At 33.1% G+C, this 72,089-nt stretch overlaps 2 protein-coding genes across 2 annotated transcripts; one reads left to right on the top strand and one right to left on the bottom strand.

Annotated features, from left to right (window-relative positions):
• Positions 1-33,074: 33,074 nt before the first annotated feature.
• LOC113729372 (uncharacterized) lies at positions 33,075-37,232 on the bottom strand. The gene is made up of 5 exons (XM_027253676.2): positions 36,867-37,232; positions 35,993-36,084; positions 34,658-34,695; positions 34,461-34,546; positions 33,075-33,694 (listed from the first exon to the last, which is right to left on the bottom strand). Exons 1-5 carry the CDS (start codon positions 37,110-37,112, stop codon positions 33,284-33,286), a joined length of 873 nt encoding a protein of 290 aa, XP_027109477.2. The 5' UTR covers positions 37,113-37,232; the 3' UTR covers positions 33,075-33,283.
• A 21,714-nt stretch (positions 37,233-58,946) lies between these two features.
• Positions 58,947-61,528, top strand: LOC113729371 (protein FAR1-RELATED SEQUENCE 5-like). Its single transcript, XM_027253675.2, has 2 exons — positions 58,947-61,144; positions 61,300-61,528. Exons 1-2 carry the CDS (start codon positions 58,947-58,949, stop codon positions 61,526-61,528), a joined length of 2,427 nt encoding a protein of 808 aa, XP_027109476.2.
• Positions 61,529-72,089: the final 10,561 nt, after the last annotated feature.

Below are 72,089 nucleotides of genomic sequence, written 5' to 3'. Positions count from 1 at the left end.
TGAGTGCCCACTCACCACATTTGACTTCTTTCTTAGGCAAAAGCTTTGGATTTTGCTTGTATTGATACTCTTCTACAAGAGTATGATACCTTAGCTTAGTATCCTCAACATCAACAAACACATCCTGCATTTAAACAAGTAGTTTCAATATAGATGGAAAAGTGAAAAATCCAAAAATGGATAGAAATTTTCAAGAGAAAATCCTGATCATATAAAGTCCTTTAACTCGGATGTTGAAGCAAAGATCTAAAGGATGTTAGTTACCTTGCTGAGAAAATGTATACATATAACAAGATCTCAAGGATTCCAAATGCAAAACACTATTGTCTACTATGTTAAGCTGTACAATCCCTTCAAGCAAAAAAATAAAAAACAAATACACAAATCTAATTGCAAGCTTTGATGATCAAATAGGAGGACTGGCACTAGCATGCCTTACATTATATCATATAGCTACAGGTGGTGGAGTTATACATGGTTCAAGTGGCCAACACCAAATTTACTGGTCCTCTTCTGGATAGTATACTTACTGAAGGATGACATCCGATAGTCAGTGTAGAGCATCTTAGTGGATGGAACTGAACTTGATGTTCAAGTTCCCTTGCTAAGATATACAGCAAGGGATTATATATATACAACAAGAAAAAATATATATACAGTAAGATCTCAAGGATTCCAATGCAACATTATTTTCTACTTTGTTTAGATGTACAAACCATTCAAGGGAAGAAAAACAAATACACAAGTGTAATTGCAAGCTTAGATGATCAAATAGGACTGGAACTAGACATATCATACCCTGAATGAACTACTACAAGTAACAATGTAATGCCAGATAAATAAATACACTCTTGTAAAACGCCACTTCATAATGAAAATTTCAACAATAGCAGAATTTTGAACACCATTTCATTAAGTGGCTGGAGCAAATAACAACAGAGCATTCGTAGAAATATCCTACATTAGTCTACATTATAAAACGACCTGCTGGTTCCTCTTTCAAACAATAAATCAAAAATTCAGCATGTCAGCCTTCTCAGCACATTAAATCCTCTACTTCCGAATAAAGATATTTTTTTAAAAAAAAAAATTCATGCTGAAAAGTTCATGTTTACCTTGAACAGATTAAGCCCTCTTTGTTTAGCTTTGATTGCTTCCACCGGTGAATAATCGATATTACAATGGGGTGGAAAGACTACAAAATCCACTAAAGCTACTACCTCTCGCGCTTGAGAGATATTAAACTTCATATTTTACAGACAGCAGCTTCATATGAATGCGAGGGTTTCTATGAGTGAATGTGAGTTTTCAGTCTTGTATGTGTATATAAGTCATGGAAAGAAAACTCCTCTCACGTGTAGAGTCTTTTTTTCTCTCTCTTGGGAAGGGAGCCCTTTTCCCTTTGGTGGGAACTCCTAGTTTTTTGAACTTTTTGAAATTCAAGAAACAACGAAGCAGACCACAAACTTTGAACCTGCACTAAATTCCAATGATGTCTGAAAATGAGAATCACTAAGCCTTGCATCCAGTGCTCATAAAGCGCTCATAAAGAAGGGGTCTTTAAGAGCCGTGCTACGCACGGTGTTGACATTATTGAAAAAAATGAAAATAAAATGGTGAATAAAAAAGGTTAAAAAATTGTACCAACACAATTAAAATGTAATATCTGTCTAACAATAATTTGAAGTATGATAGAATCTGTATATCATTCAAGAACTACCTTTTTTAGAAAGATAGATCTTGAAAGAAAGATAGAATATGGATTTTGTAGTCTTTCCACCACATTGTAATATTGATTATTCACCGGTAAAAGCAGTCAAAGCTAAACAAAGAGGGCTTAATCTGTTCAAGGTAAACATGAACTTTTCAGCATGAATTTTTTTTAAAAATATCTTTATTCGGAAGTAGAGGATTTAATGTGCTGAGAAGGCTGACATGCTGAATTTTGGATTTATTGTTTGAAAGAGGAACCAGCAGGTCGTTTTATAATGTAGACTAATGTAAGATATTTCTACGAATGTTCTGTTGTTATTTGCTCCAGTCACTTAATGAAATGGTGTTCAAAATTCTGCTATTGTTGAAATTTTCATTATGAAGTGGCGTTTTACAAGAGTGTATTTATTTATCTGGCATTATTATTTGTAGTAGTCCATTCAGGGTATGATATGTCTAGTTCCAGTCCTATTTGATCATCTAAGCTTGCAATTACACTTGTGTATTTGTTTTTTTTCCCTTGAATGGTTTGTACATCTAAACAAAGTAGAAAATAATGTTGCATTGGAATCCTTGAGATCTCGCTGTATATATATATTTTTTTGCTGTATATATATAATCCCTTGCTGTATATCTTAGCAAGGGAACTTGAACATCAAGTTCAGTTCCATCCACTAAGATGCTCTACACTGACTATCGGATATCATCCTTCAGTGAGTATATTATCTAGAAGAGGACCAGTAAATTTTGTGCTGGCCACTTGAATAATGTATAACTCCACCACCTGTAGCTATATGATATAATGTGAGGCATGCTAGTGCCAGTCCTCCTATTTGATCATCTAAGCTTGCAACTAGATTTGTGTATTTGTTTTTTTATTTTTTTGCTTGAATGGATTGTACAGCTTAATATAGTAGACAATAGTGTTTTGCATTTGGAATTCTTGAGATCTTGTTATATGTATATATTTTCTCAGCAAGGTAACTAGCATCCTTCAGATCTTTGCTTCAACATCCGAGCTAAAGGACTTTATATTTTCAGGATTTTCTCTTGGAAATTTCTATCCATTTTTGGGTTTTTTACTTTTTCATCTATATTGAAATTACTTGTTTAAATGTAGGATGTGTTTGTTGATATTGAGGATACTAAGCTAAGGTATCATACTCTTGTAGAAGAGTATCAATACAAGCAAAATCCAAATTGGTTCTGCAATTACACTTTTTGCTGCATTATCTTGCTAAATCAACTGTTTACATGACATAATATTAGATGGAATACATAATGATTTAGCAATTATTCAAGTTCCCCTCCCACCAACGTCGCCATGTGATGGGCACAACGATGGTAAGATCTAGGTTTCTCGCTTATTTTTAACACATAATTATCCATTACTATTGCATTTTCAACTCTATTAATGTAACTTATACACCTTATTTCTATATTTAATGTTTATGATATAATGTTTATGAATTATTAAAATTATGCAGACTCATCTGAAGAATTTGTTCCTGCTACGCAAGACGTTGTGCCTGCTAACATAGTTACAGCAGAACAAATTGGTAATGTTCTCATACCTTTCTTATGTAATTATATTTAATATTTTTTTAAATATGATCTTAAGTACACAAATTAAGGGTGCTCATGGATCAAATAATCAATTCATTTCTAATTTAGCTAACCATACCCTTCCTCAATTTGAATGGTTACTTAGTGACCGGTTAATCTTTAACATAGGGTCAGATTTACGAGGTAATATATCCTTCTTTCAAGAAAAAGAAAAAGAAAAATATTTAGATTGACAAATCCAAAAAAACAATAGTTTTAAATTGAATAATTTTATTTAATTTTACAACTCTACAAAATCATTAATACGAAATAGACTTGCAAATCAAAAAATACAAAATTTATCAAATCAATAATATCATTTAATCTTACAAATCTAAAAAATCATTAATATAAAATAGACTTGCAAAACATAAATTGAAATATTTTTCAAATCAATAATATTGTTTAATTTTACAACTCTAAAATATCTTGAATACAAAATAGACTTGCAAATCGAACAATACAACATTTTCGAATCAATAATACTATTTAATCTTACAACTCTAAAAAATCACGACTACAAAAGAATAATAACAAATCAAAATACCGAATATTTAAAAGATTTGTTCTTATTTTGTCCATTTGTTGCTACCTATCATTTTTTTTTTAATAACGATGGTAGGTTGCTCCACTAATTTTGAATTTCGCACATACTTAATTCTCAGGACAATGGTGATAGGTTATTCGACCAACGAATCAATTCATACAAAGATCATGCATTTTCATTTGTAGTACGCACTCCACAAAATTCAACAGATTAATTAAATCACCAATTTTGGCTTTCGTACTAAAAGTTGATTGGTGTGAAGAGTGTTCGCACCTTCATGCAAGATTATCAAATTGAATGCATAATATTTGTAAGTATTTCATTTTAACAACATTTAATTACATTCAATTTTATTCATATATCATTCATTTTCTAATATAAATTTCTATTATTTTTTCGGGATCTATCTTTCGAAAAAAGACAATTTTTAAATGATATACACATTCCATCATATTTCAAACTATTGTTAGACAGATATTACATTTTAATTGTGTTGGTACAATTTTTTAACCTTTTTTAATTCACCCTTTTATTTTCATTTTTTCAATAATGTCAGCACCGTGCGTAGCACGGGTATTCACACTAGTATGATATGTATTCTTGAATTATTTTACTCTTTAATCAATTCAATTAATGTTATCTAATAGTTATTAGTTTGTTTAGTTCAAATGTTTAAATCACTATATTTTAGTTAGAACAATATTTGTTAAACTAACTTATCAAAAAGCCTCTCTAAGTAAATATTTTATTTTAACATTTCCTTTAGACATAAAAATCCTTATTAAACTAACTTATCAATAAACATTTCTAATTAAAATTTACCATATTTACTATTTTTAACATGTCCCTTAGTCGCAAATGACAAATAGCATATATATATACTTTAACATGTGTCATTTCTCAAGGATTTTGAATTATTTTATTTTTTATTAATTTCAATTAATGTCATCTAATGATTATAGTTTGTTTAATTTACATGTTTAAATCCCAATATTTTAAGTAGGAAATATTTTTGTTAAATTACATTATCAAAAAACTTGTCATTATTTTAACATTTCTTTTAGGCAAAAAAGGCTTGGTTTAACCAACTTATCAATAATTCTCTCTAAGCAAAATTTTTTACTTCAATGATTTCCTTAGCTTCAGATGACAAATAGCAGGTATTGTCATTTGTAAATTTTTTGTATATAGGATATTATAAATTTAAATAAATGGTTTGACAAATTGTTAAATATCAATGCAGGACTATCGTAAAAACGATACATTTTTCCCTCAATCGTGTTGTTCAAATTGAGAATTTTATTTAATGTCTTATCTTTAATATATGTAATAGATGGAGGGTTTTTTATCAGAAAACCTTCACACATCTCCAAAATCCCAATCCCTTTTTCCTAGAATTTTACATTTATTTTAATTCACACACATTGGCTCCAAATTTTGGTACAATCAAACCATTTCAAATTCTTTTGTTTGTTACTGGTATGCAAATTAAATTTCCATGATTTCCAATTCCTCCCCATGTCTAGTTGACCCTTATTCACAGTTTCAAATTTATGTAAAACTTATCCAAATCACATTTGCAAAATTTTAGATTGATAACACAAAATTTATAATAATTAACTAATAACATAAATTATTTACAATTTTAGTGTAGACCTCTTTAGAGAGCTCCCAACTCCCTATCTTTTTTCTTATTTTTATTTGTTTTTAATTAAATAAATAAATTTCAATCTTTGAATTAGATACTTACCATGTATGCCATTATAAGTTAGTTACATTTTTGAAATATTAACAACATTCAAAATACTAGCACAATTTGAAATTACATACTTGTCATATAGGCATTTATGAATGAGTAACATTTCTAAAAATATTAACAAAACTTAACATACTAACACAATATCACGCTTGTAAATGATTATTTCTAAAAAGGAAATAATATTTGAAATCCTTCAAATTGGTAATACAAAATGAAAACAACTTATCAAACATAAAAGGTAAAACATACCATCAAATTCATAAAAGAACTAACATTTACTCCAGTCATTCTTTTAGGAAATTCCAACATAAATATGTATTGTTACCTTTGGTAATTCTAACTTAAATATGTAACTGCTGTTTAAACATTAAATTAAGATGTCCAATTCATAAACATACAACATTTATATTGTCTAAAGTTAAAAAATCAAAAGAACAAATTTGTGTATGAAAAGATAACACTCTAAGTTTTTGGTAGGGCACTACCCAAAAACATACTATTAATTTGGCAAGAACAGAATAAAAAATAGCTTAGGAAATATCAAAATTAAAAAATAATATCAATTTTAAAAAGGAAATAAACAAATGACAGTAGTTTTTACATTTCATGTTCTTTATTTGGAACAGTTAAGGGTGGGAAAAAACACCCGCTAATCTAAATATCCGCCGTATCCGATTGATCCGACCCGAAAATTAGGATACCCGATTCATATTATTTGATCGGGTCAAAAGAGGGTCGAGTACTAGCTTAGATACGGGGCGGGTTAGGGTCACATAATTAAAAACTCACGAATGCCCGACCCACCCGCATATATATTTTTTTATTTTTTATTTATATATACTATAAAATAATATTTTTAGAGCTAAATGAGTAATTTTATTCAACAAATTGCATTACAAATATGAAAGACTATAGTTTGTTTATAAGATTTATTTGTAGAGGTCATGATCTTATATTTTTTAGAAAATACTTTAATTAATATGGAATATATATATAAAAAAAGGTGCTGCTTATTTCAAATTTTTATTGATTTTGAATTCTTTGAATTTTTTCCATTTTCTTGTATTCTCTTCACATATTTATTACTTGGTGGGAGACTTTTTTTGAGAAAAAATCTTTATTAAATCTTATCTGAATATGTAAAATATAAAATTAAATTACTATGAATTATTTTTTAAAAAAATTAAATGATAAGTTGGGCAGGATGGGTACCCGTTGAGCTGATCCTATCTCAACGGGGTACCCACTGATATGCGAGGTGGGCAAGGGTCAAAAAATGGTTAACTTGTAAGGTACGGATCGGGTCAGCAAAATGGTGCACAGGACAGGTACCCGACCAGTGTCTACCCCTAGAGACAGTGCCTATCAATAATGTTAAAAAAAAAAGTTAACATAGGCATTTAAAATCTTCCCTTGGATTTTGCTATGATCTATTTTGAAAAAAGTACGTACTAGAATAAAGTCAAAAATACAACTACACAAGGCAAAATATATAATTTTTTATGGGCTTGGGCACCTGTTAGAATATATTTCAGGTGTCATAAAAATGTATGATTAATTAGAAAAAGTAAATAAATGCAAAAGATGGTAGGTAAGATTAAATAAGAAAAGTATATAAATATAAGGATGATTAATAATTATTATTATGTGTATCTATATAGTAGATTAGATGAATATTAGATATAATAATGAGTGCCCATTGGGCGTCCATTAGAGAAACTCAATTTCTATTCTTTTCATGTACTATTTTAGATATTTCATAATTGATATTCAATGCTAATGATAAGGTTTTGTTTATAGTAAATAATTCAAATCGGTTTTAAGTAGCTACTTTCATTAGTGTTTATATTTTTTCCTTATTTATCTCATTATTATTATTATACAAGTACATAGTGTTGCTTTGTTATTTTTGTTGACTTGAGTCTTTCTTAAGGTTCATTTGGGGGTTATATTGACTTGTCAAAAAGTACTTAGTTGAGATTTTGTAAAGCATGTGTTGTGTGGTTGATACAGAAAAAGGTATTGGTGTGTGGGTATTTTGAGTATTTTGGTGTGCCTATTTTTATGGATAGTGGTTGGATTTTTTAAAAAATATTTTACAGAGGGTTTACTATATGTATTTTTTAATCATTCAAAGACAACCTTAAGTTAATTAACCATCATATTGAATGAAACTTTCATTTGTATAAAATGTAAATTATAATAATGGAACACGAGCAGTACAACTATGCAAAATCAGTCACTATTTGTTGCAATTCAATTAAATTTGATTTATTTTCAATATTTTATATTTTATATTTGGGTTTGACTTAAATATTTTTCATTAGTTATTAATACACAGGCATAGGATTGCTTTTGTATGTATTTTTTATGGATCGAATTATTTTATGCACAATATTATCAAATATTGACTTGTAATAGATAAATAAAATTTGACTTGAAATTATCCATATAAGTAAACCTACATAATTTTTTTTTAATAATCCATAGTACTTTTTCCATTTTGAGAAATAGGAACATGCAACTATAGTTAAAAATTAACTCGATGTTGAAAATAATTAACACGTTCTATTGAACCTTTTTTCTATATCTTTTTTTTAATCTAATTCATTTTAATAAATTTGGAGACAAAATTAGTACTTCTAAAAAATTCTTTTGATTTTAACTTTCGTGTCAAAAAATAAAATTTTGATATTATTATGGGTTAAAATATAAACTCGTGCATAGCACGAGCCAAAATACTAGTTATAAAGGGTGTGAGCAAGGATATAATGCTTTTAAATCATACAAAAACAGTCACTTTCATTATTTGCAAATATACTGTGTATATCTTATCTTTTCATGCAAAATTAGTATCTTTTCAAATTGATTACTTCCAACTTTACCAAAGTAATTAGTGTAAAAAAAATACTTACACATTTTAAGCATTAATATTTACATATCTATGCTACGTACCATTCACTAGTTCCAAACTTCTAGAAACTTTTCTAAACAAACCCAATTTTGTATAGAGTTTACAATTATTTTTTGAGTAAATCTTATATACACTAACAGTGTATACACTATCACCGCTGGATCCATGACATTTGTGCAAAAGTTGAATTTCAAATTCAAATTTTGTATAGTTGTCATTCATCCAATGCTGACAAAAATTTATAGGTACAGACATGGGAAGACAAGAAGACTGAGTGAAGGGCCTCTGCCCAAGGAATTTTTCGTATTAAACAAGAACAACGCTTCCATCTTCTTTCGGGACTTCTGAAGAAGACCTAACTTTTGTGGATTTACATTTCTAAAGTAGCATAAAACTAGAAAAAAATTGGACTTGAACAAAGATATGGGCGTAAACCTGGCAAAGGCTAGCTTTGGATGGTCATACTAGGTATCCTAACATCTAGTGCCTCAAGAACCTACATCTAGTGCCTCAACAAGCTTTCAGGTACACTTAAATGTAGTGCAACTCTTAAATTCTTTTTTTTTGGTGCTAAATTTAAGCACCTAATTACTATTGATAGTTAAATTTGTTTGTAACAGATTCAAAAACAAAACAGTAGACGTGACATTGTGATATTCTCATCCCAAACCTCTGTCTGGAGTTTATGTTCACAAAGATTAAATAGCTCTATGAAAAGATGATGCTGCTGAGAAAGGGAAACATATATACCTCTCAACCTTAAGCTTTCCCGGGAGAGAATCAGTCTCGATTTCAATTTTCCAATCCTTATAGTCTTCTTGTTGCTTCTCCCGTGCAAACTCAGCACCTTTTAAGATGGCTTCAGCTTCAGCCTCATCAATTTTCATCTCCGACAACTCATGCGTTAGAACATCCACCAAGTTCTCCATGTTGTCTCTTAACACCACTCCCAAATAGCTAGACAAGCCAGCCTTCCCAGCATCAACGTTTACTTTAAGATGCCTAAAATTAAAACCAAATTAGAACCAAAGAAAAAACAATAAAAGAATGTGATTTTTTAGCTCTATCAAAACACATAGTTACTCGATTAAAATTGGGCTTCTTCCAGCAGGCATCCTCTATAGGGTTAATCCCATAGGCATTTCCATCTACAATCTTCAAATTTCTTCTGGTAATCTCATTAAGAAGGCCCCATCGCCTTTCAACATTAGTCCTTGCTAATATGAGTGCCCACTCACCACATTTGACTTCTTTCTTAGGCAAAAGCTTTGGATTTTGCTTGTATTGATACTCTTCTACAAGAGTATGATACCTTAGCTTAGTATCCTCAACATCAACAAACACATCCTGCATTTAAACAAGTAGTTTCAATATAGATGGAAAAGTGAAAAATCCAAAAATGGATAGAAATTTTCAAGAGAAAATCCTGATCATATAAAGTCCTTTAACTCGGATGTTGAAGCAAAGATCTAAAGGATGTTAGTTACCTTGCTGAGAAAATGTATACATATAACAAGATCTCAAGGATTCCAAATGCAAAACACTATTGTCTACTATGTTAAGCTGTACAATCCCTTCAAGCAAAAAAATAAAAAACAAATACACAAATCTAATTGCAAGCTTTGATGATCAAATAGGAGGACTGGCACTAGCATGCCTTACATTATATCATATAGCTACAGGTGGTGGAGTTATACATGGTTCAAGTGGCCAACACCAAATTTACTGGTCCTCTTCTGGATAGTATACTTACTGAAGGATGACATCCGATAGTCAGTGTAGAGCATCTTAGTGGATGGAACTGAACTTGATGTTCAAGTTCCCTTGCTAAGATATACAGCAAGGGATTATATATATACAACAAGAAAAAATATATATACAGTAAGATCTCAAGGATTCCAATGCAACATTATTTTCTACTTTGTTTAGATGTACAAACCATTCAAGGGAAGAAAAACAAATACACAAGTGTAATTGCAAGCTTAGATGATCAAATAGGACTGGAACTAGACATATCATACCCTGAATGAACTACTACAAGTAACAATGTAATGCCAGATAAATAAATACACTCTTGTAAAACGCCACTTCATAATGAAAATTTCAACAATAGCAGAATTTTGAACACCATTTCATTAAGTGGCTGGAGCAAATAACAACAGAGCATTCGTAGAAATATCCTACATTAGTCTACATTATAAAACGACCTGCTGGTTCCTCTTTCAAACAATAAATCAAAAATTCAGCATGTCAGCCTTCTCAGCACATTAAATCCTCTACTTCCGAATAAAGATATTTTTTTAAAAAAAAAAATTCATGCTGAAAAGTTCATGTTTACCTTGAACAGATTAAGCCCTCTTTGTTTAGCTTTGATTGCTTCCACCGGTGAATAATCGATATTACAATGGGGTGGAAAGACTACAAAATCCACTAAAGCTACTACCTCTCGCGCTTGAGAGATATTAAACTTCATATTTTACAGACAGCAGCTTCATATGAATGCGAGGGTTTCTATGAGTGAATGTGAGTTTTCAGTCTTGTATGTGTATATAAGTCATGGAAAGAAAACTCCTCTCACGTGTAGAGTCTTTTTTTCTCTCTCTTGGGAAGGGAGCCCTTTTCCCTTTGGTGGGAACTCCTAGTTTTTTGAACTTTTTGAAATTCAAGAAACAACGAAGCAGACCACAAACTTTGAACCTGCACTAAATTCCAATGATGTCTGAAAATGAGAATCACTAAGCCTTGCATCCAGTGCTCATAAAGCGCTCATAAAGAAGGGGTCTTTAAGAGCCGTGCTACGCACGGTGTTGACATTATTGAAAAAAATGAAAATAAAATGGTGAATAAAAAAGGTTAAAAAATTGTACCAACACAATTAAAATGTAATATCTGTCTAACAATAATTTGAAGTATGATAGAATCTGTATATCATTCAAGAACTACCTTTTTTAGAAAGATAGATCTTGAAAGAAAGATAGAATATGGATTTTGTAGTCTTTCCACCACATTGTAATATTGATTATTCACCGGTAAAAGCAGTCAAAGCTAAACAAAGAGGGCTTAATCTGTTCAAGGTAAACATGAACTTTTCAGCATGAATTTTTTTTAAAAATATCTTTATTCGGAAGTAGAGGATTTAATGTGCTGAGAAGGCTGACATGCTGAATTTTGGATTTATTGTTTGAAAGAGGAACCAGCAGGTCGTTTTATAATGTAGACTAATGTAAGATATTTCTACGAATGTTCTGTTGTTATTTGCTCCAGTCACTTAATGAAATGGTGTTCAAAATTCTGCTATTGTTGAAATTTTCATTATGAAGTGGCGTTTTACAAGAGTGTATTTATTTATCTGGCATTATTATTTGTAGTAGTCCATTCAGGGTATGATATGTCTAGTTCCAGTCCTATTTGATCATCTAAGCTTGCAATTACACTTGTGTATTTGTTTTTTTTCCCTTGAATGGTTTGTACATCTAAACAAAGTAGAAAATAATGTTGCATTGGAATCCTTGAGATCTCGCTGTATATATATATTTTTTTGCTGTATATATATAATCCCTTGCTGTATATCTTAGCAAGGGAACTTGAACATCAAGTTCAGTTCCATCCACTAAGATGCTCTACACTGACTATCGGATATCATCCTTCAGTGAGTATATTATCTAGAAGAGGACCAGTAAATTTTGTGCTGGCCACTTGAATAATGTATAACTCCACCACCTGTAGCTATATGATATAATGTGAGGCATGCTAGTGCCAGTCCTCCTATTTGATCATCTAAGCTTGCAACTAGATTTGTGTATTTGTTTTTTAATTTTTTTGCTTGAATGGATTGTACAGCTTAATATAGTAGACAATAGTGTTTTGCATTTGGAATTCTTGAGATCTTGTTATATGTATATATTTTCTCAGCAAGGTAACTAGCATCCTTCAGATCTTTGCTTCAACATCCGAGCTAAAGGACTTTATATTTTCAGGATTTTCTCTTGGAAATTTCTATCCATTTTTGGGTTTTTTACTTTTTCATCTATATTGAAATTACTTGTTTAAATGTAGGATGTGTTTGTTGATATTGAGGATACTAAGCTAAGGTATCATACTCTTGTAGAAGAGTATCAATACAAGCAAAATCCAAATTGGTTCTGCAATTACACTTTTTGCTGCATTATCTTGCTAAATCAACTGTTTACATGACATAATATTAGATGGAATACATAATGATTTAGCAATTATTCAAGTTCCCCTCCCACCAACGTCGCCATGTGATGGGCACAACGATGGTAAGATCTAGGTTTCTCGCTTATTTTTAACACATAATTATCCATTACTATTGCATTTTCAACTCTATTAATGTAACTTATACACCTTATTTCTATATTTAATGTTTATGATATAATGTTTATGAATTATTAAAATTATGCAGACTCATCTGAAGAATTTGTTCCTGCTACGCAAGACGTTGTGCCTGCTAACATAGTTACAGCAGAACAAATTGGTAATGTTCTCATACCTTTCTTATGTAATTATATTTAATATTTTTTTAAATATGATCTTAAGTACACAAATTAAGGGTGCTCATGGATCAAATAATCAATTCATTTCTAATTTAGCTAACCATACCCTTCCTCAATTTGAATGGTTACTTAGTGACCGGTTAATCTTTAACATAGGGTCAGATTTACGAGGTAATATATCCTTCTTTCAAGAAAAAGAAAAAGAAAAATATTTAGATTGACAAATCCAAAAAAACAATAGTTTTAAATTGAATAATTTTATTTAATTTTACAACTCTACAAAATCATTAATACGAAATAGACTTGCAAATCAAAAAATACAAAATTTATCAAATCAATAATATCATTTAATCTTACAAATCTAAAAAATCATTAATATAAAATAGACTTGCAAAACATAAATTGAAATATTTTTCAAATCAATAATATTGTTTAATTTTACAACTCTAAAATATCTTGAATACAAAATAGACTTGCAAATCGAACAATACAACATTTTCGAATCAATAATACTATTTAATCTTACAACTCTAAAAAATCACGACTACAAAAGAATAATAACAAATCAAAATACCGAATATTTAAAAGATTTGTTCTTATTTTGTCCATTTGTTGCTACCTATCATTTTTTTTTTAATAACGATGGTAGGTTGCTCCACTAATTTTGAATTTCGCACATACTTAATTCTCAGGACAATGGTGATAGGTTATTCGACCAACGAATCAATTCATACAAAGATCATGCATTTTCATTTGTAGTACGCACTCCACAAAATTCAACAGATTAATTAAATCACCAATTTTGGCTTTCGTACTAAAAGTTGATTGGTGTGAAGAGTGTTCGCACCTTCATGCAAGATTATCAAATTGAATGCATAATATTTGTAAGTATTTCATTTTAACAACATTTAATTACATTCAATTTTATTCATATATCATTCATTTTCTAATATAAATTTCTATTATTTTTTCGGGATCTATCTTTCGAAAAAAGACAATTTTTAAATGATATACACATTCCATCATATTTCAAACTATTGTTAGACAGATATTACATTTTAATTGTGTTGGTACAATTTTTTAACCTTTTTTAATTCACCCTTTTATTTTCATTTTTTCAATAATGTCAGCACCGTGCGTAGCACGGGTATTCACACTAGTATGATATGTATTCTTGAATTATTTTACTCTTTAATCAATTCAATTAATGTTATCTAATAGTTATTAGTTTGTTTAGTTCAAATGTTTAAATCACTATATTTTAGTTAGAACAATATTTGTTAAACTAACTTATCAAAAAGCCTCTCTAAGTAAATATTTTATTTTAACATTTCCTTTAGACATAAAAATCCTTATTAAACTAACTTATCAATAAACATTTCTAATTAAAATTTACCATATTTACTATTTTTAACATGTCCCTTAGTCGCAAATGACAAATAGCATATATATATACTTTAACATGTGTCATTTCTCAAGGATTTTGAATTATTTTATTTTTTATTAATTTCAATTAATGTCATCTAATGATTATAGTTTGTTTAATTTACATGTTTAAATCCCAATATTTTAAGTAGGAAATATTTTTGTTAAATTACATTATCAAAAAACTTGTCATTATTTTAACATTTCTTTTAGGCAAAAAAGGCTTGGTTTAACCAACTTATCAATAATTCTCTCTAAGCAAAATTTTTTACTTCAATGATTTCCTTAGCTTCAGATGACAAATAGCAGGTATTGTCATTTGTAAATTTTTTGTATATAGGATATTATAAATTTAAATAAATGGTTTGACAAATTGTTAAATATCAATGCAGGACTATCGTAAAAACGATACATTTTTCCCTCAATCGTGTTGTTCAAATTGAGAATTTTATTTAATGTCTTATCTTTAATATATGTAATAGATGGAGGGTTTTTTATCAGAAAACCTTCACACATCTCCAAAATCCCAATCCCTTTTTCCTAGAATTTTACATTTATTTTAATTCACACACATTGGCTCCAAATTTTGGTACAATCAAACCATTTCAAATTCTTTTGTTTGTTACTGGTATGCAAATTAAATTTCCATGATTTCCAATTCCTCCCCATGTCTAGTTGACCCTTATTCACAGTTTCAAATTTATGTAAAACTTATCCAAATCACATTTGCAAAATTTTAGATTGATAACACAAAATTTATAATAATTAACTAATAACATAAATTATTTACAATTTTAGTGTAGACCTCTTTAGAGAGCTCCCAACTCCCTATCTTTTTTCTTATTTTTATTTGTTTTTAATTAAATAAATAAATTTCAATCTTTGAATTAGATACTTACCATGTATGCCATTATAAGTTAGTTACATTTTTGAAATATTAACAACATTCAAAATACTAGCACAATTTGAAATTACATACTTGTCATATAGGCATTTATGAATGAGTAACATTTCTAAAAATATTAACAAAACTTAACATACTAACACAATATCACGCTTGTAAATGATTATTTCTAAAAAGGAAATAATATTTGAAATCCTTCAAATTGGTAATACAAAATGAAAACAACTTATCAAACATAAAAGGTAAAACATACCATCAAATTCATAAAAGAACTAACATTTACTCCAGTCATTCTTTTAGGAAATTCCAACATAAATATGTATTGTTACCTTTGGTAATTCTAACTTAAATATGTAACTGCTGTTTAAACATTAAATTAAGATGTCCAATTCATAAACATACAACATTTATATTGTCTAAAGTTAAAAAATCAAAAGAACAAATTTGTGTATGAAAAGATAACACTCTAAGTTTTTGGTAGGGCACTACCCAAAAACATACTATTAATTTGGCAAGAACAGAATAAAAAATAGCTTAGGAAATATCAAAATTTAAAAATAATATCAATTTTAAAAAGGAAATAAACAAATGACAGTAGTTTTTACATTTCATGTTCTTTATTTGGAACAGTTAAGGGTGGGAAAAAACACCCGCTAATCTAAATATCCGCCGTATCCGATTGATCCGACCCGAAAATTAGGATACCCGATTCATATTATTTGATCGGGTCAAAAGAGGGTCGAGTACTAGCTTAGATACGGGGCGGGTTAGGGTCACATAATTAAAAACTCACGAATGCCCGACCCACCGCAATATATATTTTTTTATTTTTTATTTATATATACTATAAAATAATATTTTTAGAGCTAAATGAGTAATTTTATTCAACAAATTGCATTACAAATATGAAAGACTATAGTTTGTTTATAAGATTTATTTGTAGAGGTCATGATCTTATATTTTTTAGAAAATACTTTAATTAATATGGAATATATATTTAAAAAAAAGTGCTGCTTATTTCAAATTTTTATTGATTTTGAATTCTTTGAATTTTTTCCATTTTCTTGTATTCTCTTCACATATTTATTACTTGGTGGGAGACTTTTTTTGAGCAAAAATCTTTATTAAATCTTATCTGAATATGTAAAATATAAACTTAAATTACTATAAATTATTTTTTAAAAAATTAAATGATAAGTTGGGCATGATGGGTACCCGTTGAGTTGATCCTATCTCAACGGGGTACCCACTGATATGCGAGGTGGGCAAGGGTCAAAATATGGTTAACTTGTAAAGTATGGGTCGGGTCAGCCAAATTGTGCACAGGACAGGTACTCGACCAGTGCCTACCCCTAGAGACAGTGCCTATCAATAATGTTAATAAAAAAAGTTAACATAGGCATTTAAAATCTTCCCTTGGAATTATCCATATAAGTAAACCTACATAATTTTTTTTTTATAATCCATAGTACTTTTTCTATTTTGAGAAATAGGAACATGCAACTAGGGGTGGGCAAAAAATCCGGTTCGATCTGAAACCCGACTAACCCGATCCGATCCGATCCGAAAAATAAGATATCCGATCTGATTTTTTTTAGCGGGGCAGATGCGGATCGGGTACCCGTAAAAACGGATACGGATACGAATCAGTAAAATAAAAACCCGCGGATACCCAACCCGCAGGGTATATCATATAAATATTAAAAAAATAAGGGTTCATTATATAATTTTATAATTTTTAATCCTAAGGCAAGTAAAGTGGTTCACAACCTCATATTTTAATCCCATATGATCCACATCTCCTCATTTTGTCTAAAAAAAGCAAATATTCTTGGTGAAACCTGAACCAAATGAATAAAACAAAGAAAAATTTGTGAAACTCTATCATAAAAATTGTTCATCCCTTTCATTCTTTTTCATTTTTATTATAATTTCATCGATCTTTCCTACAAATTTTTCATCAATTCAATCAAAAATTTGTGTTTGGAGCTCCAATTTTCTGTTAGTGAGATAATTAAAACATTTGTGTCTTTCATTTATTTATATATTTTATTACAATTGTGTCTCTTAAATTTGTCTCCTTTTATTTTAGTGCAAGAAATTTATTTTTCTTTTTCATCACCTTTAATGCAACAAGGTTTAGTCCAATGATGTAAGAAAGTTGGGGAAAATTTTTCAAGATTATTTTGGTTATACTTTCTTCAAAAACTATTAACTCTGTTCAATTCTTTTCCGGACTTGATTCCACAATCGACTCATTTTGGATGCAATCTTGTACCATAACATTCTTAAGGAAGTTGGAAAAGTTGTCATATGTTTATTATCTTTATGTTTGTTATGTTGTAGAAGGATGAAATGCGTGAGAATGGTGATGTATTCAAAATTATCATAAAACTTCGTTTATCTATTAGATATTATAATTCTAATATGTACTAAATTTATGAAATTGGTTTGATTATTAGATGAAATGTATGAGAATGGTGATGTATGGATTTTGATTATAATATCTCTACCAATATTAATTGGAAAGCATACTTTTTTTTTTATTGGAAAACATGTTGATATTAAGTGAAAAATATATTTTTATTAGAAAATAAAATTTTTTTTAAGGACGGGTACCCTATGACCCGCCCCTTTTTTTCGGGTACCCGAATAGCGGGTACCCGAAAATATTAGGAGCGGGTTAAGGTCGCAAAATGGCTGATCCGATTTTTTAGGGTCGGATCAGCCAAATCTTGTTAGGGACGAGTACCCGACCCATGCCCACCTCTACATGCAACTATAGTTAAAAATTAACTCGATGTTGAAAATAATTAACACGTTCTATTGAACGTTTTTTATATCTTTTTTTTAATCTAATTCATTTTAATAAATTTGGAGACAAAAATAGTACTTCTAAAAAATTCTTTTGATTTTAACTTTCGTGTCAAAAAATAAAATTTTGATATTATTACGGGTTAAAATATAAACTCACGCATAGCACGAGCCAAAATACTAGTTATAAAGGGTTTGAGCAAGGATATAATGCTTTTAAATCATACAAAAACAGTCACTTTCATTATTTGCAAATATACTTTGTATATCTTATCTTTTCATGCAAAATTAGTATCTTTTCAAATTGATTACTTCCAACTTTACCAAAGCAATTAGTGTAAAAAAAATACTTACACATTTTAAGCATTAATATTTACATATCTATGCTACGTACCATTCACTAGTTCCAAACTTCTAGAAGCTTTTCTAAACAAACCCAATTTTGTATAGAGTTTACAATTATTTTTTGAGTAAATCTTATACACACTTACAGTGTATACACTATCACCGTTGGATCCATGACATGTGTGCAAAAGTTGAATTTCAAATTCAAATTTTGTATAGTTGTCATTCATCCAATGCTGACAAAAATTTATAGGTACAGACATGGGAAGACAAGAAGACTGAGTGAAGGGCCTCTGCCCAAGGAATTTTTCGTATTAAACAACAACAATGCTTCCATCTTCTTTCGGGACTTCTGAAGAAGACCTAACTTTTGTGGATTTACATTTCTAAAGCAGCATAAAACTGAAAAAAAATTGGACTTGAACAAAGATATGGGCATAAACCTGGCAAAGGCTAGCTTTGGATGGTCATACTAGGTATCCTAACATCTAGTGCCTCAAGAATCTACATCTAGTGCCTCAACAAGCTTTCAGGTACACTTAAATGTAGTGCAACTCTTAAATTCTTTTTTTTGGTGCTAAATTTAAGCATCTAATTACTATTGATAGTTAAATTTGTTTGTAACAGATTCAAAAACAAATCAGTAAACGTGACACTATGATATTCTCATCCCAAACCTCTGTTGCTGGAGTTTATGTCCACAAAGATTAAATAGCTCTATGAAAAGATGATGCTGCTGAGAAAGGGAAGCATATATACCTCTCAACCTTAAGCTTTCCCGGGAGAGAATCAGTCTCGATTTCAATTTTCCAATCCTTATAGTCTTCTTGTTGCTTCTCCCGTGCAAACTCAGCACCTTTTAAGATGGCTTCAGCTTCAGCCTCATCAATTTTCATCTCCGACAACTCATGCATTCGAACATCCATCAAGTTCCCCATGTTGTCTCTTATCACCACTCCCAAATAGCTAGACAAGCCAGCCTTCCCAGCATCAACGTTTACTTTAAGATGCCTAAAATTAAAACCAAATTAGAACCAAAGAAACAACAATAAAAGAATGTGATTTTTTAGCTCTATCAAAACACATAGTTACTCGATTAAAATTGGGCTTCTTCCAGCAGGCATCCTCTATAGGGTTAATCCCATAGGCATTTCCATCTACAATCTTCAAATTTCTTCTGGTAATCTCATTAAGAAGGCCCCATCGCCTTTCAACATTAGTTCTTACTAATATGAGTGCCCACTCACCACATTTGACTTCTTTCTTAGGCAAAAGCTTTGGATTTTGGTTGCATGTATTGATACTCTTCTACAAGAGTATGATACCTTAGCTTAGTATCCTCAATATCAATAAACACATCCTGCATTTAAACAAATAGTTTCAATATAGATGGAAAAGTGAAAAATCCAAAAATGGATAGAAATTTTCAAGAGAAAATCCTGATCATATAAAGTCCTTTAACTCGGATGTTGAAGCAAAGATCTAAAGGATGTTAGTTACCTTGCTGAGAAAATGTATACATATAACAAGATCTCAAGGATTCCAAATGCAAAACACTATTGTCTACTGTGTTAAGCTGTACAATCCATTCAAGCAAAAAAATAAAAAACAAATACACAAATCTAATTGCAAGCTTAGATGATCAAATAGGAGGACTGGCACTAGCATGCCCTACATTATATCATATAGCTACAGGTGGTGGAGTTATACATGGTTCAAGTGGCCAGCACCAAATTTACTGGTTCTCTTCTGGATAGTATACTCACTGAAGGATGACATCCGATAGTCAGTGTAGAGCATCTTAGTGGATGGAACTGAACTTGATGTTCAAGTTCCCTTGCTAAGATATACGACAAGGGATTATATATATACAGCAAGAAAAAATATATATACAGTAAGATCTCAAGGATTCCAATGCAACATTATTTTCTACTTTGTTTAGATGTACAAACCATTCAAGGGAAGAAAAACAAATACACAAGTGTAATTGCAAACTTAGATGATCAAATAGGACTGGAACTAGACATATCATACCCTGAATGAACTACTACAAGTAACAATGTAATGCCAGATAAATAAATACACTCTTGTAAAACGCCACTTCATAATGAAAATTTCAACAATAGCAGAATTTTGAACACCATTTCATTAAGTGGCTGGAGCAAATAACAACAGAGCATTCGTAGAAATATCCTACATTAGTCTACATTGTAAAATGACCTGCTGGTTCCTCTTTCAAACAATAAATCTAAAATTCAGCATGTCAGCCTTCTCAGCACATTAAATCCTCTACTTCCGAATAAAGATATTTTTTTTTAAAAAAATTCATGCTGAAAAGTTCATGTTTACCTTGAACAGATTAAACCCTCTTTGTTTAGCTTTGACTGCTTCCACCGATGAATAATCGATATTACAATGGGGTGGAAAGACTACAAAATCCACTAAAGCTACTACCTCTCGCGCTTGAGAGATATTAAACTTCATATTTTACAGACAGCAGTTTCATATGAATGCGAGGGTTTCTATGAGTGAATGTGAGTTTTCAGTCTTGTATGTGTATATAAGTCATGGAAAGAAAACTCCTCTCACGTGTAGAGTCTTTTTTTCTCTCTCTTGGGAAGAGAGCCCTTTTCCCTTTAGTGGGAACTCCTAGCTTTTTGAACTTTTTGAAATTCAAGAAACAACGAAGCAGACCACAAACTTTGAACCTGCACTAAATTCCAATGATGTATGAAAATGAGAATCACTAAGCCTTGCATCCAGTGCTCATACAGCGCTCATAAAGGAGCGGTCTTTAAGTCCCGTGCTACGCACGGTGTTGACATTATTGAAAAAAATGAAAATAAAATGGTGAATAAAAAAAGGTTAAAAAATTGTACCAACACAATTAAAATGTAATATCTGTCTAACAATAATTTGAAATATGATAGAATGTGTATATCATTCAAGAACTGCCTTTTTTAGAAAAATAGATATTGAAAAAATAATAGAAATTCATATTAAAAATGAATAATATATGAATAAAAATGAATGTAATTGAATGTTGTTAAAATGAAATATTTACAATTATTATGTATTCGATTTGATAATCTTGCATGAAGGTGCGAATACTCAAATAATTAATTCTGTTGAATTTTGTGAAGTGCGAACTACAATTGAAAATGCACGATCTTTGCATGAATTGATTCGTTGGTTGAACAACCTATCACCATTTTCTTGAGAATTAAGTGTGTACGAAATTCAAAATTATTGTATTTTTTTACATAGTTTATAAATAGCATTATAAAAAATAAATATATATCAAGAAATTCTACCTTCCTTTGTAATTCTCTGAGATAAGAAGCATCACAACCAAATAAGAATCGTGCATGTCTATCTTGTAGATTAAGATGCATGTTACCACTGAAATCTCTAATTTGTATGTTAACATTATACCTGTTTGACAAATAAAATGTAATATACAATACAGAAAAATATGTTGAAATTAAAAGTACATAAAATTAATTACCTAATAACAGTGTCAACCATGTCATTACAATGCAGACCAAAGTGACAAAGAATCAGATAATGACAATCTTTTTGTGATAAAAAACATTAACTATTTTGGCCTAAAGGTACGGAAACTGTCATCATGACAATATCAAATACTATACATAGTTATCGAACTCCAAGAATCCAAACTAAGTCGCAAACAATCTAAAAATGTAAATTTTCTATCGTAAAAAATTTCTCATATCAAATTCCATCATTTTTGTATCTGGAGGAATTTGGTTTCATCAAAAGTCAAATACCAATACTTGTGTCATAGGGAAAAAGATGACATAAAAACAGTGATTGACATCTATTGCTCTGACTATAAAATAATTTTTTATGCTTACTGTTGCGTAATAAGTTATTGAATAATGAGAAAATGAGTCTAAAACGATGACCTATTACCTAACATTTCACTTCTATTTAAAGGCGAAAGACAATAACAGCAATAATCAATAAAAAAAATATTACATTATTGGAAATAATATTTTAAAAAAAATGGAAATGCAAATGTTTAAAGAATAAACAATACAGAAATTTCTAATTTGATGCGAATGACGTTTTAATCGGTGTAGTTGGGATTTTGTCCTTCGAATTTGATGTGAGATTTCTCTTTCGTCAACGCAAAGTTGCTGAAACTTTTTGAACTACTGTGTGAAATCGTTACGGTGTACGTTTTATTTTCTAAACAAATGTTTCCTCCTTTGCAATCTTGCGAGTTTGAAATTTTGGTTGTCGTTGAAATGCTTGTAGGCGGGCATGTTCCATATTAAAATTAGGTTAAGGGCTAAGATGGATACCATAAAAAAGTTGAAGGAGAAAATAAGTTCTTAGGGAAAACGCAAGAAAGTTCTCTTAATTGGAGTGAGCACGCAAGAAAGTTGAATGAGGATGCTATGTTTTTTAGGACTTTTAATTGGAGTGAAATTCTTAAATTGGAGGACTTTTAATTGGAGTGGGAAAGTGGGAGAAATGCAGGGAAAACGTGAGCATAATTATAGGATGTTTAGGAGAGATTATTGATTAGTTAAGAGATAAACATTTCTTAAATTGGAGAACTCTTAATTGGAATGGAAAACGTTGGAAAAATGTGAGCATGGTTATAGGATTTGTAGTATACTCAATAACTTGATAGTATTCTCAAATCACCAATGAGGTAAAGTTTGCCTAAATAAGTTTGACAGTGTCCTAATTCGTTGCCCAAAAAAAGCGCTAAATAGTCCTAATTGACATTGCAAGTTACGGCAACGTGCCAGTGGCATCTAGTCATAATTTTTTTTGGGGGTCAAAATCTAGTCCTAATTGGTTCTGCTTTTTCTTGATCATGTTGTATGCTTCTGAATTCTACTTAACGTGTAATAATTGATAATAGCTTATTCTATTCTTTCATGGTATTAGACAGGCGAAAATCACACCAAAAGTGTGATAAATTTACTATAAATTTCTAATATTATCTTCCCTAATTTTTGTATACTTTTTAAAAAATTTAAACTTTTGTCAACAATAGGCTGGTCACGCAAATAAAAAAAAAGTGTCTGGTCACACATCTCATTCTTTGTCCTAAAGAACTCAATTTAGCAAATTTCTTAGAATAATGGTGAAAAAAAATCATAACAATGGAGGAACTTGGGTTAGTTTCTTCTTTTTTTTTTTTGGATCTGAAACAGCCCTATTCATTTTTAAAAAATAAATAAATTGGCCATCTTACGTTCATTAAGAAAGGGAAAATTTTTTGGCCACTGCACATGGATGTCCGACCATCCTGAAGGAAAAAAAAACAATTGTTCCGTTTTTGCGATTTTTTTTAAGGTTAAATTTAGTAAGCTCCTTAACTTTACATTTAGTTGCACTTTACCCCCTTAACTTTACATTTAGTTGCATATTTGTGATTTTTTTGAAATGTGATTGTAATTTACAAAGCTCATTTGTAGGGGTGGTTATAGGATTAGTTTAGTGATAAATATTTCTTAATTAGGATACCTATGTAAAATTGTATTAAAATAGCATACGAATGAGCATTTGTCTTTAATTAAGGAGTAAAAAAGATTTAAAGTATAAATAACAAACTATTGATGGTTTATGAAGTATATAGTGGAAAAGTTTTAAATTTTAAATTTGACTTGTGATAGGGTTGGTTATAACCCACTACTTTTTATATATTAAAATAAATACAAAAATTTAGAAAAAAGAATGAGAAGTTTGAAAGCCATTGAGATTCTCTCCCCTAAAATCCCACTCTGCAATACATATAGATATAGACTAGACATATCATACCCTGAATGGACTACTACAAGTAATAATGCCAGATAAATAAATACACTCTTGTAAAACGCCACTTCATAATGAAAATTTCAACAATAGCAGAATTTTGAACACCATTTCATTAAGTGACTGGAGCAAATAACAACAGAGCATTCGTAGAAATATCCTACATTAGTCTACATTATAAAACGACCTGCTGGTTCCTCTTTCAAATAATAAATCCAAAATTCAGCATGTCAGCCTTCTCAGCACATTAAATCCTCTACTTCCGAATAAAGATATTTTTTTAAAAAAAAATTCATGCTAAAAAGTTCATGTTTACCTTGAACAGATTAAGCCCTCTTTGTTTAGCTTTGACTGCTTCCACCGGTGAATAATCGATATTACAATGGGGTGGAAAGACTACAAAATCCACTAAAGCTACTACCTCTCACGCTTGAGAGATATTAAACTTCATATTTGACAGACAGCAGCTTCATATGAATGCGAGGGTTTCTATGAGTGAATGTGAGTTTTCAGTATTGTATGTGTATACAAGTCATGGAAAGAAAACTTCTCTCACGTGTAGAGTCTTTTTTTCTCTCTCTTGGGAAGAGAGCCCTTTTCCCTTTGGTGGGAACTTCTAGCTTTTTGAACTCTTTGAAATTCAAGAAACAATGAAGCAGACCACAAACTTTGAATCTGCACTAAATTCCAATGATGTCTGAAAATGAGAATCACTAAGCCTTGCATCCAGTGCTCATACAGATCAGCGCTCATAAAGGAGGGGTCTTTAAGAAAGAATTGCAAGTGAAGTGGTGGGTGAGAAGAAAGCTGCTGTCGGAACCACTAACACAGCGTAAGGGGAAGACAGACTAGCTAAGGTAGTATTCTGTCCTTACTTGTGTCTCTTCGTTTTGTATGCTTAAAGTCCTATTGACCTGTTTGTACTCACTCTTACCTGGAAAAATTTACCTTTTAATTCTTCCTCCATAGAGCTAGGACGATCAGTGTCTATCTGGTCTTAGGGGTGAGGAATACCACTAGTATAGCTCAAGTGACATATGGCAGAAGATTTGGTGGAAGTCCTACAAAAGTTTGCGCTCTCTGAGAAGGAGGTGGGTAGTACTTTACTGGACCTGGGGGATTTAGATAATGGTATAGTGGAATGTCAAGGGAGTATTATAGGGAAAATAAAAGGGGAAAAGGTAGCTAATTTTACATGAGTAAAAAATTTTGCCACTGTGGCTTGGAGCTACCCTAAAGGGCTTAAGGTTGCTGAACTGGGACCAAACCAGTTCCAATTTCCTATACTAGACCCTAAGGATAAGGAACAGATCCTTATGGGTGGCCCATGGATAATAGACAACTAGATCTTAGTTCTTAGAAACTGGGAGGTGGGTATTGAAGAGAATGATGAAGCGTTCAGTATAGCTCCAATCTGGGTGCAAGTTTGGAACCTTCCTATACACTGCCTGTCTAAGGCTGTAGGAAAGAAGGTGGGAACTATCTTTCATGAGGTTAGGGGTGTGGTGATTCCACAAACAAGAGGTAAGGAAGGGAAGCACATGAAACTGTTAGTGATGATGGACATAAACCAGCCTCTTTTGAGAGGAACCACAGTGCAGATGAACGGAGTCAATAAATGGTTGTCGTTTAAATATGAGAAGTGTCCTGATTTTTGTAATAGCTGTGGCATCATTGGGCATAGTGAAAAGAATTGTAAGGCTCCAGTGGTTGTGCAGAAAGAGCAGTACCAGAACCAGTATGGCCCGTGGCTTTAGTGGATTTTGTAGTCTTTCCACCCCATTATAATATCGATTATTCACCGGTGGAGGCAGTTAAAACTAAACAAAGAGGGCTTAATCTATTCAAGGTAAACATGAATTTTTTTTAAAAATATCTTTATTCGGAAGTAGATGATTTAATGTGCTGAGAAGGCTGACATGCTGAATTTTGGATTTATTGTTTGAAAGAGGAACCGGCAGGTCGTTTTATAATGTAGACCAATGTAAGATATTTCTACGAATGTTCTGTTGTTATTTGCTCCAGTCACTTAATGAAATGGTGTTCAAAATTCTGCTATAGTTGAAATTTTCATTATGAAGTGGCGTTTTACAAGAGTGTATTTATTTATCTGGCACTATTACTTGTAGTAGTCCATTCAGGGTATGATATGTCTAGTTCCAGTCCTATTTGATCATCTAAGCTTGCAATTACACTTGTGTATTTGTTTTTTTTTCCCTTGAATGGTTTGTATATCTAAACAAAATAGAAAATAATGTTGCATTGGAATCCTTGAGATCTTGCTGTATATATATTTTTTCTTGCTGTATATATATAATCCCTTGCTGTATATCTTAGCAAGAGAACTTGAACATCAAGTTCAGTTTCATCCACTAAGATGCTCTACACTGACTATTGGATATCATCCTTCAGTGAGTATATTATCTAGAAGAGGACCAGTAAATTTGGTGCTGGCCACTTGAATCATGTATAACTCCACCACCTGTAGCTATATGATATAATGTGAGGCATGCTAGTGCCAGTCCTCCTATTTGATCATCTAAGCTTGCAATTAGATTTGTGTATTTGTTTTTTATTTTTTTGCTTGAATGGATTGTACAGCTTAACATAGTAGACAATAGTGTTTTGCATTTGGAATCCTTGAGATCTTGTTATATGTATATATTTTCTCAGCAAGGTAACTAGCATCCTTCAGATCTTTGCTTCAACATTCGAGCTAAAGGACTTTATATGATCAGGATTTTCTCTTGGAAATTTCTATCCATTTTTGAATTTTTTACTTTTTCATCTATATTGAAACTACTTGTTTAAATGTAGGATGTGTTTGTTGATATTGAGGATACTAAGCTAAGGTATCATACTCTTGTATAAGAGTATCAATATAAGCAAAATCCAAAGCTTTTGCCCAAGAAAGAAGTCAAATGTGGTGAGTGGACACTCATATTAGTAAGGACTAATGTTGAAAGGCGATGAGACCTTCTTAATGAGATTACCAGAAGAAATTTGAAGATTGTAGATGAAAATGCCTATGGGATTAACCCTATAGAGGATGCCTGCCGGAAGAAACCCTATTTTAAGTGAGTAACTATGTGTTTTGATAGAGCTAAAAAATCACATTCTTTTATTGTTGTTTCTTTGGTTCTAATTTGGTTTTAATTTTAGGCATCTTAAAGTAAACGTTGATGCTGGGAAGGCTGGCTTGTCTAGCTATTTGGGAGTGGTGATAAGAGACAACATGAGGAACTTGGTGGATGTTCGAACGCATGAGTTGTCGGAGATGAAAATTGATGAGGCTGAAGCTGAAGCCATCTTAAAAGGTGTTGAGTTTGCACGGGAGAAGCAACAAGAAGACTATAAGGATTGGAAAATTGAAATCGAGACTGATTCTCTCCCGGGAAAGCTTAAGGCTGAGAGGTATATGTGCTTCCCTTTCTCAGCAGCATCATCTTTTTATAGAGCTATTTAATCTTTGTGGATATAAACTCCAGCAACAGAGGTTTGGGATGAGAATATCACAGTGTCGCGTCTACTATTTTGTTTTTGAAACTGTTACAAACAAATTTAACTATCAATTGTAATTAGATGCTTAAATTTAGCACCAAAAAAAAGAATTTAAGAGTTGCACTACATTTAAGTGTACCTGAAAGCTTGTTGAGGCACTAGATGTAGATTCTTGAGGCACTAGATGTTAGGATACCTAGTATAACCATCCAAAGCTAGCCTTTGCCAGGTTTATGCCCATATCTTTGTTCAAGTCCAACTTTTTTCCAGTTTTATGCTGCTTTAGAAATGTAAATCCACAAAAGTTAGGTCTTCTTCAAAAGTTCCGAAAGAAGATGGAAGCGTTGTTGTTGTTTAATAGGAAAAATTCCTTGGGCAGTGGCCCTTCACTCAGCCTTCTTGTCTTCTTATGTCTGTACCTTTAAATTTTTTTTTGCAAAACAAAACGAAAATGAAAAAGGACCACACCCCCATAATTGTTGCGTCAGAAAACAACGACCTCCAGCAAACATCAGAACTTCTGCGTCACCTTAAAGCAGAATAGCCGATAAAAACCAGATAACTGGAAACTCCTAGTTTGGGAGTTCAGATTTCAAAGGAATAGAAAAGAAAAGGAGGGAAAGGTAGATTTTCCTACATTTGGAACTTTTAAGTGAGACGGAAAAGAAAATAAACGAACGGATCTTGAAGGGAAGCCAAGCGCTGCTACACTGTAAAATTTTTTCTAACCAAAACGGGCGGAAAGCGATGGAAAACTGATAAAAGCTTACAAAATTTTTTCAAATTGTCCATTTTATCCTCACAAAGGTATTGAATAAAATTTTATTGATATATATATATATATATATATCCAAAATCATTCCATTTCTAAAATCTCTTTTCTTATCCTTTCCGAAACTCACAAAATCTCTTTTCCAAAATCTCTTCTCTTCATTTCTTATCCTTTCTTTTCTCTCATAACTTAACATTTCTCTTCTTTTCTTTTCTATCCTCAACTCACAAATTCCAAAAACAAAAACAAAAACAAAAACAAAATTTATGGTAAAGTTGGTAATATTATTGATTCCACGGGCAATGGAGGAGGCCCGACCTTGTATTTCTTCTTCGCTGCTGCACTGCTGCTTTTGGTGGGCCCATTACAACTCAAAGAACACTCTATTATGCGACTGAGTTGGGCCGTTGAGCGTGTTGTGTGCTTTCCCCAAATGGTGGGTAATTTTTGGGGTCAAAAACCTCTCTGAAATTTCGGATAATTTTACTTTAACACTCTCAAATTTTGAAAAATCTCATTAACCTTTTTCACTTTAAATTTTTTTATAAAAGCCCATTTCAAAATATAATATTAAAAATATAAAAAACTCTTTAATAGTTTTTGTGTCATTGCTTCGAAGAAAAAAAATCTTAAATTACCTGAAATTATGAATGATTTATAATACTCTTAAAAATAACTTACAATAATTTACAACCATGAGAACACTAGCTGACAATTTGTAAACATTTTTGTGGGAAAGAAAAGTATAATAAGGTAAACCGCCAAAACTATCCTTCGTTTGAACTTTGCAGTTTTCGAGCCCCCACTTTTAAAAGTATGCCTTTTAGCCCCTCATATTTAAGATTTTGTACTTTTTTAATCCTTACACTTCTAAAATGACGGGTTTGATCCTCATATACCCAAAGTGCATTATTTTTCACTCGAAATAGCTAGATTGAACATGTCAACTTCTTGTGATTATCTATATAAAATCCTAAAATAGTCATACAAATTACCATTAGCTTATTTTCAAGACAAATTTGAAGCAAGAAAGTGCCTAAGTTTGCATAATGTCCACCGAAAGCAAAAATGTCATCACTGTTGGATTCTAAATCAATTGTTATTATTCCATGTCCATAAACTTATCAATATGCTCTTTTCAAGGTTTTTTATTTTTTAATTAATTATTATTTATTTTTATTTAAGAATTATATGGATTAGATGTTTTTAGAAGTGTTTTTTGGAGTGGGTAATTGTAACATTAGTATTTGAAATTTTTTTTTTTTTTGTGAAAAAATCACTAATCCAAACAGAGGTTAAGTTATCAGGGTCATAGTGATGAACAAAATTGCTAATCGCAGCCTATCATCAACGAGTAGTTAACTATTGTTTAAGATTTGAAATAATTTCAAAAACTTCTCTAAATTTTATGACAATATCACTGTAGCAAACTTACTCTAAATTACTGAGTTCCCTTGAACTTTTGAAAATGTCACTCATCCCCATGTCAGCTAGTAGGGGCCCAATAATGGACATACTAGTGACTAATTGACTATTCTACCCTCATTCCGTATGATTATTGTCAAAATATTTTGACAAAAAAGTATTGACCCTTATTTTTACAACCTTATTTGTACAATCTAAAAATTTTAAAAAAATCTAACATCATTATTGACAAACATGGGGCCATCACATATTTAATTCCAAATCGTGCAACAATTATTGTCAAAATACTTCGGAAGAAGGTTAAATTTGACCCTATTTTTACACAGCATCATTGTTAGCAAAATTGCCATGCAAAATTGACACCAATTTAGCCATAATATTCCAATTGTCCCATTTGTAATACAAAGATTATATTTATTTTACTTTGCATCAATTGTTTTAGTGACTATATTTATTTTGCTACCATCTGCATTGCAGAATGCAATTACTACTGACAAATATAGAGACTCTTGATCCAAAAAAGAAAGGGTTTGAGGATATTCCAAAATTCATGGGTCCATGTAGAATTGTTCCACATTGTCAACTTGGATGGGACAGAGGTAGGGATGGACAAAAATACCTGCTGATTAAAAAACTTGTAGGATCCAATCCAATTCGCTCTGAAAAAAGGATACTTGATTTGCATTATTTGACTAAATCAGAAGAGGGTCGGGTATCCACTTATATGTGGGACGGGTTAGGATCAAAGCATTAAAACCATCCAATATTCAACAAGCAACAAAAGGAAGTGACGCCATAGGAGCACCACAAGTTGACCATAGGAGACAAATCTCCCGCAAATACCCGACTTGCTCCGCATATATTTTTTCAATTTTATGTACATCTACAAATTATTATTTTTAGAACTAAGTAATTTTGTTAAGCAAATTACACTCCAAATATGAGCAACTATAATTTGTTTATAATCATTTGTAGAGGCAATGATCTTATTTTCTAAAAAAAAAAGTTTAATTGATGTCAAATATACATAAAAAAGGGCAATGCTTATAACAATTTTCATTAGTTTTGGATTCTTTATTTTTTCTTGTATTCTCTTTGCATGTTTGTTTCTTGGCATGAAACTTTTTTTGGGTAAAATCTATATTGAATCTTTGATGAATATGTAAAATATAAAAATAAATTAGTATAAATTAATTTTTAAAAAATTAAATAATACTATCATCTCTAGGAAGCAAATCCAAGATACGTGATGTCTTTCACGTCAAGCAACACGCATCAGAAGCATGCAAAATGGCAAAATGCCAGAAACTAACCACAGCCGGTTCTAACAAGGCACAGTCAACCAGAAAATGGCTTGCACTAAGGCAACCAACAGAAACTTGCAGATGCTATATTACTTTTAACACGTTACCAGAAAGGCAAAAACATACGCCCAAAGATAAAAGAGATAATTGTTGGTTTTTTGGGGGCATAAACTAAGAACACAACACCTTAGTGTTGAAAAAAAAACTTATAAGAGACTTGTAGTGAATGTGGAAAATGAGTTTATATTTTACATTCATCAATTCACTATTTATAGTGATTACATGAAACAAACTAACAAAATATCCAACTAACAATTATCCTAAAAATCTCAACAAAATATAATATTTTTCTACTAGCAAATCTTAGCTAAAATATTTGTTAACAATCAACATGATCTTTGGTTAACAAATATCCCTTATTCTTCTAATAACTAAATTATTTTGATATCAAACACAATCTAGCAAAATCTGTAGGAGAAGTTGGCATATCTCAACACTCCTCCTTGCCACTTTTGCTGCAGATTTTGAATTGTCTTCTCAAATCTTTGAATCTTGTTTTGGACAAGGCTTTTGTAAGAAATTCTGCAATTGATGATTAGCCTTGCAATGAACTTCTTCCTTTGGATTTTTATGCAAGCTAAATATTAGTCTTGCAACAAACCACTTCTTTTGTCTTCTCATGCCAAACTCCACATAAAAAATGATTTTTTTTTGATGTTTTCAAATAACTTTCTCATAGGTTTAAAATGGAACATCCTTTGACGATATTTGAACCTATACAGAAAATATGAAATTCTGCATGGTTCTTCATTTTGTTATCACCATCAAAATCTGTAGACTCAAAAACAGAAATGTTATAATCTTGATAAATATCAGGAATCAATTTGATACTTCCTGACTTATCAATGATCTCCTCCTGAATTTTTTCAGGATCTGAATTCTTGATTTCATCATCATGTTCCACTTTAGAATTGTCAAAATCTGACCAATTCATAGTGAAACTTTTTCTTTTTAATTTAATTGAGAATAATTTATTCTCAATCAAATCATTAGCCTATCCTTGTGAAAACGGCATCAAAAACTGATATGTGAATGCTGGTTTTGGATCTCTGTCTAACTGCAAATCTATGGTCTCTAATTTATGTATCCATCAGCTCTTCAAATGCTGGTGAAACAAAATTCGTTTCCACCACATCCCGTAGATCATTGACTACCAAATAAGTCCAAAATTTTATGGCCCAAATTTGGTAAGTTTCACCACTAAAAGTTGAAACATTTGACAAAAAGTTCTTTCCTGTCATGGCTTTGAACTTATAAAGGATCCTCACCAATGCATCACTCTCAAAAAAAAAAAAAAAAGACTCAGGCCTTTAAGATATAGGCTCTTGATACCACGTTGTTGGTTTTTTTGGGGCATAAACTAAGAAACAACACCTTAGTATTGAAAAAAAAGCTTATAAGAGACTTGTAATGAAGGTGGAAAATGAGCTTATATTTTAAATTCATCAACTCACTATTTATAGTGATTACATGAAACAAACTAACAAAATATCCAACTAACAATTATCCTAAAAATCTCAACAAAATATAATCTTCTTCTACTAGCAAATCTTAGCTAAAATATTTTTTAACAATCAACATGATTTTTGGTTAACAAATATCCTTATTCTTCTAATAACTAAAATTATTTTGATATCAAACACAATCTAGCAAGATTTGTAGGAGAAGTTGGCATATCTCAACAATAATGCGATCCTTGTCAGGGGAAACGAGATACAATCATCTTCCCAAAATGCCATTACAAACTATGCGACAAGGCCCAACAGACATCATAAACATTGAAATAATTCAGGGTAAGAAATGGCTCCACATATAGGGAAAGTACTACCAAAATGCTGGAAAGGGAAGGTATGCTCCAACTGTTAAGCAAGCTGCAAGTCAGTCATATACATCTCAGTCCCCTTTTTAGAGTTGCCACATAGCAAGCACAGTTTTTCCTGTACTGCATATTTGATACCCTACCGCAAGCTTCAATCAATCCAGCAGTAGATGGGAGGTCCAGCATAGTTCCAACAACAGATTGTAGCTTGGATTGTAGATGCGGCACACCATTGCACGTTTTGTTAACTTGAGATGCAGAATGAAAATCCTGGCAGGCTCGCGCAATGCATAGTTGCTTGAGATGGAAATTCAGCACAGCGCTGCACACTTTGTTCACTTGAGTAGCAGACCCGAAATGCTGATTGGGTCTCACAGAATGCGAAGTATGAAAGAATTTTCTGGAAGACCCTCGAAGGCAGTTACTCAAAGGTACCACAGCATGCTGATTACAGATCTCACCAGTTGAGGATTGCTTATGCAAGACAAGAAGCAAAAGTTTAGCTAGAGAAGTCTTCAAATGTCAAGAGGGAAAATTCAATCAGAACTCATGGTGCAAATAAAGACTTACAGTAGCATCTGTCCTGTAGGAAATTTGATTGGTAGAATTATTGACAAATGATTATGTGTTCAGCTTTAAAGTTGTCGTTTTCCTTAATTTTCTAGTCATAAATGACTGCAGTATACATTCTGATATGGGAAAAGGATAATAGTTTAAAATCACGTCATTATCCACTATTCACACCCTATATCTGTGAGATGAAACCTAAATCTTGCATAACATTGCGAACCCAAAGTTGCATTGCTAAAACCATTTCAAAACTTTTACTATTCCCAACCAAAACACATGAGACGAGAGAAAGAGAGAGGAGGAGGAGCAGGAGGACTGCTAACACCATTTCAAAAGTTTCGCTTCTTGTTACACCACTTTTACCATTCCCAACCAAAATGTACAAAACGAGAGAGAAAGACAGAGAGAGAGAGAGAGAAATTAACCATTCCCAACCAAAACGTACAAAACAAGAGAGAGAGGAGGAGGAGGAGGAGGAGGAGGAGGAGAAACACCAAATTTTAAACAAATAATGGCAATGAAGCTAATTGAGGCATGAGATAACTGATACAGTCATGCAGAGAGTTTCAAGCTGCATTCAAACATTCAACATTAACTATGGTCCAGGAGAGTTCTCAATGTTAAAGTAGTGCAAGCCACTGCATGAAAACTAGAAATATGTTTCACATACTCTGTGATAACCCATTGTGTTGCCAGCTGAGAACCTTCTCCCCGCGGATTGATATCTGTTATAAATCCTTTGTATACCTTTCTGGTCTGCATTATAATATGATTAAAGAGATTTAGCCGAAGCCTTTAAGCCATTCATTTCTGAAAAGAATGAAGAAAAGAATTGTTGCATAAGTTAAAAAAAAAAAAAAAATTCACCTATGAACGTCGAGTAATGATCAAACTGCCATGGCATCCTGCAAAATTTTTTATACTCAGCTCATTAACTAGAAAAAAATAAACGCATAAGAGACACCAATCTGAACACTCACAGCAAATATAATAATGTATGAAATGCTTGGAATTGAGGATGTATAGAGGTTGTATTGTTTCCCTGGAGCACGAACCCATGCTTGCATACAAGCTAGCCTCAGTATTGTTTTTCAAACAGAACTTGACAAGAATGCTTTCATTTTTAAGAATTGCAACCCAAATTTAAACTTATCTTAATGGTTGTTTTATTCTACCAAGTGCCCAGATCAATAGACTAGGAGCTCTTATTTTGTATCCCACCCATTTGATATCATATTTCTTCCCTACCACTAAACATATAAACTCTACTTTGTATTCAAAATTCTCAGTAAAATACTATCACTTAAATTGCTGAATGGTTCAACTCTCTCAGTCATACACATGAAGCTTCTCTCTCTCTCTCTCTCTCTCTCACACACACACACACACACACAGAACAAGTGCAGACAAGCACTTTGCCTTCTTAAGTTGTATTTCCTACATACATGCACCCCCTATCCAAAACACACACATACATAGACACAACAAAATTTTTTTCAGTCAGCTCATTGAGTAGGAAATAAACACATAACAGAAACCAATCCGAACACACAAAAGCAAGGATGATAACATATAATGATTGGAATTGGGGATGCATAAAGGTTGTATTGTTTCACTGGACTTGGAACCCAAGCTTATACATACGCCAGCCTCAGTATCATTTCGCCTACACAACTTGACAAGAATGCTTTTATTTTTAAGTATTGCAACCCAATTTCAACTGATGTTAAGTTTGTTTGATTCTATTGAGTGCACAAAACAATAGACGAGGAGCTCTTCATATCCCACCCATTTGATATCATACTTCTTCTCTACCACTAAACACATAAACTCTGCTCTGTATTCAAAAGTTTCAGCAAAACGCTGTAACTTAATTTGCTGAATGGTTCAACTCTATGAGTCATACACAGACGCACTACAAACAGAAAGACAGACACACACTCTTGTCTATTTATCTAGAACACACACACAAAGAGAACAAATTACTCCTTTTCCAAAATATGTACATGCACCCCTCTTAGATGCATAAGAGACAGATCAAATACAATCTCATGTTTTCAGCTGTTGAAGTGTATGCAGCTTAACTTTGGGAGATGCAAGATACAGAACATCAATAACAAATATGTTTACACTGTAATCCAGCCACAGGCAAAAAGAAATCAATGAGGCATGTAAAATTTAGAGAGCACTTGAGAACAAAACCTTTTTGTCTCGTCTAAAAGCTTAAACTTCAAGTCAATGCCTGCCTCCTCAAAGATCCAAGCAAGTTCTTTGGCCACGTCTACCGTTGACGGCTATCATAAGGAAGAGCAAGTTAGAAATGAATATTGGAAATCAAAACAGTTAAAAGATGAGCTAGAATAGGCAATGAAGAATGAGACCATCCATGTCTTGTATTTAACAAAACGATTCATCCCTGCCAACCCCCACCTCATTTTTCCAAATTGAAGCCCAGCGACCCATTCTTTATGCAAAATATAACTTAAATTCAACAAAATACTCCTAGGGAAAAATCATACTACAATATGAATATAATCGTTAGTAAGTAAAATTGGTTACGACGTACTACCATTAATGTGATTTCAGTTAAGTATCAGCAAGATGTTAACTTGCTTGACACAAAATGAATAGATAAAAAGGCAAGATACAGCTTAATGAGGAAACCAATCAAATACACTAAAAAGTTGAAAAAGATTTCTGCCATCGAAACTGCAAACACATGATTAATATTTCATTTTCCCATTTCTTCTTTACCCCGTTGATGGAGTAGAAAATATCAGAAGCAAAATTTCTCCATCACTGATTGTGTCTCCTTTCTGGTGATTAAGTTGACATATTAAGAAGTATGGCACAAAAGCAACGGTGTAACCATTCCAATTGATTAGACATTACAGAACTAAAACGAAGATGGGGCCATTCCATCTCTAGCTTAAGATGAAAATCATTAGAACTGAATTTCAATAACTCAGTCACATATCATGAATACACAAACAAAGAAAATGTAGTATTAAGCCAAAGACTGAGTTGATCTAACTACAAGCATGTAGAACAAGACGACATAAGAGAAAGCTCATACCTCCTTTCGCTCCATTTGAAGATAACCTGTGAGTTTGTCACCAATCCGCTCAAATATTTCTAATAACAACAGAATTACCTCAACCTCCATCTTCTTTGTTTCGCACTGTTGTGCAAATCCTGCATCTTCAATGTGATACACTGACCATAATGAAACTTTAGTCAGGGATGCAATCTCCGTCGAAAGAAAATCGTGGATTTTTTTACGTCCTTCTGCACCAGGCATAGCATCTTCACGAGCTACCATCAACAAGGCTGCCACCTCGAACACTCTCCTTTCTTTCACATACTTAAAGAACTCCTGATCAATTTTGTTGGTCTTCTTTGCGAGCAACCTCAGATTTTCAAGAGACCTTCTCTGTTACAGGGATTGAATTGGTGAGACACCACAATAATCCTCCACTTAAAAACCAGTTAATTGCATCCAGACCTCCAGGAATTTGTCATATAGATTTATATCACTCCCAGGGATTCAAAAAACAGCAACCACAAAGTAGGCCCCTTTTGCTTGAGAGCAAACTAATAACCCCCGACCCCATCTCTTTTACAATGTTTGGTGCCTTTAAAGATTACAAATTACTAAAGAACGCTGAACTACAACATTTCTCCATTTTAAACAACTCCAAACATATAAATACACAACCATACGTCCTCTTTCTCCTCAAATTATATAGGATACCTATGAAGGCTGTAGAACATCTTTGTATGTACAAAGAAAAAATAAACATGAATAAGCCCCAACACCCAAAAAAGAACATAAAAAATTTGTTTTCGATGCATAGAAAGATTGTGCAGCAATACAGAACAAACCTAATATTAAAACTTGCAACCACAAATACAGCTCACAAATGAAAGAATATACAGCTATTTACCCCACAAAACAAAAAAAAAACGATATTGTCCCAGAATGTGGTAGCACATGGGAGAGGGCAAAAAGGGCCATTAAGGGAAAAGTAGAGAGATTGAATTCAGGAAAGAGTCCAGCTGGAAAACTTTGTATTGTTAAAAGAGGCATGAAGAAGAAAGAGTTTTTATTTTCGAGATAATAGGTGTATGGCAGTGTGATCATTGGATGGGGATATGAACAGTAGAGTAAAAGTAGAAACAAAAATTCCAAAAGAGTTTTTATTTTGGAGATAATAGGTGTAAAGAAACTACTACGGGGCAGTGGTGATCATAATGGGGATATGAATGGTGGAGTAAAAGTAGAATCAAAATTTTCAGTCTATTATATTTCTCTTAATCCATTTTATACTATAGGGTATTGAAGGTGGCATGTCGATATCTGCTTCATGAATCTCTCTGCATAATGCTTTTCCTTAAATATTTTGTAAAAGTTTCTTTAAATCTTCTATATTAGGAGCTAATCTGCACTTTAACACTTCTGTTCACCTACTCAAATGAAAATAAACCAGCACAGTGTCAAATGCAGAACAAACCAGATATGGATAATTAAGATAATAAAGCAACTTGAAGACAAAGTCTGGGCCCGCTGGAATTGGGTTAGCCATCCACAATGATAATTCCTCATACCGATATGAATCATATTTCTTAGCCTCCAGTAAAATCCACTCAGGCATGCTATAATCCGATCTGTAACATGTAAAGGGGCAAAAATGAAAACATCATACTACAAAAGAAGAGAATAAATTACAAAGCATCATCCTTTTACAGCAAGGAATGAAGAGCTTATACCGCATGCTCTCAAGGGTAACATGGAGTGGCAACACGCTCCTCATATGATTAACATCAACTCTGAGGTTTGGATCAGCTCCATTTTTGAGAAATAATTGGGCAATCTTAGGTGCATGAAACAGTGCTGCTTTATGCAATCCAGGGAGAAGTATACCATCCTTGCACGGAACAGCATCATTGGTAAAAATAATATCCTTGGTTTCTCCATTGAGCACAGCAGTTACACAATTGACAGCATCATAAGAAAACATGTTATCCACAGCCCAACAAGGCATTTGGGCTACCCAATCAATCACATCTACTTCGTCATATTCGGTGTCTTTGTTATCAGTGTCATTCATAAAAGCGACAAAATGGTCTTTCTTGTCGCGATTGAGAACAAAATCAAGTACTTCACGCCGTAAAGGAAAACCATTGAGGATATAATCTTCTTCTTGTTCATCATCAAAGCTGGGTTCTTCACGGTAGATGTGGATGGGCTGTTTTTGGTTATTCATTTGTTTTTTCAAAAACAAAGAGTAAAAAAGAGAAAAAGGATAAGCATTCTATGCTTGGGCTGAAAGAAAATACAAACAAAGAAGAACATCACAATCCATACACTAGGAAAAAAGTAGCTCATTCAGAAAAGAGTTAAACTGACCAATTAAGCACATGAACATTAATCTTCCCCAGATACATTTGAAGTTGCATGTATCTCTAATACATGCGGAACAAATGTCAAACTAGCATCTGGTGATTAGAAAACCACTTGTAGGAGCATATAACTTCAAGTATTACGAACACATGCACAATGAAAATCACTAAATATATTCAGTCTGTGGTCCTGATTTTGGACTCGAGGGAGGAATTCAAATAGGATTTTGAATCAACAGGTTCGAATTACAAGGTAATTGAAATCCGTTCTTTGGCAAAGAATTACATAGTATGAAGAAAATGTACAAAGCACCAAAAATAGTTAGGCCATTTATTTTAAAAAATAAAAAATAAAAACTTTTGGGGCTAAAATCCAATTTTGCATTTTTTTAATTTTTTTTTCTTTACCAGCAACAAGTTCTGCTCTTTATCATTTCCAGCAATATATGCCACCGCCCGTTATGGCCATCGTCCTTTGCTGGCAGCACACACGAACTCGCAACATGTGGGCCCTCAACACGCACTTGTAAAATTCTCACTAGTATTTCATTTTTATTTTCCGGAGACGTGACCGGAGATAGTCAGAGGAATCTCTGACTCCTTGGCTCCACACAAAAAATTGATGACAGAGGGGCTACATACAGAGGTGTAGAGAACGGATCTTTTTGAACTTCTGTTGAAACTTTTACTTATGTTATTGTTTAACTTGTTTTTCAAATGGAGTCAATCATTTAGTGGCCCAGAGTTTAGGAATTTGCTGTACGTTAGAGTCTTTCAGTTATGATCTAGTCAGCAGATTTAGTGGCTTAATGGTCTAGTCTTTAGGAGTAGTGGGGTTATGGAGAAGGTGCCAGATATGGGACCTGATCTTTAGGGATTTCAGTTGTGCGTTTTGCCTATTTAAAGGCTCTAAAGGTTATGATTAAAGATGACTTTTTGGCCACGGTACTACTGTTATCTTTTCTATCTCTTATCGATAGTATCAGAGATACAAGATTCCTGAGACCTGAGAGTGAAACACCTGAAATTATCTACTCCTCCCCACTACCCTATCCAAATGGCCAATGATTCAAATTTTATGCAAGCCGCCATCTCTCGCTTTGATAGTCACTATGACCACTGGAGCATGCTCATGGAAAATTTTTTACGGTCCAAAGAATAGTGGTCAGTGGTTGAATCCGGAATTCAAAAACCACCAGCAGGTGCAATCGTGACAGATGCTCAGCAAACAGACATTGAAGCTAGAAAGGTCAAAGACTTGAAAGCGAAGAACTATCTCTTCCAGGCTATTGATCGTCCCATCTTGGAGACTATTCTTTGCAAAAATACATCCAAGGATATTTGGGATTCAATGAAGAAAAAATATCAAGGCTCTTCTAGAGTGAAACGCGCGCAGCTTCAAGCCTTGAGGAGGGATTTTGAAGTTTTGCAGATGAAGGATGCAGAATCTGTTACAAGCTTTATTGGAAGGACGATGGAAATTGCAAATAAAATGAGATGCTATGGAAAAGAGATTAAAGATGTTAACATAGTAGAAAAAATTCCGCGTTCTATGACGTGAGAATTTAAATATGTTGTTTGCTCAATTGAAGAGTCAAACGACATAGATGACCTTTCTCTTGATGAATTGCAGAGCTCCTTGTTAGTCCATGAACAGAAGATGAATCGAAGCTGGACAGCAGAGGAACAAGCTTTAAAAGCTTCTACCAACACTCGCTCCAACAACTCAAGAGGAAGAGGCAGAGGCCGAGGAAGAGGAAGGGGAAATCGAGATCATGACAAATCTAAAGTAGAGTGCTTTAGATGTCACAAATATGGTCATTATGTTTCTGAATGTGTCAATGAGCTGCCAAATTATAAAGAAAGAGAGGAAAACTCAAATTTTGCGGAAGAAACGAATGAACCAGAAACTTTGTTGATGGCTGTCCATGAAGAAAAAAAGATTGAGTCGAATATTTGGTATGTCGATACAGGCTGCAGCAATCACATGAGTGGAAATAAGTCTTCTTTTTCGAATCTAAATAAAAGTTTTCACTCTACTGTCAGTTTTGGTGACTTCTCTACTGTGAAAGTGATGGGAAAAGGTGATGTTAAGATACATACTAAGAATGGCCTTGTGAAAACTATTTCTAATGTGTTGTATGTTCCTGATCTGAAAAGTAATTTGTTGAGTGCTGGTCAGTTGCAAGAAAAGGGGTATGTCATTACAATTAAGAAAGGCACTTGTGAAATTTATGATCCTGATAGAAGAAATCCTATTGCGACTGTCCAGATGAGTTCTAACAAATTATTTCCAATGAAAATTGAAAGCATTCAATCTTGTTTGATGGCTGAAGTAAAGGACCCCTCATGGTTGTGGCATTTTCGGAAAACCATGGTGATAGGGCTTCCGGAAATTATTGTTCCCTCCCTAGTTTGTGAAGACTGTGTTGTCAGCAAACAACATCGTTCTCAGTTTCCCAAAGGAAAGTCTTGGAGAGCAAAGGATGTGTTAGAGCTGGTGCATTCAGATATTTGTGGCCTAATAAACCCATTGTCTAATGGAGGTAAAAGATACTTAATTACCTTCATTGATGATTTTTCAAGGAAACGTGGGTTTATTTTTTACAGGAAAATCAGAAGCTCTTACTATGTTTAAAAGGTTCAAAGCTCTTGTGGAAAATGAAGCAGACAAGACTATTAAGTCTCTTCGAACAAATCGGGGTGGCGAGTATTGCTCAAAAGAATTTGAAGATTTTTGCATGCAACATGGCATTCGAAGAGAACTTACAGCTGTATATACACCACAACAAAATGGTGTATCGAAGCGGAAGAACAGAACAATTCTTGATATGGTGAGAACTCTGTTAACAAGAGGAAGAGTTCCAAAGACCTTTTGGCCGGAGGCTGTAAACTAGAGTATTCATGTTTTAAACAGAGTCCAACTTTTGCTGTTCAAAACAAGACTCCTGAAGAGGCTTGGAGTGGAAGAAGACCAGCTGTAGATCACTTTAGAATCTTTGGTTGCCTCGCTTATGCCCACATCTCGGATGTGAAAAGGAAAAAACTTGATGACAAAGCTGAGAAATGCATCTTTCTTGGTGTAAGTGAATCCTCCAAAGCCTATAAGTTATTCAACCCACTGACGAAGAAGATTGTGACCAGCAGGGATGTTGTTTTTGAAGAAGAGAGCACCTGGGATTGGGATGGACAGCAGCCTAAACAAGTCCTTTATGATGATGATGCTAAACAGGAGCAAGTTCCAGCACTTGTCATGCCACAAAACTCTTCAGATACAACTCAAACAGCCACTGGAATTTCACAACCAGTTGCTGAAGTAAATGAAAAAGGAGCCCAGTCAGTTGGTCAAGTTAGAAGAAGGCCTGCTTGGATGGAAGATTATGAGGTAACTGGGTTAAGTAATCCAATTACTCATTTTGCTTTGTTCGCAGATTGTGATCCTACAACTTTTGAGAGTGCCGTCAAAGAAGAAAAATGGCAAAAGGCAATGGATGATGAAATCAATTCAATTGAGAAGAATGACACTTGGGAGTTGTGTGATCTTCCTAAGGGGCACAAAACCATTGGTGTCAAATAGGTCTCCAAGACAAAGCTAAACAAAAACGGCGGTGTTGACAAGTAGAAAGCACGCCTGGTGGCAAAAGGATACAAGCAGCAGTACGGGGTTGATTATACAGAAGTATTTTCTCCAGTTGCAAGACATGACACGATCAGATTGGTGGTTGCATTAGCAGCGCAAAATTCTTGGCCTATTTTCCAGCTAGATGTCAAATCAGCATTCTTGCATGGGTATTTGGAGGAGCAGGTATTTATTGAGCAACCCCCTGGCTATATTAAAGTTGGGAATGAGAATAAAGTGTTCAGACTGAAAAAGGTTCTTTATGGATTAAAGCAAGCTCCGAGGGCTTGGTATAGTCGAATTGAGACTTACTTTCTTAAAGTTGGTTTTATAAAATGTCCTTATGAGCATACAATGTTTGTTAAGATTGAAGATGGGAGGAAGCTTCTCATCGTTTGCCTGTATGTTGATGACCTTATATTTACTGGAAATTGTGATACCATGTTTGGTGAATTCAAGAAGTCCATGATGAATGAATTTGAAATGACTGATCTTGGTTGGATGCATTATTTTCTTGGCATAGAAGTAATGCAATCAGATGATGGAATTTTTCTATCTCAAACGAAATATGTTGGAGAAATTTTGAACTGATTTCAGATGAAGGATTGCAATTCCGTAAGTACTCCAATTGAATGTGGCGTGAAGCTACACAAAGATCATGATGGAAAGAAGGTTGATAGCACACTCTACAAGCAAATTGTAGGCAGTTTAATGTATCTTACAGCAACAAGGCCAGATATAATGTACTCTGTGAGTTTAATCAGCAGATATATGGAAAGTCCCACGGAGTTGCATTTGTTAGCCGCCAAGAGAATCCTTCGTTATTTGCAAGGAACTCGAAACCTAGGGATATATTACAAGAAGGGTGAAAAATCTAACTTAGTGGGTTATACTGATAGTGATTATGCAAGAGATCAAAATGATGGAAGGAGCACTTCTGGCTATGTTTTTATGCTTGGAACAGGTGCAATCTCCTGGTCATCAAAGAAGCAACCAATTGTCAACTTATCCAGTACAGAAGCTGAATTTGTTGCAGCTATGGCTTGTGCTTGCCAAGCCATATGGCTGAGAAGAATACTTGAGGAGTTGCAGTTCAAGCAATGTGGAGCTACTATAATACTATATGATAACAACTCTACAATCAAGTTATCAAAGAATCCAGTGCTATACGGAAAAAGCAAGCACATTGATGTGAAGTTTTATTTTTTGAGAGATCTTTGCAAAGATGGAACTGTTGATTTGATGCATTGTAAGAGTGATGACCAAGTTGCTGATATATTCACCAAGGCGCTCAAGAGAGAATCGTTTGTGAAACTCAGAGGATTACTAGGTCTCTGCAACCTAGGTTCAGTCAAGGTTGTAAACTAATGTTAGTAAACATCAGTTTAAGGGAGGGATTGTTGAAACTTTTACTTATGTTATTGTTTAACTTGTTTTTCAAATGGAGTCAATCATTTAGTGGCCTAGAGTTTAGGAATTTACTGTACGTTGGAGTCTTTCAGTTATGATCTAGTCAGCAGATTTAGTGGCTTAATGGTCTAGTCTTTAGGAGTAGTGGGGTTATGGAGAAGGTGCCAGATATGGGACCTGATCTTTAGGGATTTCAGTTGTGCGTTTTGCCTATTTAAAAGCTCTAAAGGTTATGATTAAAGATGACTTTTTGGCCACAGTACTACTATTATCTTTTCTATCTCTTATCAACTTCGTTGCTTTTAACATCTAAGGGTTTCAAATCTCTTCTGGGTTATCAAGAAAGAAAAAAACAAGGTCCAAGAAGTATTCATTCCTGTTTCTCCATTGAAAACCCAAAATAAACGATGACCAAACCTTAGAAACGACAATGGTCTATAAGGACTAAGGAGAGTGGGACGTGGGACGACGTACCTCCTTCATTCTGATATTTTACTGAGAAATCTGCTGTAGAAAGATTCGGATTTTTTCCCTACCAAAAAACACAAACAAAAAAAGAAAGATAGTAACAGATCATCAGGAAGACCCAGTGACCATTATGACCAACCCGAGCGAGAGAACGGTAGCCATGGAAACTTCACAAGAATATACATATTATTATCTGCATACTGAAAAAAAAAAGATGGTTTGAGGATATGGAACGGAAACAAATTTTGCCAAGCTCTCACCTTTAGTCGCTAGGTCGCCTTCCTCCAGTATTCTCACACGCTGCCGCTAAACCCTAGCTTCAGATACCTTTTATTCACTTCTGCTTGGTTTGGACACGTGTGTAATTTAGTGTAAAATTTTCATAAATCAAAAATAAACTTTGATCTTTTAAAGGTTTTCTAGGATTCTTCTGCAACGTGGCACACAAAAAATGTACCACATTTGTAGTAAAGTGAAGTTAAGCAATAGCAGAACGACACGTCGAGGTACTCCCTATTAAAAGATTTTTGTCTTTGGCACTTGATGGAAAGCTATGATAACAATGGTTAATGGGAAGAAGGGCACAAAATATCCAAAAATATGTTGTAGGATTTAAATTAGGGATATAAACGAACTGAATATCGAGCGTGTGATTACCTTTCATGATTACAAATTTTGATTAGTTCTTCTTACTCTGATAATTTTAATCACGACAACAGAATTGGTGATTTGCAACACTTTCGATGTGGCACATACCTAATTTTCCGCAATAAAATGGTATTATTTTGATTCTATTGAAATACTGATCCCGTATTTGGCCTTTTGTGGCAAACTAATGGTACAATTAAATTCCACCGCTGTCATGGTTGTGAGGTACCCAAGTATTAAACAAATAAATGCTTAATCAAATTCATAGTGAGTAATCTTTCCATTTTCTCAGTCCTTCCTCTTCTTCTCCCCTCTCAATTTTTCTAAAAATTTTCCCTCTTTCCTTCTTCAGTACGAGAACCCTATGTAGGAAAGATAGCCAGAATAATATTAACTAAAGGTAATAAAATGAAGATTGAATCATGCTTAATAGCACTGTACTAAGAAATTATTTCAAGAGTACTAAACAAACCTTCTTCCTTGTTTCAAGAAGGAACAAAAACAGCAAGTTGCACTATATCCAACAGAGAATAGGAGAAGTAAAATAATGAGAAGAGACCAAGATAAAGAGAGAATGACTTTTGAAAAGTCAGGTGATGTACCTAGAGAAACAACAATGCCTGGTATTTATAGGCCTAAGAAAAGTAATGTTCAAAGGAATAAAACTTATCAAAAGTTACATTTGTTGGCTGTTGAGAGAATCATGGATTTTAACCATGTGATGCAAATGTTTAGAAACCAACAAAATCACTATTGTGTAAGCTATCAGATAAAAAATTGTAGATAAAGTTTTATCCTTTAGAGTGCACATGCTAAAGTTTAGATATACGTTGTGCAAATAAAACTTTAAAAGGATCAAATCTTTATCCAAGATAACTTCCTTTGGTTTACAACAGGGGCCAAGAATTTTTAGAAATACATTTATTTACAACAATCTCTGTTCTATTTCAAAAGATTTTAGATAAAAAAAATAAGAAAATAATCTGCTGGATTTATTTGGGTGATATGTAATTAGTTTGATGGTTTTTGGACTACGAACCAAATTTAGATTAACAAAACATGACCTACAGAATTATTGGTGAAATATGAATTTTTATAAACTAATAACTCTTGATGTATGACAGAGATTTTATCAATCATATGGCAACCCATAACTTACTGTTAATGTGATTTTGCGTTTTTAGGCTGTGCACCTGCTTGGTTATTCATGAGAGTTCTACTCTCATATAGGTGAATTTATCAAGTGTATACTGCTTTAAATACACCTTTTTAAAGGGATATGAATTCATTAAAAGTTTTAAACTCACCCTCACGATTACTAGCAATCAAAACACTTATCTCCGAAAGGACTTAAATATGAAGTGTTTTACGGTCAATATTGACTTATTACCCATATGAACCTACTTCATGGGATCACCAATCACATAAGTTGGGTTACTGTCTTTATTGACAACTTGTTGGCCTTAGTCCCATTTTTCTTGTAATTTGAAGAATTAATTTCCTTTCTATAGGTTTAGTCAAAAGATCGGCCAAATTTAACTCTGACTTCACAAAATTAATTAAAATAATTTTATCTCTAAGCAGCTGCTTTACGATATCATGTTTTAATTTCATGTGTCGACTTTTGCAATTCTATGATTTATTTTTAACAATAACAATTGCCGCTAGACAATCACAGTGTATGGACACAGGAGGCAACAGATCCTTAGTTGGAAGAATATTGGCTAAGAATTTTCTTAACCAATCGGCCTCAAAACCAATCAACTCTAGAGTTACAAATTCTGATTTCATAGTTGACTTAACAATAATTATTTGTCTGGATGACTTTCATACTACTACACCACCACTAAGGGTGAATACATAACTACTAGTGGATTTGATCTCATTTGAATCCGAAATCCAATTAGCATCATCGTACTCTTATAATACAATGGGAAATCCACAATATAAGATATCTAATTCATGATACCTCTCAAATATTTTATTAGTCTGACTAATGCAAACCAATACTCACTATTAGGATTGTGAGTATATCTACTCAATCTACGCACAGCATAAGTTATATCAGGTCTTGTGAAATTCATCAAATGCATCAGACTCCCAATAATCTGAGCATATTTACACTAAACAATTGGGTCACCATTATTTTTCTTTAATTGAGTTTTAGCATCATAAGAAATACTTACAAGTGTCACATCATAATTTTCAAACTTCCTAAGAAGTTTTTCTGAATAATTTTCTTGTAACAACATTATACCATCAACTTTTCTTATGATTTTAATACCCAATATCATTTTGGTTTCATCCAAATCTTTCATATCAAAATTAAAAGATAAGAAATATTTAGTACTATTAACAATATCTATACTTATACCAAATATAAGCATGTCATCCATATATAAGCTAATTATCACATATTGATTATTCACAACTTCATTATATACACATTTATCCACTTCTACAGACGGGAATCCGTCTTTGATCAATACTTGATCAAATTTCCCATGCCACTTTTTAGGAGTTTGTTTTAGGTCATAAAGAGATTTCATTAATTTACACACTTTATTTTCTTATCCAGATACAACACATTCTTCATGTTGAAATATATAAATTTTTTCTTCTAAATCAACATTTTAAAAAGTTGTTTTAATATCTATTTGATGAACAACAAGTTTATGAATAGAAATTAATGCAAATAAAATATGAATAGAAGAAATTCTTGTTACTGGTGCAAATGTGTCAAAATATTCAATATTTTATTTTTGAGAAAATCCTTTTGCTACAAAACGAGTTTTGTTTTTCTATAGAATCATCATAATTATATTTTCTTTTAAAAATTCATTTGCAACCAATAAGTTTTGCACCAAGGGGTAAATCTACTAAAATTCATATTTTATTTTTCAAAATAGAATCGATTTCAGATTTAAATTTTTCTTTCCAAAACTTGCAATCAAGAGAAGAAATAGTATCAAAATAAGTTAAAGGATCATTGTCAACAAAAAAGATTTGAAAATCATTTCTATAGAAAAATTCTTTTCTCGGCCTTTCACTCCTTCTCAATTCTTTATTAGAGATTATTTCTTTATTTATTTCTACAGGTGCATGAGAAACTTTATTGGACAGTGAAAAAATATATTCAAAAAATTCAGTATCTTTGTCTCAATAATTGTATTACAATCAAGCACATCACTTCTTAAAACAAGAAACTTATTTGCAGTATTATGTTCAGCATATCCAATAAATATACAATCAGAAGTTTTAGAACCTAATTTTCTTTTCTTAGATTCAGGTAATAATACTTTAACAAGACACCCATACATTTTTAAATATTTTAAATTTGATTTATAATTTTTTCATAACTCATAACGTGTTTTGTCAATATTTTTATGTGAAATTCTATTTTGTAGGTGACATACAGATAATATAGTTTTTTCCCATAAATTATCAGGAGTATGAAAACTAACTAACATAGAATTCATTATTTTCTTTAGTGTCCTATTTTCCTTTCAACTACTCAATTAGATTCTGGTGAGTACGGAGGTGTTATTTCATATATTATGCCTTCATATTCACAAAATTTATCTAAAAATAAATATTCACATCCTCTATCTGACCTAATGCCTTTTATTTTCTTATTAAGTTGATTTTCTACCTTAGACTTATAAGATAAAAATATATTATGAGTATTATCTTTATTTTTAAGTAAATAAAGTTTAGTATATCTAGAATAATCAACTTTAAAAGTAACATAATACATTTTTCCTCCTCTAGTCATAGTTTGTTTTAAATCACCTAAATTTATGTGAATTAAATTTAATAATTCAATTTTTCTTTGGAAAGTTATATAACTTTTCTTTGTTATTTTAGTTTATGCACATATTTCACATTTTTTCATGTCATTATTATTAACACTAGAAAGTAACTCAAGTGCTTGCATTTTCTTTATGTAGCTAACATTAACATGTTCTAATCTAGCATGCCATAAAAAAATTAAATTAATAATATATGCAGGAGAAGGTGTATTTTCATTGACCACATTTGAAATATTAAGTACAAAGAGTCCCTGATTACAGTAGCCCTTATCCACATATATATTATTTTTGGTCATTACAATCTTGTTAGATTCAAATGACACTTTCATCCCAACTTTTCCTAGCAATGCTATAGAAACCAAATTTGCCCGAATATTTGGCATATGCAGCACATCATTGAGGGCCAAAATTTTTTTTAAAGTGAGTTTCAAGAGCACTTTGCCCTTATTCAGAACTTTAACAGTTCGTAAGTTTTCAAGATAGATCACCTCTTCATCATTCCCTATTAACGTATAAGAGAAAAATGCTTCTTGATATGTACATATGTACTGAGTAGTCCCAGAGTCTACTACCTACTCTTTCACATTGGTTACAATGTTAACTTGAGAGATGATTGCAGCAATTATATCATTTCTTTCAATTAAATTAACCTTAGGGGGACTAGCATTTGTTTTGTCACCTTTCTTTTTATATCTGCATTGAGTAGCATGGTGTCCTGATTTTTCACAAACATAGCAATTGCCTTTCTTCTTCTTAAAGTTGGGATTATTGGACTTGTAATTATGGAGTTTATTAGTGTACCTTTTATTGTTGATTTGTACTAGGTTAGTTTTAAGAGACATCTCCATAGTTTTGACAGTCCTTAACTCCTTCCTGTTAGAATCTTCAATCAGAATATGTTTTACGAGCTCATTAATGGTGTAATTTTTCTTCTTGTGCTTCGGGTTATTTTTGTAGATAGGCCACGATTCGAGCAACTTTTCAATTAGCATGCGAGCAGCAAATTTTTCGGGCAAATTTATGTCTTCATTTTTCAAATTCTCGAATAGCATTTGGTACTCCATGATTTGTACTTTCATTTCTTTGTCTTCTGTCATCTGCCATTGGTTGTACTTTCCTACGACGAATTTTTGTTTGCTGGCGTCTTCGACGGTAAATTTTGTTATCAAAAATTTCCAAATTGTATTAACTTCCTTGCAGCTGCAGTACACGTCAAACAGTTCATTTGAAAGTGTTTGTAAAATATTATCTCAACATACCTTACTTATTTATTGTCAGGATTTTATGTCTTGACATCCATAGTTGCAGTTGGTTGTGCTTTTGTTAATGCATAAGCCACTCCATGAATATCGAATAGAGAGTGCACACGTTCTTGCCATCTTTTGAAGTTTTCATTGGCAAAAACTTCAATTTTGGAGACGTCTGAAAAAGGTTTAGTCAAAGGTAGTGTGACTGCAACTGATGCGGATGCAGGTTGTGAGGTGTTAATATTACTAGAGGCCATAATTTCTTAGATTGTAGGAAAAATAGCCAAAACAATGTTAACTAAAGGTAATAAAATGAAATTTGAGTCGTGCTTAATAGCATTATCTTAAGAAACTATTTTAGGAGTATTGAAATATTTTTTTAAGATTAAATAAGCCTTCTTCTTTGTTTTAAGAAGGAACAAGAACAACAAGTTGCACTATATCCAGTAGAGAGTAGGAGAAGTAAAATGATGAGCCAAAAGCAAGAGAAAAAAGAGAACGACTTTTGGGAAGTCGGGTGATGTACCTGAAGAGAAAGAATGCCTAGTATTTATAGGCCTAGGAAAAATAACATTCAAAGGGATAAAACTTATCAAAAGTTGGGTTGTTGGCTGTTGAAAGAATCATGGGTTTTATCCATGTGATGCAAATTTTTAGGAACCAATAGAACAGTTGTTGTGTAACCTATCAGATGAAAAATTATAGATAAAGTTTTATCCTTTGGAGTGCACATGCTAAAGTTTAGAGATACGTGGTGCAGATAAAACTTTGAAAGGATCAAATCTTTATCCACGATAACTTCCTCTGGTTTACAACATGGGCCAAGAATCTTTTGAAATACATTTATTTACAATACCCTATGCCCCAAATTTCTCATCCAAAACTTTTGACTTTGCCTCTGCTCGTCCCTATTTTCTTAATCTATCTCTCTGTTTCTCATCAAACAGGTAATTACTTAATCTTTTAACAGATTGACATTGGATGTTTTTACAATTAACAGCGATGGCAAGAAGCAGCAATAGCACTTGAAGTATTGTTCCATCAAAGATGATGCCGTGTTCTATCAAAATCGGTGCACCTTCTTCTTCTTCCGTTCTTATCCAAGTCTCCACCCATGAAACCAATCTTCCGAGCCTCCTCTGAGTCAATTTATTAATTTTGACTGTTATTCCAACTCTAATTTGAGCGAAAATTTTGAAGTTGGATTAATTTTGAAACTCATGGACGAGTTGATGAAGAAAGTTGGATTAATTTTGAAACTAATGGATGAATTGATGAAGAAATCTAGATTAATTCGGTAAGCTCTTCTTTTAAATTTTTTTTATTTCATTATTTTAGCTCCATTGTGTGATTTTTGCTCTCAATCCTTATTCAGTTGAGGTTGTATCCCAACCTTCGAAGATCTTTCTGATGATGCCCTAGTTGCAGAGTTCAAATCAAGAAAAGAAATCTCTTTTTTTGGTTGTTAGAGAATTCTCAGTATTTGAATGACAGCTTTCTAATTCTCTAGCTACTTTGGCTAATATTCCCCATAGAAACACCAGACTGCCACCACAAGTCCATAACGAGTCTAGAAACGGACATGGTGATGCAAAATGACATCTTTACAATGATAAAACCATACTACGTTTGGATTAGCTGTTTTTGGGGGTGTTTTTGAAAAACTTTGTTGTAGCAGAGTTTTTTGAGTATATTTTGGAATATTTTTAGAAAATATTTTGGGATATTTAAGAGTAGAAGAGTTTTTAAAATATATTTTGAGATATTTTTTAAATTTTAAAAAAAATTTAAACTAATTTTTAGATTATCTTTTAGAGTACTTTTTAAAAATTTTTATTGTATTTGAAAAACTAATTTTTGAAAAACACTCCAAAAACAGAGGGTAGTTAACTTTGTCTATTTTCAAATTTATCTTTATCTTTATTATCCATTAATTTTTATCTTTATTATCACTCAATCAAAGTTACCTCCCTCCAATTCTCACATACTCCCTTACCAACTGTCTTCTCACTTCCCAAACCATCTTCTAATAGTCTCCATTCTTTTCCAATCATTCAACTTTTTCTCCCAAATATTGATGTTAACTCATCTAAATTATTTAACACATATTGGTGTTAAATTTTTGCCATTAGTTACACACGCATCGAGTGTGTCTTGATAACTAGTGAAAATTATGCCTTGACCAAAGAACATGTTTACCTGATTTTGAAAATGCTTTTATTTTTCGAGACCAACTTTACAATAAATCCAAGCCAAACAACTAAAATGTGAGTTTCCTTAGGAACAGGACCAATTCCTTAGAATAAGGGTATTTTTAAAAAAAAAAAAATTGCTCAAATAAGGCCGTTCGGAAATGCATTTCGAAACTAGACCTGACACGAGGGTCGAATTCCGAAGGAGGGAAAAGAACCTGGCCACACTTTGTACATGCGTTCCCAGCCGCATCTCAGGTGATCACTAGATTAAAAAAAAAAAAAAAAGGGCCCAACATATTGATAGAATCAATTACGGCTAGGGTCGCTGAAATTGAATAAAACAAAGCTACGGAGTACATGAACAAATGTACAAGCTAACAAAATATAAATTGACAAATGTACGAGTTAACAAATGTAACAAGTTATTTTAAGCGTGTCCATTGAGTGCTTGTTAAGACATATTTCAAGTGTCATAATTTTAGAAATATAAAATTAATCTAAAAAAGTAAATGAATACAAGAGTGAGTAGGAAAAATTGAATAAGAAAAGCATGTAAATGTAAGGAAAGGTAATAATTGTTAATAGTAATATATACATGGTGTGTTAGATGAATTTTAGGTGAATTATGGGTACCCATCAGAAAAACCTTTATTTTAATACTATAAATTGACCAAATCTCAAGATTATTGAAATTGGATAGAGTTATTAATTTGTAATCTATTATTTTTAAACATACAATACAAATGATTTTGTACTAGGCAAGTACATTTAATGATGTGTAAAGTGTGCTTATCTTATCTTTTTTTTTCAGGTGTGGTTATCTTATTTTACATGTACACAAAAGTAAGAAAGCACCAATAAATAATAAAAATTGATCTGGCTGCAATGCAAGCCTTGCTAGCATATGGTATAATCTCGTCATTTCAAAAAATTATTGCATGTGTAGGTAAACACAAGCTTAAGGCGACTAATGAAAATGAATAAAGTAATTTGGCACAATTATAAAAGGAATGAATGTCAAATTTTTCACATCAATATATGTTGTTTGGTAATCAACTATAATAATAAATATATCACTATAATAAGTTACTTTTCATAGTGCTTTATTGAAGATATAGATTCTTTTTAAAATAGAGAAAAAAGTATTATCTTGATTTTTTCCAGATTTATGGACTAGTTTAATATTAAAACTACCATAGTTTGGTAGTGATTTTGGACCATTTATTTTTAAGTTATTGTTAATTTATTTTTTATTTTGATACCACAAAAAAAAGAGCTAAAAAAATTGGATGATATTAAAAGTGATAAAAAAAAAAGTGTTACTCGTTTAATCTTTGATTAAGATAGAGGTTGGGGACAACATTGATATTCTTTGGATTTTCTGATGAAATATAAAGAAAATGAATAAGAAGGAAATGAAAAAAATTATAAAACCCATCCCTTGTACGAGCATGGCAAACAAGGGCATTTTGTTAGAATATTAAGGCTAGTATTGTTATTTTAAATGAATAAGGGAGGTATATGTATTTTTTAAAATCCTAAAAACTAAGTGAAATTGTTAGAAACCTCAAGGAAGGTTTCTAAAATCATGTCATCCAAATTTAATCGGGAAGACTTGCTTGAATGGTAAAGGGATAATTTCAGATATCTCCCCTAAGATTTGTGACAACGTCAATTAGTGTCCTTAAACTTAAAAAAAAAATATCACTTGCATCTCCTATTTTTAATTATTTGTAACACTACAAAATCATTTTAAAATGTACTAATAAAAAAAACCTTATTTTTGATAGACTATGTTTTCATTCCAATGTTGTCCTTTTCTTGTGCACATTTTTATTTTCATAACAAATTTATTAGTTAATCCCTTAAACTGTTAAAGATATGGTTTTGTAGTGAAGAATTACAAGGTAACAGGATTGAAAGACCCTCTAATAGTTTTCATGTCATCAGTCAGCACAATAGACATAAAATTTAGAAATTCACAAACACCTTTAAGCAAAAGAATAATTTCTTTTGATCGTTGAAAACATCTCAAATGAGTTTGTAAACATAATTTTAAATATTTTTTTCTATTTTGAGAAATTCTAACACTTTGGAAATGCCTCAAGTTGACTGCAAACACTTTAGAGTATATTAATAATATTTTTTTTGGCTTGAAAAGACCATAAGTATACTCTTAAAAATAAATTATTTATACCTTAAAGTGCCTACTGTTATTTTATACCGTACTCAAATTTCACATTCACACAATTTGTCTATTGGTTTCTAGTTTTTCTTAATATACTTTTAATTTAAAAAAGTACGATAACAAAGGGTACTTTTGGAATGAAAACATCTCCTCTATCCAAAAATGAAGTTTTTAATTATATATATATGTATTTGTATATGGATGTATGTATGCATGCATGCATGTACGTACATACACACACATACATACACATTAAAATTGGTTGATAACGTTACAAAAAGTCAAAAGTATGGGAGGCAAGTGATTTTTTCAAAATTCAGGGGTACTAAGTGAAATTGTTAGAAACCTTAACAGAGATTTCTGAAATTATCTCAATTAAAAGGTAATTAAAATTCTCACACAAAAATAAAAAATAAAATAAAATAAAAAGAGGGGTTATTTGGGCCTGACGCCCTTCAATTGTATCCAGATTTTCACTTTGATCTTTAAACTTCAAAATGGAACGCTTTAGGGGTCAAAATTTGTCCTAATTAACTATAAAGTGTAAAATTTGTCCTAATTAACTATAAAACCTTGTCTACTTTAGGGATCAAAGCATAAATGACTATATTTTTGGGACTAATCAGGACACATTTTACTTAAATGGGACAAATTTCATATTTTAGAGACTAAATTGTCTCACTTTGAAGTTTAGGAGTTAAAGCAAAAATTGGAACATAATTGAAAAGTGCCAATTGGAAGTAACCCTAAAAACAAACTAAGAGAAAATTGAGTAAATACTAAATGGGTATCGGGGTGAGCAATAGGATTAAAAGTTAATGATACTCACACTTATTATTGTTTTATAAATCACTATGGAAATCATTAATATGAATGAAAGCGTTAGATCAATGTTGTCATCTATTATTCAGTAAGTAGATATTTGGGAATGCATAGTTTACACGTTAAGCTCATTGGCGTTGATGCAGCATTGAAGGATGACAACTTCATCGAATGGATGTATGATATTATCAACTATACTAACTGATCATTTATGCTTGTTCTATACATGTGTAGTTTTTACTTTCGCAAATGAAATACTTGTGAATTTGTGAAGGTAGGATATATATTTTGATTTTATTGTTTCCTTTATGAAGTACTTTCCATCGAGAGGCATGCCCATGTTTATGTTGTAATGATCATTTGTTTAGTTAGTAATAAGATTTGTAAGTACTTCTCTGTAATGTTTGTTTGATAGTGGAAGTTTATCTAGAAAGTATTTGTTATTAAATAACTTATCTCTGTCTTGTAAATAGCATAAAAAACTTTTGAGGGGATGAGTTGAGTGATTCGGGAGGAAGAAATGTAACTGAGAGCTCCTGAATTCAAACCGTCTCACTTACATTATTAAAAATATTTTAAAAAAATTTGAGGGTAATGAATTCTTAGACGATAAAAAGATAAATTTATTAGGCAAGACCGTCATTTGAACTGAATTCCTTTTCAATTTCGTTAGTTTTCAAGTGTCTTTCTCTTGGTTTCAATTCCGTGTTGCTATTTTTTTCCTTTCTTTTTTCAATTCTATGTTTCAAAGAATTACAATATGCACTAATCATAACAAAGAATTTCTCTAGGCTTCAAGTTTAAATGCTTTCAATTTCAAGTTGGGGACGTTATCGAGCAATCAATTATTCGACAAATGATATAATTACATGTGTGATATACAATACATGCACATCTATACAAACTTGTCATGCATGTTTCCAAATCTTTCATTTGTGCTAGAAGTGAGATGAATGGATATAGGGACGGAGGTACATACATTTGAGGATTGGCAATTGCTTCCCTCAAATTTTTAAAAATTCCCTTTTATACTTTATAATTATTATCAATTGTATTTTAACCTAGTTATAGTTTAATAGTTTGCACCCTCTCAAACTACAAAAAATGTGTATTTCACCCCCACAAACAAAATAATAGGGGGTACGTACTAAAATTTGAATTAATCAAAACCCCCATGTATAGTAAAAAAAACAAGTGAAGCAAAATCCAAAAAATAGGAAAAAAGATAATACATGTATAAAAGGTCAAATAATACCATATTAGACTAAGAGTAATGTGGAAGGGATAGCCAATTCCATTTAATGTATTAAAGAGAGAAAAGATCTAATTATGGGGAAAGAAGAATAAAGAAAAATACACTTATTAGGCAGTGTTTAGTTCCAAAGAATTGGAATTGAATAGAATTGTAATTCCAAAATCTATGAATTCCTTTGTTTAGTTAATGTATAGAATTCATAAGGAATTCATTTGCAATTCCAAATCTGTTGTTCGGATGGGAGAAGAATTCATTTAGGATTAGCATCCATATATGAAATTGTTGGTTCCTTTTAAAATTATAAAAAAAAAAGAGGATTTTTGGGAAAAAAAGATGATATTTGATTAAATTTGTACAAATTTTTTTAATCATTAGAAGAAAAAATCTTTATCCTCATGGTATATAATGCCTTCTCTTGACTTTTATATTAATTTGTAAGTACTAGAATATGTTACCGACAATAAAATTAATTAATATAAGGCTATGTTGGTTTGTTCATAATTATGTTAAGGATATTAATATATTCACAGATTATTTGACTTGGGCATTATAAAACATTGATGTTAGACTAATAGTTTTAGGGACAAAGTGAGAAAAATGTCACATGAAGTGATGTAATGCAAAATAGGCTATATATGGATGGTTATATAGTGGAGAGTGTACGGCTGTCTCCAGGAAGAGTAAAGCAAGGGTTTGGAAGGATGTGGTGTAGAATTGGCCACCGCATAAGCATTAATGGGGAGGGCCAGACGATGCTGTGTCTTTGAAGTACAATAGTATCGGTTTCTTTCCGGTTAGAGAGTGAGGAAGGTGTCATCCATGGGACCCGTGAATGCTTAGTGGTCTGTTGAGGTGGCAACAGATAATTTAAATAATTCAAATGAATCAGCACGAAGGACTGTTTTGCAAACTAAAGTACAAATACCGTTGGACTCGAACAAATTGCTTTGGAGGACAATGGGTAGGGACATTTGTGCAAGGTTTGCGTCTAGCGGGAAATAAAAAATGCACAGTAGCGGGCCATGTTTGTCAGTAAGTCATTTAAAAACTGAATGCATCTCCAGGCTCCAAGTCTTAAACTGTACCTTTGCCGCTGCGAAAAGGGGAAGAAATAGCTTAGCAGCTTGGCGGGGAGCTGTGGAGAATTAAGTCCAGAACGGATTCGAAGAAGATAGAGTGGGAAACGGAATTAGCACTGGTGTCGACGGCGTGCAAGGTAATATGATATTGTAATAGGAAATTGTAAGGAGATTGGCATAGGTCAATCGTGGCGAAAATGATTGTATATGACGGTCAAGATCGGAGTATAATAACTATGGAATGTTAGATGGGTAATAAGCGTTAGTGTCAAAAATTCGTATTTGTAGTAAAATCGGGATATGGGAAACAGTTTTATTAGGGGGAAATTGCAGGCCATCTGTTTATAGTTGGCATGTGTGTAGAAATCATTAGTGTAGCCAATCAATGTGGGATGTAAATGAAATTCATTGCATAATGAAGAGGAAAATAAATGGGGCATAAACTAAATTAGACAGAAATTTAATGTAGTGGTACATATGTGGAGAGGAGTTATGAACATGCGAATAAAGGGGAAAAATTGTATGTTATGATTTAAATGGTGAAAAAGGGCAATAAATGAAAGAGAAGGAAAAAATATCAGTTGAATAGGTAAAGGCAATTGAGATAGAAAGTGAGTGGGTAAATTTTGGACAACAAAGGATGGGCTAGTCAATGCAATACTTAGTGTGAATGGCAGGTGAGGATAATGAAAACATATGGACAAAGATACAGACATAGGAAACAGACTTATGAGTGGTATGATGGCGGGTTTTAAAGGCATTGTTTGGGCGGCTGCCATTTGAAGTCAAGGGTAATTCGTAAAATACCAACATCGGAGAGCAAAGAGGTGTAAAAGTTATAAAAGTACTTCATTCCTTTTTTTGTGTTGCAGTTAGTTTTACTTTTGATTAAAACAAAAAATTCAGACGTTATGTATATATGTTTGAGTTGTCTTGTAGCTTAACGAATGAGATTATTGAATAAATGGTGCGAAATTATGACACTGTAATTGTAATTGTTTAGGAATAGAATGGAAAGTTGGGAAGATGAGATTGGCAGAAGGCATCTTGTTGAGCTTGACGAGGAGATGGACGAGGAATCAGATGATTGTGAGTATGTAAACCCAAGTAGAATAGAGGCAGAAGATGATGTGGAAGAAGAACCCAATAAAGAAGGGAACGATGAAGAAGTGTATGAGGTTGTTCATAACATGAGCCACTATGATGTGATGACAATGCAGTTTGAAACTGTCAAAGATGCAGAGTGTTTCTATTTGAACTACGGCAAAGCGATCGGGTTTGGGATTAGAAGGGGTTACAAGAAAAAACATCCAGACGGCTATGTAAGATACAGGGCCTGGTTGTGCAACCGTGAGGGCAAGAGAGATGACAAGCATATTGAGCGGCAGGATCGACAGAGAGAGCCAAAGGCTATGACTCGGGTAAACTGCAAAGCATGTTTAAAGATCAGGTATGATTTGAAAATAAAGAAATATGTCGTGTCAGGATTCATAAGTGAGCATACGCATAGACTTGCAAGCCCTGAGAGTGTCGCTTTCATGAGATCCCATCGTCGTGTCTCTGATGGTGCTTATGCCCAGGCCCACACACTGAGAAGGATTGGTGTGGGTGCAAGTCAAATAGTTAAGCTGTTTGCATTGCAAGCTGGTGGGTATGGGAACATAGGATTTACGCCTAAAGACCTTTACAATAAGCTACATAGCAAGCGGATGGAGGAGATTGCCGGAGGTGATGCTGAAGCTGCACTTGCATACATGGCAGGTAAGAATGACGGTGACCTGAATTTTTATTTCAAATATCAGTTGAATGACGAAGATCGGTTGATTAGGCTATTCTGGGCTGATTCACGTAGTCGTGATGACTACCGGTGCTTTGGCGATGTGTTAGTTTTTGATAGCACGTATAATACAAATGGATACGACTTTCCACTTGTGGTTTTCTGTGGAGTGAACAATCACTATTCGACGTGCATTTTTGGATGTGCTTTACTGGTTGGAGAGGGAGACGATGCCTATGAATGGGCTATAACGACATTTTTAGAGGGTATGAATGACAAGAAACCATGCTCCGTTGTAACTGATGGGGATAAATCAATGAGAAAGGCAATTCAAAAGTTGCTGCCTAACGCCCGACATAGGTTGTGTAGTTGGCACTTGGAGTGTAATGCTAACACAAACGTTAAGGACAAGGCATTTCTTGATGCATTTAAAGGATGCATGTTCATGAATTGCACGCCTGACCAGTTCGAGTTGAAATGGATAGAGATGGTGAAAAAATTCGACTTGACCTCCAATGCTTGGGTTCAGAAAATGCATCGAAGAAAAGAATTGTGGGCAATGGCATACCTGCGGGGCAGTTTCTTTGCTGGGATGCGGAGCACCCAAAGGTGTGAAAAAATGAACCATGTATTGAAGATGTATTTGACACCAAAATTGAAATTGTATGAGCACATTCGATCATTCGAAATTTCCATTGCGTGGCTGAGACATGAGGAGAGTAGAAATAGAAGTGAAACAGAGCACACAGATTTACTTCCAGCAACGAAAATGCACTCCCTTGAGAGGCATGCAGCTGAATTATACACGAGAAAGACATTTTTAATGGTTAGGGAAGAAATGAAAATGCAAGGCATGTACTGTAGGTATAATGGGATTGACGATGGGGTCCAATGTATCCATTTTCTTGAACACTCTTACTTGAAGATTGAGTATAGAGTTCAATACAACAGGTTTACCGGGGAGATGAGATGCTCATGCTTGAAAATGGAAACCCAGGGCCTACCATGTTGTCATATGTTTCGAATAATGCTGTTTGAACACTTGGATAAGATTCCAGAAAATTGTATATTAAAGAGATGGACCCGTAAGGCGAAGGAGTGTTTGATGTTAGAGGATGATACTTCAAATGGTAGCATAAGGTTGACTGAGATGGCCAGGTACGCGAAACTTATTTCTGGATGCAATAACTTGTGCTTTCATGCGGCAAAAACATTGGAGGGATTCCGACGCGTAGAGGATATGATTACAACTGAGACAGTCCACGTGAAAGAAGTGCAATTGAGAGCTGAAAAACTTCCCATTCAATCGATGACTCCCACTGTGTCAAAAAAATTTGGAGTCCTTGACCCACCTTCTGATAGGCAGGCAAGAGGTGCAGTAGCAAAGGGAAAACGCAGACAGCAGGAGCATAGGATGTGCGGCAACTGCAGGTTATATCTATTGCCATGACTGAGATGATTGAAGTATGAGGGGTATAAGTTGTTATGGATGCTTGATGATTTTTAGGGATTTTTTATAGTATTGCGTTACTTATGAAGTTTCATCTAACCCAAATGTAACAGTTATTTGGAATTGCATGAATCAGGGCAAGGGATGGACACAATAGGAGGTCATGCAAGATGCCAAGGCAGCCGGCAGTCTTGCACCCAACAGAGCCTTTTCTTCAAGCAGGACTTAACAGCGATGAAGATGGTAATCATGGGTCACAATTTAGATCTGAAGAGGCGCTGAATCTTAGCTCACATAGGTGCGAACAGCAAGCACACAGATTGACGATGATGACTGCTGGATGGCCTAACCAAAATAATGTATAACTCTAACCCTTGTCATGTAACATAGGTTGCACTCATTATTGATTTAAATCTTTTTTTTTTCAAGAATGGATGGGGCACCGCACCCAGCAGCAGCGTGGGGATCATCAGAAAACAGGAAAGCAGTAGTCTTTGTAGTACTCAAGTATGTGTTGATAAGTACCCAATTGTACCAAATGATTTTAATTTTTTTTACAACAGCAAAACTGACTTGGGGGCACTTCACGATGGACATTCCAGGAATGGCATGGATCCTCAAGCTCATATGGACGTGACCCATTGGTGGGAATGGACTTCGATGTAGCCGAATGGTGATCTGGTTCAACTATTACTATATTAAGCTAAGGGTTTAGTTGGGTTCGATATAGTCATAGTAGGAGTTTGTTTTGTTTGATGCTTTGGCGGCAATCGATTAGGAGTGGCGGGAGTTGTACTTGAAACCTAACTCCTTAGTGATTGTGTCATGTGGTTTCATGGAAACATTAGATTTAGCCAGAGGTATGAAAGGCAGATGTTGAAATTGCTTAAAAATTCATCCCATGACTTTAGGATGGAGTTATCCATAAATATGTGCATTTGTCTTGTTTTTTTTTTCTTTTCTTGGTTTGGAAAAACAAGTTTACCAATTGCTGAAGTGTAATCGTAAATAGTAGGACTAGACTTTGAACTAGTAGTAGGACACAGCCGAAGTGATGACCAGCCAAATGCATGCATGATTACGATGTGCTGCCGAACGTAACATCTTGATCTCCAATTTATTGGCATTTCACATATAATGAATTTAGGGATAATTTCAGAAACCTCCCCTGAGGTTTCTGACAATTTCACTGACCTCCCCTGAGGTTTCCACAATTACACTAACCTCCCTTGAGGTTTCTGATTTTGTAACAAAATCAGCCCATGACCACTAAAGTAAACATAAAAAAGTTTTTTCAGGAAAGAGAGGAAATTTTGTTCCCATAAATGCCCTTAAGGTAGGTGTACAAGTTATATTAGTGAATTAATGAAAACTAATAAAAATCAGAAATAAATAAGAAAAAGTGAGGGGATGGGTATGGGAATCATAAAATTTTACTTATGGATATAAACAATTGGGTAACGCAACCGACCCAATTAACCCATCTACCACCACTCAGGTCATTTCACAAATACATTCATCAGACAAAGCTTTCCTCTTGTCACAAAAATTCAAAGCAATGTGGTACATGTTCACAAGCAAGCAGGTTTAAATCCCGCCTGCATAATAACGTTGAAACCCGCAAGCAGGATTCTGTGTTTTTTCTATTTCAAGGTTAGCTCGCATGCGGGTTAATGTTATATTTGAGCGCGAGAAGAAAAAATTGGTAATTAGGTTCTTTGGGCATTATAACTAAATATTTAAATTAATGGCAGTTTTATTACTCCAATATTATTGTATTATCATTATTATGATTATTGTATTATTTCTTATGCAAATATAACATTTAATTATTTAAATTTGATTTTATTTTTACAATTTATAAAATTTTTATCACTTATATAATATTTTTAAAACCCTAATACATCTAAATTTGATTTTATTTTTCAAATTTATAAGATTTTTATTTAAAAAAATGGGATACGGATAAGATATCCGGTTGGTTCGATATGCATAGGTGCATATGAGAATATCCGAATACTCTTTAAACCCGCATGCGGGTTTAAGGAAATTATGGCAACTCTCTGACACACTAGTTACCCGTCCAACTTGTGTGTATTAAAATATATTTAAATATTATATTTCATATTTTTGTTATTTAGAGTTTAACAAAACATTAATATTGGGTAGATTTGAGGGATATGCATAATTTTGCATATTTGTAGGAATATTAGAAAATGGAATATAATTTTGCATAATTTTGCATAATTGAGGGATATGCATAATCTGCAATATTTCCTTAATCCCTCAAATCTACCCAATATTAATGTTTTGTTAAACTCTAAATAACAAAAATATGAAATATAATATTTAAATATATTTTAATACACACAAGTTGGACGGGTAACTAGTGTGTCAGAGAGTTGCCATAATTTCCTTAAACCCGCATGCGGGTTTAAAGAGTATTCGGATATTCTCATATGCACCTATGCATATCGAACCAACCGGATATCTTATCCGTATCCCATTTTTTTAAATAAAAATCTTATAAATTTGAAAAATAAAATCAAATTTAGATGTATTAGGGTTTTAAAAATATTATATAAGTGATAAAAATTTTATAAATTGTAAAAATAAAATCAAATTTAAATAATTAAATGTTATATTTGCATAAGAAATAATACAATAATCATAATAATGATAATACAATAATATTGGTGTAATAAAACTGACATTAATTTAAATATTTACTTATAATGCCCAAAGAACCTAATTACCAATTTTTTCTTCTCGCGCTCAAATATAACATTAACCCGCATGCGAGCTAACCTTGAAATAGAAAAAACACAGAATCCTGCTTGCGGGTTTCAACGTTATTATGCAGGCGGGATTTAAACCTGCTTGCTTGTGAACATGTACCACATTGCTTTGAATTTTTGTGACAAGAGGAAAGCTTTGTCTGATGAATGTATTTGTGAAATGACCTGAGTGGTGGTAGATGGGTTAATTGGGTCGGTTGCGTTACCCAATTGTTCGAAATTGATTTTATTAGAAATTACAGTGGTAAATTAGTAAATTGAAATTAAGATTCGGGTCTTTTGTGGGTCTTTTGTGGCATTTTTTTGAGTGAGGTTTTGCAGAGGTTTGGTGCTTGGGACGAGTATGAGAGAAATGCTTGGGACGATTGCTCAGACTACTCAGATTGCCGCAATATATAAGTATAGAGCACTAGCTTGATGGTTATCTGCTCTTCAAAGTATGTGTTGGAACAACTAGGCGTCTGCTTGCTGATTGTATGATGCATTGTTTGTCTTATGAACTATACATTTCTAGTTAAGTCCAGTACCGCCTGTATGTTTGTCTTGTAATTAAAAAAAAGTGAATAAATTGAACGAGAGTTTGCTAAACATGTTGATCAGGTGCTTGCAAAAAAAATGTATTTTGAACGTTAATATATATTAATAAATGCGTTCATTTCGCACCAACAGAGTTAATATCCCTATCTGTGCACAATCTATTTTCCACTTACAATTCCCAAAACTCTAAATTGCAATTGGTCAGCACATTATGTTTGATGGTCCATTTTTTGACCTCATAAATATCAGTCGTCTCTCAACATATGCATTCATTGGGACAATAAGCTAGTTAATATTTGGCCCATGGCTACTCCAAACAGATACAAGATAGTCCGACAAAAAATAACATGCTTGCTAAAAGTCCTTCAAGAGTCTCCCCATGCGCCTTCATCTCAAAACCACCCCAAGAAGGAAAAAAAATCCCCAAAATTCATCCTTTCCTGTTCCAACATGACAAACCCCATAAACAAAAACCCAAAAAGTCTAGACACATCGATTCATTCCACATCAAGTGAACTGGATGTGTTCCAGCCCTGGTACCCCCATTACAACGGTGTTTCTCACGGTATTTTCTGTTGAAACAAATAGCTCCACGGCAAGACGCATCCGATCTGTCTGCGAATTGAACTGGAAAAAGGAAGAGGAAGAAGTCAGCCAAGGACTGACACAGACAGGTACAATAGTAGCATGGGAAGACTGCCAAACCTGAAAAAAAATGCCTTCCTGCATCTCCTGGATATTTTCCATATATTTCATGACATACATACCACAATCAAAACTGTACTATAGCAAAACGAATTAGTAAACATTGGTAAAATATCATAGAGGGTGTATTTGTTACGCCCTTATATTGTGTAGATTTAAGAATGCAGAAGTGAATGAAATGAGAGACTAAACTGGTCATGTTGCTTGGGGCACCAACTAGGCGTCTGAAAAGCAAAGTTAGTGATGTCTATGGTGTATGCACTTCCAAACCCATGCACTAAGGCACTGTGAATCCTTCGGCGCTGTGAGGTGAACATTCTAAAATAGTCAGAGCGTAGAGAGTAAATTTGGACAGATGGTTACTTGTGGCAGTGCATAGCCTTACCACACAGTTTGCTAATGCCTCCCTGCTAGCGGTGGCATATTCAGCTGGTTTGGAGTCATAGATGAAGCATTTCTTGCATTCAAAGTCAATGATGAACAGGTACCAATGCTCCCCATGATAATTCAGGGGCACACATATCTACAGTGTAGCAATAACACATGAGTACACTTCCTAAATATGAAATTGCAACGTCGGTATGTAAGAAATAGAAAATAAACATACACATACAACCTACCTGCTCACATTTTTTTATGTCCCCTCCAAAACTTGCTTCCGTCAAGTAGTCAGAATATAGTCTGTGAGCAGAGAGGTTCCTCTGTAGAACAAGTTGCTGCACAATATCCAAACAGGGCGTTGATATCATTCATTGACTCCAAAAAAATGGCCTACCAAGTGCAAAAGCAACATTAATCCTACCTGAACAATGGCTGGAAGGTACCAAATGGTTGCAGCTGTACTTAATCCCAGGATTCTTCTTCTTCGTAGTGTCAGAAAAGCAGAGTAGCAATCTATAACCTAATGAAAAACAATTGAAATTTAGGCGAGGTTTGGTTATTTAATACACGTAGCGACGCCGGCCTCTAGTACAGTACCTCAGTGTCCAACCAAATGCCGGGGCGCAGTCGGAGAATGTTACTGCGGCATGCAGTGTGTCCAAGCAATCTAACGAGAGTTGTACTGTAACAAAGCAGGTAGCAAATATTAAACGGAAATCCTGATTAATAAAATTGTACACTCACAGTGACGTGCACTGACTTGGAAGGCAATTGGTCGTCAAAAAGAAAGTTAACGATCCTGCCAAATAGGTGCACCGGCAAGGAGTCGCATTGCATACGTTTTACATACTGCACACAAGTGGGATCAATGAACGAGCATTACAACTATGGTTAATGAAACAGTATACATACGTGAACATAATATAAACTACCACCACTTACTGCGATGAGCACAGGGGATATATCTCCATTACGGAGATCAGGAGATGTAAACAAGCGCTGCCGTACCTACAAAAGGGAGCCATGGTCACATTTATACACCTGGAGTGCACAGATGAACTTAAAACAATGAGAGCTTGAAGGGGAAAAATTTGAAACTAAGTAAAAATACTGTTTGATTTTTCAGATTGCCGCAACCATTCGCAGCAACCTGCTTCCTCTCGCGAGTACAACTCTTCTTCGCATGTTTTCGAACAGGTGCTAGTGATTTGTTGTGAACCCCAGAAGGTCTACCACGTCCTTGTCTGAAAACAATAAGGTTGCGTGGGCCTGTTGATCCAGTTTCTGACTCATATTTTGGTGAAGTATCACGACCACCACAGGTGTATCTAAATTGATCTGCCACTGGTCGAATAGGTGGAGATACCCTCCTCGGCTGTCTCATGCAAGCAGAGATGTCTTTAGGAGGTGAGGTAACGTCATTGGATGTACTTTTTTCCCCATCATATGCACCAACTGATTGGGTATATCGGGCAGTAGGTGAATGGTTGTTCAGGTGGTTTTCAACATGCATGCGGTTAAGAATATTCACCCCCTGAGGACTGGCCAAATACGTTGCCAAGGCAATACTCATTGTCTGTTTCGTGGCATTACCCAAGCCGTAGCCGCTGTCTTCTTCATCTACTAGTTTGTGGCATGCCCAAGCTCGTTTGTCGGTGCTTGGTTTCGTACTAGATTCAGGCACCATTGCACGTTTTAGCATTTCAAATACATGCGCCATGGAACGCATGGCACCATTAACTTGCCTCAATGACTGCTGCATCTCCGTATTCCGATCCTCTACTTCAGACATCCTCCTATACAAGGATTCAGCATCTGATGCACAGATTCCATTCAGTCTGTCGTATCCATTACCATGGACAACTACATTGACCTACGAAACATAATAACGAGTGGGAAGGACACAATCAACCAACTTGACATGTATTATAAACCATTACATACTCCTTATACAACAAATTCTTAAATTCCAACCTTGGCTCCAGCAAACAGTCCGCTTCTCTTTAAGGCAAACACACGTTCTTCGACTTTTGCATGATCCCACCATCCTAATCGTGGGAAAAATCGGTCGTTAAGTGGTTGGTACCGCTCATGGGAGAGATTGAAGTTGTCCAAGTACAACAGCTACTTGCAACCATTGGAAGAGCAGGATGGATGAAATCAAACTACTACTAAGATGGATAAAAAAAAAATTATCAACATGTATTATATATTAATAATTCACTGACCATCAGTAATACAACGCAACCATAGACCTCTGGGGCACTCTTCTTCTTAGCTTCGGCAATACCGTTGCTCAACTCATCCACCACTAGTGTCGCCCAGTTCACCTTGCCAGCTGTTTGAATATTGTACATAAAAGGAATTAATGCCCTCCTATGTGCCCAATAGGGGGATGGAGCCAGAAGCTTCCCCAAGACAAAGAGTATGAACTTCACTCTGAAGGCTGATCCATGGCTGACTAAGGTTTTTAGCTCCTTTTTAATGCTTGACAGAACCACTACCCCATCTTTAACTGGGATTTCAAGTAGAGCTTCCAAGTCTTCATCGACGGCTAGGTCTAGCCCCACTAAACTTACATCCACTCCAGTACAGCTCACGCCTATAACTCTTTCAACATCAGTAGGTGTGACCTTCATCTTGACACCGTGGACATCAAGCGTCCGCGTTTGGCAATTGAAATTGTTTACAATCCATGTTAGGAATTCATCATCGATCCTGAATCCTTTAATGTCAAGCAAGCCACCCAAGCCTAGTTCACGCACAACATTTTGTTGGCCTATAGTGAGAGCGTCAACAACCTCCTTCACCAGCTCAGTTGAGGATCGAGTCTTGTATACTACCTACATTAATATATCATTCATTAAAATATCCGTGATATTGGAATGAATGGTATGAGCAACACTTACAATATGGCTCATTGCAGTCTGGCCCTTGCCATCATTAGGGCGAGACTCGTTTGGCTTACTTACTGCTGTATTAGTTTCGCTGGGAGTGAATGTGGAAGAGATGGATATGGGGTTATCCCATCCCCTGGCTTTTTCCCTATGCTCGTTCGTGTCCATTCCAGCAGAATTCTTGGCAACCATTGGGTGTCTCCGCTCCGGGAACTCCTCACGCACGCCTCCATAACCAGATATCACACTCACTTCTCTGCTCCAACCAACCTCTTGCTTACAATTTGAAGACAGCACCTTGACTATGTTGGAGTAGCTATCCGTGCCACATGTCCTCTGTCCACCGTATGGATTTTTCCCTTTCTTTTTCAATGGATCCCTGTGTTGAAGAATTAAATGTATAGCTACTGCCAAGAAGGATAATGTAATGCGGGAACCCTTGGTCTTGTGTGGGGTACACAATTGATTTTATTAAATCAATAATATGTGGGCCATTCCAGTTAAATTACTGGTTACTAAGTTCATTTTTTACAACGAACACAACATATTTGTCTTCTGCGCATTAATTATCTATATTAATTATACACGAACCAATGCTTGGTTCCAAAATGCCACTATCTAATTTTGTTAACATAATCTCATAATGGGAGTGTAATTAATACCATTGTAATTGGTTCATCCTTGCCCTCACCAAATAAACAATTACTTGTTCCCCTTAGCCTATGAAATGCATCCAAACCATCTGTTTCATGCATACAGAACAAAGCTGGTAATCAATATGTGGTCCCTCACGGAAACATGCATATTCCATGAAACTTTAATGCAACCCAACTCACTCTGGACCGTGGATACATACACGTACACGTTATGCCAATCGAAACCTTTAACATTAATTTTTTTATAAACCTTCACGAAGGTCCTATTAGCTACGAACTTAACTTTTGTTCTCATATTTTTTAATGCACACACAACATAAAGGAAAAACATAGTAGACAGTGGTTTGTCATGGATGTGGGAAGCATCCGAAAAAGGGTGTCGTTGGACTACATAAGGGGAGACATACATCTTCTGTAGAATCCTCAGATTCCTTTGCCGAGCAGGTCCTTGGCTTCCTTTGGGACGCCTTCGTGCCTTCTTGCTGGGTTGCACTCCTCTACAAGTTTTGCAATATCCTACTTTTGTACTTTTAGCTTTATCCCGGATGTAACACACTTACTTCTTTAAATCTGTGCTTTGATGAATGAGCCTTTTGGCGCCCAATAATTTCCCGCCCATTAAAGTTTCCCTCCAATCAATTCTGTGTCTTCTTTTTTTCCCGCCTTTAAAGCTCCTACCGACGCATTGCTGCCTTATTTATGGGTTGCACTACTCTACAAGTTTTTTACGATTCTACCTTTTCCTTTCCGAGTTTACACTATAGCCTGCAACCTATATGATGATAATCGTTTTTGGCTGAAGTCCAACTTAATTATTTATTAACGGTGCGCTTCGGTGAATAAGCCTTTCAGCGCCCAATATTTTCCCGCCCAGTTTCCTTTCCCTCCAATCAATTCCGTGTCTTCTTTCTTTCCCGCCTATATTTTTTAACTATTTATCACTCAACTGTTACTTTCCTCTTATGTACTTCAACAAGTGCAAACTAGTTGAGTCAACTCTACCTTCGATATATTCAATGTGAAACTCAACATAATTTTACGAAACTAGACCCTTGTCAAAATGGTAAGTTAGATTCAATTTTGAATCTACCTCGACCTTAAAACATTAAAAACTAATTTTCAACAAAGACATAAATAAAGTCATAATTTTTAATAAATAATAAAATACCAGCTCTCTTTCTATATATTAATATTTATTTATTTATATATATAATATTTTTTTTTCAATTTTATTTTATAATATGTATATTAATATATATTTGATATACATATAAATATAAATATAATTTATAAATATAATATGTATATTAATATATATTTGATATACATATAAATAAATATAATTTATAAATATAATATGTATATTCATATATTCATATGTAAATATGTATAAATATATTTATAAATATATAAACAATATAATATACATAATTGAAATATACATATTATAAAACAAAATTGAAATAAATATATTTATAAATTTATATAAATATATATAAATAAACATATTTATATATTTACATAAATATATATAAATATATTTTAAACAAAGTATTTATATTTATATACATTGATATATATTTATTTTTGTATATATATTTTATTAATTATATTTTTTTAAAAAAATATTTTTTGTATATATTTTTTATTAATTTATATATTTTTGTATATATATTTTATTAATTTTATATATTTTTGTATATATATTTTATTATTTTTATTTTTTGAAATAAATATATTTATATAAATATATATTTATATATTTACATAAATATATATGTGTAAATATATTTATAAATATATATCAATATATTTTAAACAAAATATATCAATATTTATATATTTATTTATTTATTGTATCTATATTTTGTTAATTTTATAAGTATATATATTTATTTTAAACAAATTATTAATATTAATTTTTTATTAATATTTATATGTAGATATGTATATTTATTAAACAAATATATTTTTTTCTATATAATATTTATATATAAACATATATAAAACTCTATTTTTTGTATATTTGGAGTTATTTTTGATATATTGTTTAGATATGATGTTTTTGGAGTTGTTTTTGTTTGTGTATTACTGTAGTATTGTAGATAAAAAACAAGTATTTCAAAAACTCTCAAATTCACACCAACCCATAAGTATCTTGAATATATTTTTTCGATTGCCTGAAGGGACAAAAGAAACATCTTGTTGTTTTTTCAATTTTTTTTCCTTTACTGTACCTCTCAGTACGATTCAAACCCAGATGAAATTATGACCATCTATTACAGACATACGAATTAACCAATCTTGTAACATTCCCAACGAATTCTTAGATTTCTTTGGGAAGAATTCTTATTTTAATGTCCTCAGTATTGGCTATTTTAGACTAGCGTAAATTATATAAGTACAAACTACAACACATTTTCATACAATTAGTTATTTCATTTTTAAGATTCACATTTTAAGTTATCCCATAATCATGTGAATACTATTTTCTACGATAGCATTCAAAAAATGTACATACAAATGAGATGCATTGACACCTATGATATATATTACTAATGTTACATTCTGTGACTGATTTTAAACTTTTTGGGACTTGATTAAAGCAACAAAACATATTGCATCACTAAGTTCTCTCAAATTTGTTCCCATTCAACAGTTAACGATACAACAAGGCAATTTTTTCCAATTTTTTTTTTTCAACAAGGTCATTTTCTATGCAACGATGTAACTACATCAAGTTCATAGTCTTAACTACGTTTTAAAGCATTGCTAATATCTTGTGCATTTTGCGCTCTGCCAAATTACCCGGAAAAATTTTTTTCCCCTTTTTTTTACTTACCAAGCGATCATTCATCTACTTTCCATTCAATTTCTCTACCATTTAATTTTATTGGGTTCACAGATTTTCTTACTTTTATTATACTTGTATAATATGTTTTCCACGAGCCA

The sequence above is a fragment of the Coffea arabica genome, chromosome 2e (genome assembly GCF_036785885.1).
Source record: "Coffea arabica cultivar ET-39 chromosome 2e, Coffea Arabica ET-39 HiFi, whole genome shotgun sequence".
Taxonomy (NCBI): Eukaryota; Viridiplantae; Streptophyta; class Magnoliopsida; order Gentianales; family Rubiaceae; genus Coffea; species Coffea arabica.
This window is presented reverse-complemented; position numbering and strand designations above follow the sequence as displayed.

What these genes read in the sequence shown, in the direction of transcription:
- LOC113729372 (XM_027253676.2), bottom strand. Translation starts at nt 37,112, where the DNA reads ATGGTAGCTCGTGAAGATGCTATGCCTGGTGCAGAAGGACGTAAAAAA. An exon ending in TTCAAATGGAGCGAAAGGAG is followed by an intron (nt 36,085 to 36,866) that starts GTATGAGCTTTC and finishes TCCTTATGATAG; the next exon opens with CCGTCAACGGTAGACGTGGC. An exon ending in ACACAATGGGTTATCACAGA is followed by an intron (nt 33,695 to 34,460) that starts GTATGTGAAACA and finishes GTCTTGCATAAG; the next exon opens with CAATCCTCAACTGGTGAGAT.
- LOC113729371 (XM_027253675.2), top strand. Translation starts at nt 58,947, where the DNA reads ATGGAAAGTTGGGAAGATGAGATTGGCAGAAGGCATCTTGTTGAGCTT. An exon ending in AGGATGTGCGGCAACTGCAG is followed by an intron (nt 61,145 to 61,299) that starts GTTATATCTATT and finishes TGCATGAATCAG; the next exon opens with GGCAAGGGATGGACACAATA.